At 39.4% G+C, this 64683-nt stretch overlaps 2 protein-coding genes across 2 annotated transcripts in view; one reads left to right on the top strand and one right to left on the bottom strand.

Annotated features, from left to right (window-relative positions):
- The window catches only part of LOC311605674 (actin-like protein 9), a 2034-nt gene extending 344 nt beyond the window's left edge, over positions 1–1690 (bottom strand). The window contains exon 1 of the mRNA XM_084796381.1: positions 1–1690. This exon is cut by the window's left edge and continues 344 nt beyond it. Within this exon, the coding sequence (XP_084652507.1) occupies positions 1–944 (944 nt within the window). The 5' untranslated portion in view covers positions 945–1690.
- A 23347-nt stretch (positions 1691–25037) lies between these two features.
- Positions 25038–46225, top strand: LOC311605030 (vomeronasal type-2 receptor 116-like; the record flags this gene model as incomplete). Its single annotated transcript, XM_084795331.1, has 8 exons — positions 25038–25243; positions 30197–30269; positions 32056–32144; positions 33325–33640; positions 34271–35077; positions 36501–36725; positions 41385–41508; positions 45321–46225. The coding sequence occupies 8 exons, from the start codon at positions 25038–25040 to the stop codon at positions 46223–46225; spliced, it is 2745 nt and encodes a 914-aa protein (XP_084651457.1).
- Positions 46226–64683: the final 18458 nt, after the last annotated feature.

Here is a 64683-nt window from a genome sequence, read left to right as displayed (position 1 = left end):
GGGAGGCCTATGGGCGACAGTCCCGGAATCTCTGGGGGATGGAATAGGAGCTCTGGGCACTGGAATAACTCCTTCCCCAGAGTGACAGTCCGTCCATCGGGCAGCTTCAGGGTCTGCTTGCACTCCTCATCCAGACGGGCCTGTTCCTTTTCGAAATCCGAGGCCAAATAGCAGTGACAATGTTTGATGTATTCCACCATGTCCAGGTCGTCCTGTCGCAATAAGAAGCCAGAGCCCAGCAGCATCTCTGCTAGGAAGGCAGTAAGATGGTTGCCGGCCAGGTCCAAGCGTTGGATGGCATGGGGTAGGTTGTAGCCCTGTACAACTGGCACCGTGTAGCTGACTCCATGGCCAGTGTCCACAACAAGTGCATTAACACGCCCGTGCGCATAGGTTGACAATACAGGTTGAGATGCCACATAGATGGCCGGGGAGTGCAGAGACTCAAAGGCTACTTCCACTAGCTTCTCTCGGTTGGTGGCAGGGCTGAAGGGGGGATCTGAAAACAGTAGAGGGTGGTCCTGGGTGGATACTCGGAGACCATGTTCTAGGATGTGCTGCCATATTAGTTCGGCAGCTTCCCAGTCCTCCACAATACCGTTGCGAATAGGCTTCACCAACCTTAGCTCTGGCCGGGAGCGGGCTGCCTCCCCAATAAAAGTTTCCAGCTCTGACCGGCCCTTGGTGGTCTGTTTCTTGGGCTGGCAACCCAGGATGGTGGCCACCGTGTAGGTGGGGTAGGACTGTCCTGCAAAGCCCACCTTACAGGTGCCTGTGCCCATGTCAATAACCACAGTACCTGATTTTGGCAGGAGCCCATCACCCACCATACTGAGGGAATCTTGCTCGAGACTCTCGTTCTCCAGGTATGTGCTAGAGTTCAGGGCAAGAGGCCCAGGAGTCTCTGGGGAAGGCTGAGGTTTTGGATGTCCATTGACATCCATGGCTTCAGGCGGGTTGGCGAGACTTCTGAACAAGGTGGACCTCTTTTCTCTGGGGGTGCTAGTACAAAAGGTTGATTCGGGCCCAGGGTGGCCAGAATCAGAGAGGGTGCAACAGTGGTCTGTGACATCACTATGCCCGCCTTTGCTTCACAATGCAGGCATGTAGTGGGTTGAGGTGGGCTGAGGTAAGGCAGAGAGGAAGCTTCTTGAATGAACTTTATCTGGGAGAAATTTCTATTTACGGTAGATAGATAAGAAGAGAGTCTACTCAAGTCTATCTTGGTCAAATAGTGAGTTTAACTGGAGTTACTTAGAGGAGTGGGTGAGTGGTTATTTGTAGGCACAAAGCAATGCTATACATAAAGGGTAAAAATATCTCCAATTGGCAAATGCTGATGCAGAAGCTTCCCATGCTTAAGGATACCTACGTAGGAAGATGGTTTCTATCTGAAACCCAGACTGCAGTGCTCAAGAATACCCATCATAATAAAAGATCCTTATCTGAAATTGCAGAGTAAGAAACAAGACCAGTACACTTTCCAACAGACCCCAGCCTCATAGGCACTTCCCACTTCAAACCCTAAGAAAGTCTCAAGCCCTCGTGTCACAGAGCACAGCTTCTGTTCCCATGGAGAGGCTGTTGCCCTTCAGCGTTGTAGTTAAAGGGCTGTCTGCTCCTGCTGAGGTGGGAGGTTTTGCCATTTCATCTCAGTCTGATCTATCAATACCAGTGTGTGTGTGTGTGTGTGTGTGTGTGTGTGTGTGTGTGTGTGTGTGTCCCAGCAGCTGTTAACTGTCTACACAGCCTTAGAAAGGGGTGTATCCTCCTGAGCTCCTACCGTTAGTAACAGCTAACTGCCGCCAGGTTGGGGGATGAGGGAGCCTGCCTGAGAACTCTCCCTTAGTAACCGTTAACTGTCTATACATCCCTGCTGATGAGTAAGGTGGCCCTGTGAGCCTGCAATGTTCTGTCACGCCAAAGGGCAGTGTTCCACTGCATGGCCCCAGAGGCCTCATTTCTTTATGGCTATCCTCAAAGAGCCTAAATTATAGAGGAAGGCAGGGTCTCTGACTTAGTGTCTTTATTAAAGAACCCTTCTTTCACCCAACACACACAGTCTGATACGACCAACCCACGGTCCTTTTATGGGTCCCTTGTCCAGCCTCCCAAGAACGTAAATCAGAAGATTAACAGCACAAACTGACTGGCTGACTTCCTTCCTTTTGTCTTTTCTTCCCTTCTTTAAGGTTTTTACTTTACGTTTGTTTATTGGTCTATGTCTTTTTGTGTGTGTGTGTGTGTGTGTGTGTGTGTGTGTGTGTGTGTGTGTGTGTATACATGCATACCTGTTCTTCTAGTGGCTACACAATATGTGAAAATGACACCTTCCCCTCCAGCGTCAGTTCATTACTAACAATTCATTGCTTCCTCAGGAGGAGCTGTCACCTCACAGGCACTTCCTCTACCCGTTGCCTTCTTTAATGTTCCTCCAGGCCACTATCCTGGGCATTGATCCCTTTTTTAACTTTCCTACTTTCTGCAGTTACTCCAGGCTATGTATTCACACTTGAAGATTTGGGTCTATGAACCTCAGATGAGAGAACATGGGTCTTGTTTATCTTTCTGGGTCTGGGTTACTTCACCCAATATGATCTTTTCTAGTTCCATCTGTTTACCTGAAAAGTTTATGATTTCATTTTTCTCCATAGCTGGAGTATTCCATAGTGTATATGCACCACATATGGATGTGGGACTGGAGAAGAGCATTTTCTTTTTCTTTCTTTCTTTTTTTTTTTGCGGAAGTCGAGAAGAGCATTTTCAAAAGAAGAAAAATGGCTAAAATCTTCTAAAATCATAATGGCATCCCCAGTAATTAGGGGAATGCAAATTAAAACAACTTTGAATTTTTTTATTTAATTGATTTATTCAGATTACATCTCAATTGTTATCCCGTCAATTATTATCCTCCCATTTCTCCATCCCTCCCTCTTTCTCACCTATTCCCCTGTGACAGAAAAGAACATCCTCCCACACCACACGGTCACAGCCTATCAAATCTCATCCCAGTAGCCAGCTTATCCTTTCTCCAAGTGCCACCAGGCCTCCCAGCCAAGGGGAAGTGGTCAAATATGAGGCACCGGAGTTCATGTCAGAGTCAGTCCCTGCTCTCCACACAACTCTGGAGAATGTCCTGTCCATTGACTATATCTGAATATGGGTTCAATGCTTAGTGCATGTATTGTCTTTTGTTGGTATAGTAGTTTGAGCACACCCCCTGGGTCCAGATGCACCCATCATGATGTTCCTCTTGTAGGTTTCTAGGACCCCCTGGATCCTTTTATTTCCATGTTCTCCCTCTCTCACCTAGAGTCCCAATAGGAAGTCCTTGCATCTATCCCAATCTCCTGGTAAGTGAAGACTTTCATGGGACATGCCTTTGGGCTAGTGTCAAATTATAAATGAGTACATACCATGTGAGTCTTTCTGGGTCTAGGTTGACTCACTCTGTATGCTAATTTCTAGTTCCATCCATTTCCCACAAATTTCAGGATTTCTTTGTTTTTAATAGCTGAGTAGTATTCCATAGTGTAAATGTACCACAGTTTCTGTATCCATTCTCCAACCAATGGACATTAGGTTGTTTCCAGATTCTGGCTCTTACGAATAAGGCTGCTATGAACATGGTTGAGCATATGTCCTTGTTTGTGGTGGAGCATCTTCTGGGTATATTCCAAGGAGTGGAATAGCTGGGTCTTGAGGTAGCCCCAGTTTTCTGGGAAAGTGCCAGATAGATTTCCAAAGTGGCTGTACTAGTTTGCATTCTCACCAACAATGAACAAATGTTCCTCTTTCTCCATATCCTCCCCAGCATGTGCTGTCACTTGAGTTTTTGATCTTAGCCATTCTGATGGGTATAAGATGGAATATCAGAGTCATTTTGATTTGCATTTCTCAGATGATTAAGGATGTCGAACATTTTCCTAAGTGTTTCTCAGCCATTTGATGGTCCTCTGTTGAGAATTCTCTCTTTAATTATGAGCCCCATTTCTCAATTTGGTTTTTGGGTTTGGTGGTGTTTAATTTCTTGAGTTCTTTATATATTTTGGATATTAGACCTTTGTCAGATGTAGGGTTGGTGAAGATCTTTTCCCAGTCTGTAGGCTGTCGCTTTGTTCTGTTGACAGTGTCTCCTGCCTTACAGAAGCTTCTCAGCCTCATGAGGTCCCATTTATTAATTGTTGAGCTTAAGGTGTTCTGTTTAGGAAGTTGTCTCCTCTGCCAATGTGTTCCAGGCCCTTTCCCACTTTTTCTTCTAACAGATTTAGTGTGTCTGGTTTTATGTTGAGGTCTTTAATCTGCTTGGACTTGAGTTTTGTGTATATTAATAAATATGGGTCTACTTGCATTTTTCTACATGTAGACATTCAGTTAGACCAGCACCATTTGTTGAAGATTCTATCTTTTCCCATTGTATCTATTTGGCCTCTTTGTCAAAGACCAAGTGTATATGGGTGTGTGGGTTTATTTCTGGGCCTAATATTTGATTCCACTGATCAACCAGTAGAATGCTGTTTTTATTACTGTTGCTCTATAGCATAGCTTGAGATCCAGCATGGGGATTTCTCCAGAGGATCTTTATTGTATTGGATTGTTTTACTTATTCAGGTTTTTCTTGTCTGTTTGTTTGTTTTTCTATATTAAATTGAGAATTAATCGTTCAATGTCTTTAAAAACTGTGTAGGTATTTTGATAGAGATTGCACTGAATCTGTAAATTGCTCTTGGTAAGATGACCATTTTTACCATGTTAATTCTCCCCATCCACAAACAAGGGAGATCTTTCCATTTTCTGATGTCATCTTCAATCTCCTTCTTCAGATATTTGAGTTTTTTTTCAAACAAGTCCTATACTTGTTTCGTTAGAATTACTCCTAGATATCTTATATTGATTGTGGTTATCATGTAGGGTGTAGTTTCCCTAATATCTTCCTCTGCATGGTTGTCATTGTATATAAGAAGGCTACTGACTTTATTGAGTTAATTTTGTATCCAGCCACTTTGATGAAGGTGTTTATCAGCTGTGGGAGTTCTCTGGTGGAATTTTGGGGGTCACTTATGTATACTATCATATCATCTGTAAATAGGGATAATTTAACTTCCTCCTTTCCCATTTGGATCCTATTGATCTCTTTTTGCTGTCTTACTGCTCTGGCTAGAACTTCAAGAACTATATTGAAGAGATGTGGAGAAAGTGCCAGCCTTGCCCGGTCTCCGAGTTTAGAGGAATTTCCTTGAGTATCTCTCCATTTAATTTGATTTTGGCTATTGGCTTGCTGTATATAGCCTTTATTATGTTGAGGTATGTGCCTTGAATCCCTGATCTCTCCAAAGCTTTGAACATGAATGGGTGTTGGATTTTGTCAAGTGCTTTTTCTGCATCTAAGGAGATGATCATGTGATTTTTTCTTTCTGTTTGTTTATATGGTGGATTACATTGATGGGTTTCCATATATTAAACCATCTTTGCATGCCTGGAATGAAGCCTACCTGGTCACGGTGAATAATATCTTTGATATGTGCTTGTATTCAGTTTGCAAGTATTGTATTGAATATTTTTGTGTCAATGTTCATAAGAGAAATTGGTCTGAAATTCTCTTTCTTTGTTAGGTCTTTTTTAGGTTTAGATATCAAACTGACTGTGGCCTCATAGACTGAATTTGGTAATGTCCCATCCATTTCTATCTTTTTGAGTCACTTGAAGAGTATCAGTATTAGCTCCTCTTTGAAGGTCTGGTAGAATTCTGTGCTGAAACCATCTGGCCTTGGGCTTTTTTTGGTTGGGAGACTATTAATTATTGCTTCTATTTCTCTAGGGGAAATAAGACTATTTAGTTTGTTTATCTGATCTTGATTCAATTTTTGCAAGTCGAATTGATCAAGAAAATTGTCAATTTCCCTTAAATTTTCAAAATTTGTGGCATATATGCCTTTGAAGTAGGATCTTATGATTCTTTGTATTTCTTCAGTGTCTGTTGTTATGTCTCCCTTTTATTTCTGATTTTGTTAATTTGGATAGTGTCTCTCTGCCTTTTAGTTAGTTTGGCTAATGGTCTGTCTATCTTGTTGATTTTCTCAAAGAACCAGCTCCTGGTTTTGTTGATTCTTTGAATTGTTTCCTTAGCTTCTAATTTATTGATTTCAGCCCTGAGTTTGATTATTTCCAGATGTCTACTCCTCTTGGGTGTTTCTGCTTATTTTTTCTAGGGATTACAGATGTGTTTTAAATTTGCTTATATGGGATGTTTTCAATTTCTTTATGAAGGCACTAAGTGCTATGAATTTTCCTCTTAGCACTGCTTTCAATGTGTCACACAGATTTGGGTATGTTGTTCCTTCATTTTCATTGAATCGCAGGAAGCCTTCTATATCTTTCTTTATTTCTTCCATGACCCAGATGTCATTATGAGAAGAGGTATTTAGTTTCCATGTGTGTGTAGTCTTTTTGTTATTTCTGTTGTTGTTGAAGTCCAGCTTTAGACCATGGTGATCTGATAGGATACAATGTACTATTTCAATCTTCTTGCATCGGTTGAGGCTTGCTTTGTGACCTACTGTGTGATCAATTTTGCAGAAGTTTCCATGGGGTGCTGAGAAGAAGGTATAATCCTTTGTATTTGAGTGAAAACTTCTGTGGATATCTGTTAGATCCATTTGACTCATGGCATTGGCTGGTGTCATTATTTCTCGGTTTAGTTTCAGTTTCAGTGACCTTTCCTTTGGTGAAAGTGGGATATTGAAGTCTCCCACTATTAATATGTGGGAATTGGTGTGTGGTTTAAGCTTTGTTAATAGTTCTTTTACAAATGTGGGTGTCCTTTCTATTGGGAGAATCGATGTTTATAATTGTGATGTCATCTTGGTTGACTTTACCTTTGATGAGTATGAAGTGACCTTCATCTCTTTTGATTTAATTTGGTTGGAGTCTATTTTATTAGATATTAAAATGGCGATGCCAGTTTACTTCTTGTGTCCATTTTCGTGGAATACCTTTTTCCAGCCTTTTACCCTGAGGTAATGCTTACTCTTATTGCCGAGATGTGTTTCTTGAATGCAGAAGAATTTTGGGTCTTGTTTATGCAACCATTCAGTTAGGCTATGCCTTTTTATTGGAGAATTGAGACCATTAATCTTGAGGCATTTTAATGACCAGTTAGATGTTCTTATAATTTCCCAGATTTTTTGGTCTTTTGTGTCAGGAAGTTTTTAGCTTTAACATTTTTTTGATGGATGTATCAATTTCTTCTATTGTATCTTCTACACCTGAGATTTTATTTTCTATCTTTTGATTTCTTTGTAGATACTTCTGTCTGTTATTCCCATTTCCTTCCCTAGGTTTTCCACCTCCAGAATTTCTTCAGATTGTTCTTTCTTTATTGTTTCTACTTCCATTTTCAGGTCTTGGATTGTTTTAGTCATTTATTTCACTACTTAATTATGTTTTCCTGTATTTCTTTAAGGAATTTATTCACTTCTCTAAAGGCCTCTATCATCTTCATGAGACAGAATTTTAAAGTCATTTTCTTGTTCCTCAGCTGTGGAAAGATATCCTGGCCTCGCTGTAGAATGATACTTGAGTTCTTGTACTGACATATTGCCAATGCTCTTGTCATTTGTGTTCTTGCACTGGCCTTTCACCATCTGGCTGTCTCTGGTGTTGGCTGATGGTCCCTCAGGGACACAGGGTTCCAGGAATGCAGGTAGGTGTGAGGTCTCATAGATAGAGGGTGCAGGGAACCAATCATGGCTCACTGATGCTGTGTTTGCCCAGTGGCCTAGTGCAAGCAGGGGGCTCATTCACAGAGATTTCATTTGACTTCCTTATGTAGCCACCAAAGGCCTCCAGGCCTGGAATGTGGTGCAAAGGGGACAGGGTGGGTCTCTTGGCTGCTATCTTTGCTGGGAGGATGGGAAGGGCTAGGAATTGTGGTTTGTGGGGTCTCATCTGGTGGTCCCTGGTGGATGCAGGCTTCTGGGAGTTCAGGTAGAGGTGATGTCCAGTAGATAGTGGGTGCAGGGAGCAATGCATATCTCACCTTTTCTGTGTTGTCCTCTTGGCCTGATGCCACCAGGGGTCTGGCATGCAGAGATTTCATCTGTATTACCCTTTGCTGTGTATAGAAGTCTAGGTTGTTCTCTGTGGTCTCTAGGAGGCTGCAAGATACCTTTTAGAGTTTCTGTTGAGAAGTCTGGTATAATTCTGATAGTTCTGCCCTGTATGTTACTTATACTTTTTCCTTTGCAGCTTTTAATGTTGTTTCTTTTTCTGTAGAGATTTAGTGTTTTGATTATTATGTGGCAGGAGGATTTTCTTTTCTGGTCCAATCTAGTTGGTGTTCTGAATGCTTCTTTTATATTGTTTATTTATAGGCACCTCTTGACATGAAAATGAAAAGAGGGAGAGAAAAAAACCCAATCCACAACAAACTAATAGGAATAAAAAAAACTATTGCTTGTTACTCATCTAGTTGGTGGCAAGAACCTATGAGATTGGATCCTAAAAATGAAGAGGATTAACCTCTCATGCAATAGTCAAGTTTACTCAGAGTACCAGACAATTTATATTCTGAGAGTTAAGCTAGGTCATATGAGTGAAGTTCATACGACTTTAAGCTGTATACTGTCACAAAGGGTAAGGTATGTTCACGTGAGTTTATGTTGTACATTCAAAAGGACACCCTGTCCGAATAACAGTAAAATAATGGGTGATCTGAAGTAAACACACTCCCGTTTACTAAACAATGAGGGGTGCAGAAAATCACATTCCAATAACAAATCCATTGTTTGGAGGAACAGAGGTGACAAGAGTATTGTCCCGTTTATGTGGAGTTTTCTCAAAAGGCCTCAGAGTTGCTAAGTGGCTTTATTTGTGCAGCATGGTCTGACAATATTCCCAGTTTTGAATTTTGAGCACAGTATGTACAGAGTGGTTTTGATTTGAGATCTTGCTGACAAGCCTAATTGTCGTTTGATATTCAAGTATCCTATAGGTAAGCAAATTATAAACACAATGTGTGATATTAGACCAGTGAAAGCATTATGCATTACACTCTGACACCAGGAATGAGGGCCTATTCCTTTTGATGCTTTAGTTCTCCCATAAGGTGTATCCTAATAAGAAATACCTGATAAGAGAAGTGAAAAACACATAAAAAAATTTCTTGTTGTAACTGTTTAACACCCAAAGTGAAATTCTCTCAGTCATTTCCTTCCATGGCACCTTGGCTGGGCTGGATCTACTCTGAATGTAAGGTCCACTCCGCCCAGCACAGCAGGCAGCTCTTACCTGGAGAGGTCATTCTCAGTCACCATCTTCTGCAGCCCAGCTGAGATGCTGCTGCTGCTGCTGGAGCCTAGCATAGAGGCCAGGTCATTGGTGCCAGGGAGCTGCCCACTGCCTGGAGTGCTCAGTGCTGTATGGACATCCCTCAGGATGCGAGGCATGGGTCCCAATTTGGACACAATGCTCTGTAAAAATGGAGTAAGGCAGCTGTCACCTACGTAACAGAAGTGCTGAGCCTTGCCCCCCGCCACCCCCCCACCAGCCAGACATAGGAAGTCCAGGAAGGTATTACAGGTCTTCCCCCAGCACTGGTGTGGAACCTCTCACCCTACTTTTCCCTACCCAAGAGGCATATGGGAGCCCCTCAAACTATCTGCTTTATCAAGGGGGTGGCTCTGACCCCTCAGACTGTAGAGATAGGCCAGATCCAGAACAGACACAGGGTGATGGTCCAAGAAAGGACAGTGCCTAGGCCAATCTGAACCTCCTTATTACAGAATAGATGTGTAGAGGGTTCCCACTGAGCTGAGGATGCCACCATTGCAGTGGAAAGCCATACAAATTAGAGCCCACAATCCCTAGGGCAGAGCTGCAGAGGCAACAGTCCCACTTCAAATTCTTGTCACACCCTATCACTTGTATGGCTACAACTGATCATTTTCTGTCCTTCCTGCCTGGTTCTGAGACCCATCTGACAGTGACCGGCTCATGGGATCAGGAATGGAGGAGGCAGGAAGCTGTGAGCAAAACTATCACCTGGCAATTTTAATAGTGAGGAGGTGGGACCATGAGATGAACCGTGCTCCCACTACAGGATATTATTTGGCTGCACTGAAAGGCCAGAGGTGGTCCTGGCCAATGTGATGTAGGAAGACACCCATAAAGTGGACGATGGGTCCGACAGCCATGTACAGTTAAGTTCTCACTTGGAAACTAACTGAAAAACATGGTTGTGCTCACACATGTATTTATAGCTGCTCACTGCCTGAGGTCTAGGTAGAGTTTCACTTCCTCTGTTCCCAAAGCTTGGCAGTTCATATATAGTCCCTTCAATAAATGATGGAAGGTTTGGGTCACTCTAGTTTTTTTGTTTTGTTTTTTTTCCATATCTAACACCAGGGCAGTAGGTGCCCACTGCATATGTATCACCCATGTTCTGAGTTTCAACATTCTCTCTCTCTCTTTTTTTTTGCTAAAATGTATCCTGCCTTTTCTGTGCCCATTTGTAGGCTGTGATCGCTTCAGCAAAAGTGTAATGTGATTTTGTACAGGTTGGACATCCTGTCATCTGAGGGTGAGGCTAGCACCCATTCAAGTGTCTACTTGAGTAAATTCCATGAAGTTTAAGAATGCTGTCTGTTACAAACAAAGAAACAAAAACAAAATAAAACAATAACAAAAACACAAAACCAGAAGATATGAAATTTCTTCTTTTTGTAATAATTTATCTTCCTTGACTTGCCCTGGTCAGCTCCATTGTCCTGTGTTCTTTGAAATGGTTGATCACATGTGCAGGTAGTTGTACATGCCTGTATTCCTAGCAGTTGGGATGCTGCCTGAGGGATTAAGGGCAGCTTGGGCTTCACAAGGAGTACCAGGGTACCTAGGTTACGTCAAAAGACGCCGTTTCAACAAACACGTCAGTCAGTTATCTGTGTGCAGTGTGAAGCTGAGATTATATTACACTGAGTTCCATTTTGGGTACCCTTTCCATTGGCAGGACTTTTAACCTAGGCATGATGACACTGAAGAGAAGTGTATGTTACTCTTTACCAGTTTTTTCCCTCCTACTTTAACTTTTCATGCTACAGATATCCAGGAAATGTTGAGAACCACTGCTCTAGATGCATGGTAACTTCTGACACTTGCTGGCCTGAAGAAGTGTGGCTGGATCTTAAAGTCCATCTCCCTTTCGCTTTGAGTTTGGTCATGTGTGCAAGTGAAGCTTAGCATCTCCAAGGTGAAAATCCCTCACACATATTTTAATGGATATGTCAGGGAGTAATCAGAGAAATCATTTCCTCAAATCTCCTTTTCCACCTCTTCTTTTCTCCAAACACAGTGTGGTCAGAGACACGTTATTACGTATCAGGGGACTCTAAGCTGAACATCACTCTCACTTTTGTACTGAACAAGTCTTGACGTGTGTAAGTCCTCCCTGGCCATACTGCTGGAGCAGAAACAAGGGCCTTGGTGTGGTGCCTGCACCACCATGGTACCGAGTCAAGGGGAGGGACTGCGGATTTAACACACACACACACACACACACACACACACACACACACACACACACACACACACACACACACACTAAAACAGCAGGTCCTTTGTGCTAAGAGAGCAGCAGCAGCAGCAGCAGCAACAGCCAGTCTTTATTCAGTGTTCAAAGAGCCTTCTTACAGGCAGCAAAACAGGAATGCCACTCGCAGGTGAAATCCCTCAAGAGGTGATTGCACACAGGAGGAAAAGTCCCGAGGAGGGGAGGGGCGCGTTCTCGGAGCAGTAAATATGACTAGCTAACCAAGATAAACACAGACACAGAAGCTGCTAGAAACAGGACATGAAAACAGCAAGACAGGCAGGCAGCCCAGTCGGGCCTGGTTCCTACATCTTGGGATGTGAACAGACAAGCAGCAGGAACCATGTACTTGGGCAGGTAGGAGTGAGGCAGAAGACACAGGAAGAAGAAGCCTTCTTGTCAGATGTGTATTGGGAAGCTCTGGTTCAATGGAGATGATTTTTCAGGAGCTGGAGTTACAGGCAGTTGTGAGCTGCCTTGTGGGTGCTGGGAACTGATCCCGGGTTCTCTGGATTGGTGAGCCACCTCTCTTGGCCCTAGGTGCAGTACCCTTTACATGTACAAATAGTGAAATAAAACAATAGCAATATAAAACCAACCATCTTTTCTTACTTCTGTGGACCAGTACCATCCAGATAACATACATGAACTGTGTAGAGCTCCATTAGAGTCCTTCAAATAGGTTTTGCTTTGTTTTCTGTGTGGTTTAGTTTTATCTTTTCTATTAGAAATGGTTCCTCATATTTCTGCTTAGGACTGCCTGGACTTAGGCTAGAGAGAAGTCTCTGTGGTTAAGAGTGAGTCCGGCACTTACACATGATCCAAATTTGGTTTTCAACACTCAGGTTAGGGAGGAGAGGATGACAACTTCCCATAACCCAGGGGCTCCATTTCCCCCTCTGGAGTCTCTGCACTCAACATGCACATAGCTGTGCACAAACACATGCATATAGCAAAAGAAAAATCTCAAATATTCTACCTTCTGTGGCTGACTGTCTGAAGTAATGCCACCTCCTTGATACTGTAATGACTATTTAGATTTCATCTTCCTGTTCTGACCCTACCATCCAAAATATGCCTTTTAATCCCCCCACTGTGGAGCAGGCTGTACTGAAGTTACCTATCTGACAGCCTTCAGACACTTCACAAGTGTATGTATCTACTGTTCTCTTTTTCTCTCCCAAGAAAGCAGAATAGTGTTGGAAGGTCTTGTTTGTTTTGGGGTGATTGGAGAGTGCTGTTTTCAGAAAAGAAGAGCTGTGGATGATGATAGAAGTTACAGACTTTCCACCCAGATGCCCTAGTTTTGTGGTCATGTGGGGTGCATTGATGGATTAGCCGCCTTGAGGATTTGTCACCAAGGCAGTTGGTTGTTATCTTTTGGTAAGTTTCATATTCCTGTGGGGAAATGGAAGGCTCTTCTGTTTGCTACTCTGCTGTCCAGAGGACATGTCCACTTGGCATTGACATCAGATTTGGAAATAACTCACCTTAGTGTAGCAGCTGAAGTGATGGGTTACTTGGATTCCCTGTGGGTATGTCTTCTCACACCCTAGGCTTTTTTCTTAAGAGCAAGAGAGAAAATATTTATTCCAAAATATGATAGGGAGAAGATTGGAAATTGTGACCATGACAATTTCCATGTAAGAAAAGTAACGCATATAACAAAGCCTTCATCTATCAACTGGCCCTTACTAGACCCCAACTGTTCACACTGGAGCAAAGCCCTACAAATGTCAAAAATCTGGGAAGAGATTCAGTAATAGTTCAACTATTAATTGACACCCACAGTCCATATAGGAGAGAAGTTCTACAAATGTCACTGAGCATAAAGACCAGAAAGCATTTTATAGTCCTGGCAGCTGTTGCTTGTGTTCTTATGCTGACCTCTTCCCATTGTGCTGTCTCCAGTGTTAGCTGGTTTGGTGTTCGCTCATGGTCAGAGAGTTTTGGGTGTAGATATAGACAATGGGGCTTAGGTCTTGTACTCTACTCACTTCTGCTGACATCACTGTCTCTCTTGGCTCCCTGTTTATGACCCTGGGAGGCCAGCCACCTCTGTTGAATTCACTGCCTCTGTTGGCTCCTAGCTTGTGAACCAGATTAACTGAGGAGCACCTGGAAGATATCTGATAAGAGAGCTGCTCCAGTGGGCCTGCTGGCCTCCAGTGGTTGGAGGGCAATTTGTGACCCTGGTGCTTTATCTGCCCACAGCTCTCTCTGGGCTCCAGGCTCAGAAATTGTGCTCCTGCCAGGCATGCTGAGGCCAGATGCTGGAGTGCATCCATGCATGCAGGGCCCAGGGAACTCTTTGTGAATTGGTCTGGTGACCTGACATCAGATACTCTTGTTTTATATGCTGTGGATTCTTCTGTAGTCCAGCAGCCCCAGACACTGGGGTTTCATCAGACTTAAGCTCTCTTTGGGTCCCAGAGATCAGAAACACAGCTTCATCAGTTGGCAGACCCCAGAGCTCACTTGTGGCTGCAGGGCCAGGGATGCTTTCTGTGGGTTAGCCAGGTGGCCTGAGGCCAGACCCACCTGTACTACGCACAGTTTGCACATTTCACATCTGGGGATCAACAGCATTGGTGCTTTGTGGTTCTCAGTTCAGTTCTTAGGTTGCTGTATAGTCAGTGCTGTCCTGCTGGTCAATTAAGGTGTGTGTTAGGCTCCGCCATCTTGAACCCCCCATCTGTTGAATAATTTTATATTTCAGCATCTTTATAAAAGATAAGTGATATGTTTTCAAGTTTTATGACAAAGGGTAGTATAAAAAAATCTAAACCATGTTCATTACCATCAGTTACAATATTATATTAATCAGAAAATTCCAGAGAACAGGTTGAAACCAGTCAATATGATGAATAGTTCTGGTGTCTGCTAAAATATATCTTGTATTTGCCTTCTAATAGGAATACAAATGTTATTGCATTTCATGCAAATAAAAATTGATTCATGGAGGAGGCTCTCTCTCTGAACACTAGGGGAGGGGAATGGGAGAAGAGGGAGAATGGGACTGGGAGGAGGTTAGGGAGGGGGCTATAATTGAGATGTAAGTAATAACAAAAGAATAAATAAAAAGAAAGAAAGACACTTGTGAAAATAAGAAACAAACAAAAAGAATTGTTTCAAATTCCAAGGAAATATTAAATGCTTTACAAGGGTGAGTGAATCTATTGTGGTCACAAGGTCCAGGCATAAGAAGGGTCATTAGTAAATAAAACAGGAATTGTTTCCATCTAAGCTAAAACCAAAAGTAAAGGAGGAAAAAGAATATAAGAAAATACTCATGTTCAGAGGTATTCACTACAGACACACAGGTCAAAGCATGCTAGCACTGTCAGAAAAAGGGTTATCAGGTGAAAAAGATCTTTATGTCTTTCATAGAATTTGGGGGGGTCACTTATGTATACTGTCATATCATCTGTGAACAGTGATACTTTGAGTTCTTCCTGACAGATGTGGATCTACTTGATTTTTGTTTTCTTATTGCTCTAGCTAAAACTTGAAGTATTATATTGAAGAGATACGGCGAGAGAGGGTAGCCTTGTCTTGTCTTTTATTTCAGTGGAATTGTGTTGAATTTCTGTCCATTTAATTTGATATTGGTTATTGGCTTACTGTATATAATCTTTATCATGTTTATGTATGTGCTTTGTATCCCCGATCTCTCCAAGACTTTAAACATGAACAGATGTTGGGTTTTGTCAAAAGTTTTTGCAGCATCTAAAGAGATGTTCATGCATTTTCTTTTCAATTTGCTTACATTGTGAATTACATTGATGTATTTCCATATATGGAACCATGCATGCATTCCTAGGATGTAGCCTACTGGGTCCTGATGAATGATATCTTTGAAGTGTTCTTGGAATCAGTTTGTGAGTATTTTACTGATGTTTATAAGAGAAATTTGTTTGAAATTCTCTTTCTTTTGTGGGTCTTTGTGTGGCATAGGTATCAACGTGATTATCCCCTCATAGAATGCATTTGGTAATGTTCCTTCCATTTGTATTTTGTGGAATAGTTTTAAGAACATTGGTATTATGTCTTCTGTGAAAGTCTGGTAGAATTCTACACAGAAACCATCTAGATCTGCGATTTCTTTTGGTTGAGAGACTTTTCATGACTGTTTCCATTTCCACAGGAGATATAGGACCATTTAATTTGTTTTCATGATCTTGATTCAACTTTGGTAAGTGAAATCTATCAAGAAAATTGTCCATTTCATTTAGATTTTCAAATTTTGTAGTGTATAGGCTTTTGAAGTAACACCTAATGGTTCTTTGGATTTCTCAGTTGTCTGTTGTTGTATTTCCCTTTCCACTTCTGATTTCATTGATTTGAATACTGTCTCTCTGGCTTTTAATTAGTTTGGCCAAGCATTTGTTTATCTTGGTTGATTTCCACAAGGAACCAGCTCTTGGTTTTGATGATCCTTTGAATTTTCTCTTTGTTTCTCATTTATTGCTTTTATCCTTGAATTTGATTACTTCCATCCATCTACTCCTCTTGTGTATGTCTTCTTTTTCCCCTTGGGCTTACTGGTGTGCCATTAAGTTGCTTGTAGGAGATGTTTCCAATGTCTTTATGAGGGCACATAGTGATATGAACTTTTCTCTTAGTAATGTTTCCATTCCGTCCTATATGTTAGGGCATGTTATATCTTCATTTTCCTTGAATTTAAGAGTCCCTGATTTCTATCTTTATTTTTTTTCTCCTGACCCAGTTTGCACTGAGTAGTTTCCATGTGTTTGTAGACTTTTAAAATGTTTTTGTTTTTGTTGTGGTCCAGCTTTAGTCCATGGTGGTCTGATAGGATATAAGGTACTATTTCACTTTTCTTATATCTGTTGAGGCTTGCTTTGTGACCCACTAGATGGTCAGGTTTGGAGAAGGTTCCATGAAGTGCTGAGAAAAGGCACTGGTATAATCTTTTGTGTTTGGGTGAAATGTTCTGTAGATATCTGTTAGGACCCTGTGATTCATGACATCTGTTAGTGTCATTATTTCTTGCTTTAACTTCTGTTTCATTGCCCTATTCTTTGTTGAGAGTGGGTTGATGAAGTCTTCCACTAATAATGGGTGGTGATGGATGTGTGTTTCAGGTTTTATTAATTAATTTTATTTTACAAATGTGGTTGTTCTTATATTTGGGGCATCGATGTTCAGAATTAAGATGCCATTTTGGTTGAGTTTACCTTTGATGAACATGAAGGATCTTTACTTATCTGTTTTGATTAATTTTGGTTGAAAGTCTATTTTACTAAATATTTGAATGGTTAACCTTACTTCTTGTGTTTGTTTGCTCGGAAGACTTTCTTTTAGCCCTTTACTCTCAGGTAGTATTTGTCTTTGTGGATGTGGTGTATTTCTTTTATGCAACAGAATGTTGCATCCATTCTTCTAGTCTGGGTATTTTCTTTGGAGAGTTGAGACCACTAATGTTGAGAGAGTTTCATGACCATTAATGACCAGTTACTGTTAGGTCCTTTTATTTTGATTTTGATTGTGACAGTGAGTGTGTGATTGTCTAATTTTTTTTTTGCTAAAGTGAAGTTATCTATTTCCTATGTTTTCCTGGGTGTAGTTAGACTCCTTGAGTTGGAGTTTGTTTTCTAGTATCTTGTTTGGGGCTGGGTTTATGGATAAGTACTCTTTAAACTTTTTTTTGGAGTGCTTTGTTTTCTCCCTCTATGTTTATTGAAAGTTTTGCTGGGAATAGTCGTCTTGACTGGCATGTGGAGTATCTTAGGGTTTACAAAATATCTGGTCAGGTCCTTCTGGATTTTATTATGGTCTCTGCTGAATAGTCAGGTATGATTCTGATAAGTTTGCCATTAAATGTTACTTGGCTTTTTTTCCCTTTGCTCCTTTTAATATTTTTCTTTATTCTCTACATTTTGTGTTTTGATTATTATATGGTAGGAAGATTCTCTTTTCTGGTTTACTCTATTTCTTCCCCCCTTTAATTGAAAAATAAAATCATTCATATTACATCTCAAATACTATCCCATCCTGTACATCCTCTCATTCCTCCCTCCCTCCTGCTTTCACCCCATTCCCCTTTCCTATGACTCTATTTCTTCTTCTGCAGGCCTCTTGTATGTTTATAAGCATCCTGTTCTATAATCGGGAATTTTTTCTTCAATGTTTTTGTTGAAAATATTTTCTGTGCCTTGGGCCTGGGAATCTTCCCTTTCTTCGATTCCTATTACTCTTATGTTTCATCTTTTCCTGGTGTCCTTGATTTCTTGGATGTTTGTGTCAGCAATATTTTTTGATTTATCATTTTCTGATGGTTGCATCAAATGTTCCATTGTCCCTCCTATGATTCTTTCCTTCATCTCTTGTATTTTGTTGGTGATGCTTACTTCTATATTTTTTTTGTTTTCTTCTCTAAGTGTTCTCTTTTTGGGATTTCCTCAGTTTGTGCTTTTTTTTTGTTTCCATTTTCATCTTCATATATGGAACTGTTTATTGGTTAGATTCATATGATTGTTTGCGGTTTCTTGAATTTTCTCCCACGGATGTATTGTGGCCCATAGTTCAGTCTGAGACACTGATCACTGTGTATTGTGCACTGGTGTGTTTGTTGCTGGAGATCCTAGGCACACCCTCAGGGATCTGAGGACTTCCCTGTGCATTAGCCAGGAGACCTCATCTAGGACCCAACTGTGTTCCACTCTGTGAGGTCTCCTCTTACCCGGGAAATACTAGCTCTGGTGATTTGGAGCCCAAAATTTGGTCTTTTCGTCACTGTGGACCCACTGCTCTTCTGCTGATCAGACACAGTATGTGATTGGTGCCACCATTGTGGATCTGTCCTGTCAAAGGGGTTGAGGCTTGCTTTGTGACTGACTATATGGCCAATTTTGGCAAAGGTTATGTGAACTTTGAACTTTTTCATTTGTGGTTTAATGCATATACCTCCCCTTTCAATGTTCCTACCCCAGATAGGAGCAAAAAGAGGTTAATGGGAACAGGAGTAATAGACCTTTTGAGACTCAGTTCCCTGCAGCAATTTCACTGGCATAGTCGGCAACATTCCAGCATACCTGCTAAACAACAAACCGGCATTTCAGCAAAGGTTGCTGCAATGGAAGTCTATGGGACCTGGAGCTGCAGCCGGAACCTACAGGCACTTGCAGGAATGGTTCTCTCTAGGAGTATCTGGAAGGTGAACAATGAACAGCCAAACAATAGGAAATGATGCCAAGGCCAAAAAGCCCAGACTTGTTTTGGTCTCATATATAAATCTATATCCTCTCAGAGTCTGTACTAGGATGTTTATCAGTTGGAAAAGACAATGCCCATGCAAGTGACAGTTCCTCTTCTACTGGAAGAACATCAGCTGTTCTCTCACAAGTCTGTTTCTGGTGGAAAATACCGCACACCCTTATACAAGTCTGTTTCACATACCACACTTGGGATCAAAACAAAAACATACTTACTTCCACTACAATGTTCCAAGATGTGCTGAGAAGTTATATTCTTTTGTGTTTGGATGAAAGTTCTGTAGATGTCTCTTTAGTCTATTTGATTCATGACTTTGGTTAGGGTCATTATTTATCTGTTCAGTTTCTGTTTTGTTGACCTATTATTTGGCAAGAGTGGTGTGTTGAAGTTTCCCACTATTGATGTGTGGGGATTGATGTGTGTTTTAAGCTTTATTAATGTTTCTTTTTACAAATGTGGGCACCTTTAAATTTGGGGCATAGATGTTCAGAGTTTTAATGTCATCTTTCTAGATTTTTACTTTGATTAGTATGAAGAGCCTTCTTCATCTCTTTTGATTAATTTTCATTGGAAGTTTATTTATTAGAAAGTAGAATAGACGATCCAACTTGCTTCTTGTGTTCTTTTGCTTTGAAAAACTTTTTGGGCCCTTTGCTCTCACTCAGTGTATATCTCTTTGGCTAAGTTGTGGTTTTTGTATGCAGTAGAATTTTGGATCCTGTTTATTCATACATTCTGTTAGTCTGTGTCTTTTTATTAGTGTTGAGTGCATTGATGTTGAGAGATTTTAATCACCGGTGACTGTTAGAACCTTTTATTTTGCTGTTGATTGTGGAATCGTGTTTGTGTTTGTTTGCTTTTAGTTTTGCTGTAGTGAAGTTATTTATATTGTGTGATTTTTTTTGGGAGGGCATAGTTAACCTTTTTTGGTGGGAGTTTTCCTTCTAGTACTTTTGTAGTGCTGGGTTTGTGCATAGATATTGTTTAAATTTGCTTCTGTTGTGGTATATCTTGGTTTCTCCATCCATGATGATTGAAAGTTTTTCTGGGCATAATAATCTGTATTGGCATCTCTTATCTCTTAGGGTATTTTTTAGATGTCTGTCCAGTATTTTCTGGTTTTATGGTCTCTACTAAGAAGTCAGGTGTGATTCTTTTTTTTTCAAGACAAGTTTTCTCTGTGTAGACTTGGCTGTCCTGGATTTATTTTGTAAACAAGGCTGGCCTAGAACTCACAGTGATCCACCTGTATCTGCTTCCTGAGTGCTGGGATTAAAGGCGTGTGCCCCCACACCCAGCTCAAGTGTGATTCTTATAGGTTTGCCATTATATGTTACTTCGCTATTTTTCCCTTGCAACTTTTAATATTTTTCTTTATTCTGTACATTTGGTGTTTTGATTATTATGTGGTGGGAGGATTTTCATTCCTGGTCCAATCTATTTTGGATTCTGCAGGCCTCTTGTATGTTTATAGTCATTTTTTTCTTTAAATTGGGTAAATTTCCTTCAATGTTTTTGTTGAGTTATTTTGTGTGCCTTGGATCTGGGAATCTTCCATTTCCGCAATTACTGTCCTTAAGTTTTATCTTTTCATGGTGTTCTTGATTTCTTGGATGTTTTGTGTCAGGGATTTCTTTTTTCAGATTTACCATTTTATTTGATAGTTGCACCAAATCTTCCATTGTAGCGTCTCTTTCTTAGATTCTTTCCTCCATCTTTTGTATTCTGCTGTCAAGCTTATTTCTGTATTTCCTGTTTTCTTTTCTTTTCTTTTTTTTCCTCCTTTATTAATTTATTCTTGTTACATCTCAATGGTTATCCCATCCCTTGTATCCTCCCATTCTTCCCTCCCTCCCAATTTCCCCTTATTCCCCTCCCCTATGACTGTTCCTGAGGGGGATTACCTCCCCCTCTATATGCTCATAGGGTATCAAGTCTCTTCTTGGTAACTTGCTGTCCTTCCTCTGATTGCCACCAGGTCTCCCCGTCCAGGGGACATGGTCAAAGGTGAGGCACCAGAGTATGTGAGAAAGTCATATCCCACTCTCCACTCTACTGTGGGGAGTGTTCTGTCCATTGGCTAGATCTGGGTAGGGGCTTAAGGTTTACCGCCTGTATTGTCCTTGGCTGGTGCCTTAGTTTGAGCGGGACCCCTGGGCCCAAATCTGCCTATCATGATGTTCTACTTGTAGGCTTCTAGGACCCTCTGGGTCCTTCTACTTTGCCTTTCTCCCATGATTCTCTCATCTAGAGTCCCACTAGAATGTCCTCTCCTCTGTCTCAGTTTCCTGGTAAGTGAAGGCTTTCGTGGGACATGCCCCTTGGGCTAATATGCAGATATAAGTGAGTATATACCATTTGAGTCTTTCTGCTTCTGGGTTAACTCACTCATTATGATCATTTCTAGCTCAATCCATTTATCCACAAATTTCGGGAATTCCTTGTTTTTAATAGCTGAATAGTATTCCATAGTGTATATGTACCACAGTTTCTTTATCCATTCTTCTATTGAGGGACACTTAGGCTGTTTCCATGTTCTGGCTATTATGAATAAGGCTGCTATGAACATGGTTGAGCAAATTTTCTTGCTGTGTGCTGGAGCATCTTCTGGGTATATTCCAAGGAGTGGAATAGCTGGGTCTTGAGGAAGCCCTATTCCCATTTTTCTGAGATAGCACCAGATAGATTTCCAAAGTGGTTGTACTAGTTTGCATTCCCACCAGCAATGAAGGAGTGTTCCTCTCTCCCCACATCTTCGCCAGCATGTGGTGTCGCTTGAATTTTTGATCTTAGCCATTCTGATGGGTGTAAGATGGAATCTCAGCGTTGTTTTGATTTGCATTTCCCTGATGATTAAGGTTATCTAAGTTTTCTCTTTCCACGATTTCCTCAGTTTCTGCTTTTTAATTATTCTCATTTTCATCTTCATATCTTGAACTGTTTCATTGATTTCCTTCTTCTTATTGTTTGCATTTTACTGTTTTTTTCCAGTGATGTATTAATTTCTACTCTATAGGCCTCTGTCATGACCTTTCCAAGGGTCTCAATCCATTTGACTGTATCTTCTTATATTTCTTTTTGGATTTTATTCATTTCCTTTATAAGGATAGAGTTGACATAATTTCTTGTGTTTCAGTTTTTTTAGTGTGCAAGGCTGATTTGTTTGGAATAACTGGTTACTGGAGATGTCGTATTATCTTAGTTTTTCTTGTTTTTGTTTTCACACTGGCCTCTAGCCATCTGGCTGTCTGTAGTGTTGTGTGGTAGTTTCTAGTTTCTCTCTCTGGCTGTTGAGAACAGATTGTGTTTTTTGAGTGTTACTCATTTTCTCTTTTAATACCTTAATCTGTTTTGCTGTATCTTGTTGAATTTCTTTAAGGGCTTGCCTTTTACAGGCAGTCACCATTTTCATTAGCCTAGCTTTAATGTCATTTTTCTGTGTTTCAGTTGTGTTATGGTATCCAGCGATGCTTGCTAGTAGATAATTGGGTTCTTTAGATCCCACATTGCTCTGGATTTTGTTGATTGTGTTTTCACATTGGCCATTAGCGATCTGGTTGTCTCTGGCATTGGCTGGTAGTTCCTGTTGCCTTCTGGAGTTCTCATGGGTGAGAACTTAACAGATACAGAGGCCCACATCTAAACACTAGGTGGAGCTATGAGAATCCAGCATATAGGGGAAGGAAGAATTGTAGTAGCCAGAGAGTCAAGGACACCACAAGAAAACTCACAGAATCAACTAATCCCAGTTGTAGGGTTGCACATAGGCTGAAATACAGAGAGTACATGGAATGAACCTAGGCCCTCCTTTTTTTGAATAAGAACTAGAGTATGCAAGATGTCTTGAGATCACATGTCCTATCTTCTTTATCTCTGATCACCTGAACCTACCTTGGCAGGACCTTTCACTGAAGAATGAACTTCTTGTCCAGGAATAGTGCCAGCAATATTTAGATGAGTCATATTTCTTGATCAAATCCTTGACAGCTATGTTTTCCTTTCCCCCTTCAAACGAAGCATGTCCGTTCTGCATTCTTGAGACTCTCATTCACCATATGACTCAAATAGTGAAGCATCAAGGCCAATGACAACTAAAGTACAAGTTAAAGTCCTGTGTTCCAAAACAGCATGCTATCTCTCAATCTATGGAAAAATTAAAATTGAATATGTGACCTGCAGGTTTGAAATAGCTTGAGTATATTATATGAATTTCATTCCAATGAACATGTGCAGACAGTGGCATCTGGGATGTCTGTCAACAGCTCAGAAAAGCATTTCAGAGTTTCTAGATGGGGTGATGTAGTCAGAAAGTGCACATCAAAGAAACAGTGGAGAGACAGTCTCCATAGTGGGAAAAATGTCTGCTCCCCTTTCATTTCACAAGGGATTAACATCCAAAATACATAAAGAAAAGTTTCAGAAGCCCAAATGCTCAATTCTCCCAATCAGTAAGCTTCTAAAGTATTGAGCAGAAGATACGATACATAACAAACATAATTCAAATAGTTTATGAAGATTTCAAACATAATGACAGACAAAGCACAACCTAAATCCACATGAGATTCCATGCTAATGAACTAAGAAAGGCAAACATGCACAAAATAAATCCAACAGTGTAGGTTAAGACTTAGGGAGAAAGAATTCCTTCTGTTCAAATGGGAATGGAATCTATCTACAGTGGCTACTATGGAAATAGGATTCAAAAGGTTGAATCAAAAATAATAATTCAAAATAAGCTGTCCCTTTCTACCACTCCCGAGAATGTAACAAACATGTATAACTCAGCATCCTATAGACACATCCATACTTATTGCCATAAAACCTAGAATAATCAAGATATGGAAATGACATAAGTGTTATCATTAGATGAATGAAAATGGAAAACCTATGAATAACAGCAGAGTTCAGGCTTTTAATATAATATACGAATGTTTTCTCTGTCATCAATAATGATGCATGAAAATAAGTAATTTACACACATTAAGAGACTATTAGGCAATCTGCTTTCTACATTCTAACCAAAAAAATACTATTTAAAAATTTTTAAAAATTTTAATTCATTATAATTTATTCAGATTACATTCAAACTCTTATCCCCTTACTTGTATCTTCCTGTTTCCACTCTCCCACTCTATTCCCCTCCTCAAGACCTCTGACAGAAGAACACTTCCCCCACCATAATACCACATCCTATCAAGTCTCATCTGGATAACCTGCTTCCCCTTCCTGTGTGTGCTGCCAGGCTTTCACACCAAGGGAAGTGATGAAACAGATGAAACCAGAGTCTGTAAACAAAGACAAAGGTTCTTTCTATAGCAAAAGCCTTAAAAGAAAGGACTGCATAAGGAAATTATATATGATACCTATCTTTTACTCAGCAATAGGAGCAAGTATGGAGGAAACTACTGTGCTAGATAAAGTAATGTTTCACTACCAGACACTAAACATGGGGAATGAATAAGAGAGGTCATGTTTTAGAACTCAGTTTGGTGGTGAAGATCTATATTTGTATGGATATTGGACTCAGCTGGTGTCAAGTCACTAGATTTCATAAATTTTCTGCTACTGACATGATAATAAGTCTTCCAGTGGAAAGTGAACAGAGATAGTTTTGTGATTTTTGCACATGTGACTAGAATACATTAGCACATAAGCATCACACTAGGGAGATATGATTCAGGCTGGATGCTATATTTAAGGGTACCATTCCCTATCATGGAAAACAGGACATGTTGTCACATAATTCAATAATACCTCTCAATAGCATGGGCCCTTTATGACCTCACCTCTCATGAACTTTTATGAAAGTTCATATGAAATCTACTGAAATGATTGTCAGTTTCTTCATGCATGTGGCTATTGACAAAGCCTGGGAACCAAAGCTGCCCAAGAGACTATTGTCCCAAGAGCATTTATGGCATGAATGTGAATGAAATCATGGCACCTGAGGCTGGGGAACACGTCCTTCATAACATGTTTTCTGACCTATGTTGATGAAAATATTTCAGATCTCAGATCCGGATCCCGAGGCCAAGATTTTCCAGATGTATCCAGGGAGCATGGCACAGAGTGGGCAGAAGGAAACTAGGGGATATAAACATGCCCCCTGCAGTCTGTGACAGTAATAACAGAGATACATAGAGCTATGTTTGTGTGATGTTTGTCTGCATGAGAAGCTGTGTTCACCTCTGCTAAGTCTTAGATTTTAGAAGACATGAGGAGGCTGCATGCTTTTATTATTTTCTTCTTGCTTCTGAAATTCTCTCTCATCTTGTGCAGTTTGACAGAACCCACCTGCTTTTGGAGAATAAAACACAGTGAAGATGATGATGGAGATTTACAGACAGACTGTAATTTTTCTCTTTTCACGTATCCGCAGTCTATAGAGGAAGATTTTTATAACACTATCATTAATTTTAAGTAAGTCATTAAAGTCATTAACTTCTTCATTCCCTCATGAATGCCATGAATTATAAATCTTTCCTGTGTACAGAAACTATGAGGGTTTCTGTTCTGCACTTCCCTATGTAATATTGGGAGAACTACAGAAACATTTCTTCCTTGTTCATTATTTTTAATATTTTCAAGTGCATTTTATTGTAGTGTGGATATCTTATATTCTAATTCACTAAGCAATAAGGTGAGAGATTCAGGTTTCACTTTTCTGCCTTATGGATCTCCTTCTGTTGAAAGTTGTTATTGCACAGGGTCTCAAAATCTGAGAGGAAAACACAATCTACACCACAGGTATGAGTTCAGTGTGAAGGGACTGCACCACTGTGTCTCTTCGAGTGTCAAGTGTCAAGAATTCTTCCATTGGCATGTATTCCTAAAGGTCTACACAAAGAGGTACTATTGGCCTTTAACAATAGGGTTCATTTTCACACATAGAAAAGTATGTGACTAATATTCATGATTATATGTGCAGTATTACATACATACATATGAATATACATAAACATTGATTTAAAAATCTATACCAATTCCTAATGTCATTCTGGGACTGACAATAAGTATGGAAAAAAAGATTCAATATCTCCACAATTTTACTTTGTTTCACTTGTGCATATACTTCATTACAGATTTATAGCATGATTAATATGATTAATATGATTAATATTCATATTAATTAGTGAGAACATGTAACATTAAAGAAATTTTAGGAGAATTAATGTACTTCTCATTGAAAAGGAGGTATTCTCAGTTTGTTCATGAAGTTCTTATATGCCAAGTGTAAGAACTTAACAGTAGTGACTGCATAGCATAGAGAGAAGAGAAAAAGTATTGACATTCATCAACTTTGCACATAGAATGTGCCTGGGCTTTATTTATCTACATACTGACCTTTTCTGTGCTTTCTTTAGTCTCTGATTCTCATGCCACATTTCATTTCAATTGCATCTCATGTGGATTTATAGAATGTGTTTTACAGCTGTTAGCCACAATGCTTTGTGTGCCCTGTAACTCTGATGGTTGCTTCATATTATTATTTTTCAGCTTAGGCCATCAGGGTTTGCATTTTCTGTTTGCTCAGCTAGCTCTCTTGTACTAACCAACAACCACCTGCCAAGAGGTGACACTGCATAGTTTGAGCTGGGCTCTGACATCAATCATCAATCAAGAAAAATTTCTCTAGATTTGCCTACAATCTATTTCATGAAGACACTTTCTTGATTAAGACTCCTTCTTCCATACCTTGTGTCACATTAACACAAAATTAGCCAGCACAACCATGTTTCCCAGGATGGCCACAGTCTACTGGGCCCAAGACATCTTGCTTCAGCCTTTCTAAGAAGTTGGACTGCAAGCGTGTACTCATTTTTCAGGTTCCTCTTGCCTTTTATGCTCTATGTTATCAGCTTCCCGAAACTATCAGAAATCCCAAAGGTACTATGAATATTTTTGTGTGAAAATTTATCAGACTTCCTCACAAGTGCAGCCTCAAGTTGAATTTGTTGGAACATTCCAGTAGTAATCATGGAGATAGATAGAATTATGCTTTACCACTTTCATGGTCAAATTAAGTTTCCAGTGTCTAAAGGATAAAAGTCAGATATAAAGATTTCTCAAAGTAGCTAATTTATTGCTCTTTAACATCTAAAAAATCTATACAAACAAAGATGAACATTATTGTAACCATTAGCCTAATTAAAGTAGTTTCAATCAAAGTTACTATACAAGATATGTGGTGGTTTAGTTACAGCCGACTTAAGGGAATATAAAGACAAGACAGACTTGGAACTACTCAGCACACAGATATATTATCATGGGCCGTGTACCATGTTGTTCAATGCAGAACAGAGCTGTGATAATCTCTGTAGAATAGCCTGAATGTGCAGTAAGAAAGAACATTTAGGTTTCTTTGAGCATAATCTACATGGATGATGATGGAATTGCCTAAAGATGCATGTCTCAGAACCTATTTTCTCCATGAAGTACTTGAGGGTTTACTAGAAATAGAATTACTCATTAGAAAGTGGTGTAAATACCGTGGGGACTGATCATAGTGCTTCTACTGCTATTGTGAATTAGGGCATAAGTAGAAACCAGAAGAACAAGTGTAAACTGTCGAGTCTCATCCTACAGAAATGGTAATTAGTAGAATTTTAGTAGGGTTTCTCCACATTTTTTGTTTTGTTTTATTTTTGTTTTCTGCTTGTTTCTTTATTTTCCACAGAACTTTCTGCAGCTTTGTGTTTATTGATTTTTTTAAACATTATTCTGCCATACAATAAATTCTGATTACAGCCTCCACTCCCTCCTCAATTCCTACCCGTTTTCCTCCACCTACCATTTCCCCATAGATCCACTGCTCCTCTGTTTCCTTTAGAAAAGAACAGACCTCCCAGTGATATCAACTGAACATGGCAGAACAAGATGCAACAAAACTAGGTGCAAACCTTGACACCAAGGGTGGATGAAGCATCCAAGTATAAGAAAAAGGTTGTCAAGAGTAAGCAGAGATAACCCTACTCCTACTTGCAGGAATCCTATAAACATTCCAAGTTAACCACAGAATGTTGCAGAGGACCTAACCCAGACCAATGTTTCTTTATTCCTAGGGCTTCCAGATATGCCATTACGTTGCTTGTATGAGATGTTTACAATCTCTTCTTGAAGGCTCTTAGTGCTATGTTTTCTGACCCAGTCATCACTGGGTAGAGATTTTTTTTCAGTTTCCAAGTGTGTCATTCCATGGTGGTATGATACGATTCAAGGTATTATTTTAATCTTCGTGCATCTGTTGAGGCTTGCTTTGTGACCCATCAGAAGGTCAATTTAGGATAAGGTTCCATAAAGTGTTGAAAAGAAGGTAAAATCTTTTGTGTTTGGTTGAAAAGTTGAATAGATATCTGTTAGGTCCATTTTATTTATGACTTCAGTTAGTGTCATTATTTCTCACTTCAACTTCTGGTTCCTTGACATATCCTTTGTTGAGTGCAGGTTCTTGAAGTCTCCCATTATTAATGTGTGGGAATCAATGTGTGGTCTAAGCTTTATTAAAGTTTCTTATACAAACAAGAGTGCCCTTGGTCGGGGCATAGATGTTCAGAAGTGTGATGTCATCATGATTGAGTTTTCCTTTGATGAGTATGAAGTGTCCTTCCTTATCTCTTTTATTTAATTATGGTTGAAAGTCTATTTCATTAGATATTAGATATTACAGCTTGTTTCTTGTGTTTGTTTGCTTGGAAGACTTTCTTCTAGCCCTTAACTCTTAGGTAATGTCTATTTTGTGGCTGAGGTGTGCTTCTTGTATGCAGCAGCATATTGGGTGCTGTTTGTTCATCTGTTCTCTTAGTCTGTATCTCTTTATTGAAGATTTGAGACTATTGATGTTGAAGTGTTGGTCTTAGAACCTGGTGTTTTGGTGTTTTGTTCAGGAAGTTATCTCCTGTGTCAATGAGTTCAAGGTTGGTTCTAACTTTCTTACTAGTAGATTTAGTGTTCCTGGTTTTATGTTGAGGTTGTTGATCCCATTGCACTTGGGTTTTGTTTAGGGTGACAAATGAAGATCTATTTGCATTTTTATACATGTAAGCTCCAAATAAGGCCAGTACCATTTGTTGAAAATGCTTTCCTTTTTTCACTGTATGGTTTGGCTTCTTTGTAATAAAAATCAAGTGTCCATAGGTGTGTGGGCTTATTTCTGGGTCTTTGATTCAATTCAGTTGATCAAGCAGTCTGTTTCTGTGTCAATACCATGCAGTTTCTATTACTATAGCTCTTTAGTTTAGCTTGAAGTCACGGATGGAGATACCTCCAGACTATCTTTTAGGTAGGATCGCTTAAGCTAATTTGGGCTTTCTCCCCACATATGATGTTGAGAATATTCTGCATTAATATTCATGAGTGAAATTGGTTTCAGGCTTTCTTTCTTTGTTAAGTCTTTGTGTGGTTTATACCTCAGGCCCAGGTGATGGTGGCTTTACAGAATTAGTGGGAAAAGTTTCTTCTGTTCCTATTTTGTTGAATTGCTTGAGGAGTATTGGTTTTAGATATTCTTTGAATGTCTGGTAGAATTCTGTTCTAAAATCATTTGGCCCTGGGGATTTTGTGGTTTAGAGGCTTTTGATGCCGGCTTCTCTATCCTTTGGGGATTATTGGACTTTTTAAACTTTTCCTGACCTTGTTTTAACTTTGGTAAGTGAAATTTATGAAGAAAATTGTGCATTTCCTTTAGTTTTTCTATTCTGTGGGATATAAGCTTTTGATGTAAGACCTACAGATTCATTGGATTTCCTCAGTGTCTCTTGTTATGTCCCCTTTTCATTTCTGATTCTGTTAATTTAGATATGGTCTCTCTGTGTTTTACTTAGATGGGTCAAGGGTTTGTCTATCTGTTGATTTTCTCAAAGAACCAGCTCTTTGCCCCAGCCTGCAGGGTTCGACTAAAACTCAGGAGGAAGTTCAGCTGTTGAAAATGCAAGACACAAAGAAGGTGAGCAAGTCTGATTGATCAAGCTCTCAAACTTTATTAGTCAGGCAGCAGCTTTTATAAGTCAGAAGGCAAAGAAGTATATTGCTATAGCAACCCAACTGCAGGCTTTTCTCAAAACACAGGGAATTCCAGGCAGGCTCATAATGTCCTGCCACACAGGGTTATCTTGCTCTGTCTTCATCTAGCTTTAGTCTAGCTGCTAAACCACAACAGGGTTGCTCCATCTCTCTCTGTCTTTAGTCTAACTGCTGACCCACAAGAGGGTCAGCTAGTTTCTGGTGAAAGGCAATCTTTGGAAAAAAACAGAGACTTAAAGATGAAGACTTGGACAAGATGGCTGAACATTGGCCATATGGCCCATTGTCCCCAACAGCTCTTGATTTCATTGATGCTTTGTAGTGTCCTCTTTGTTTCTAATCTATTGATTCCAGGCCTGAGTTTGATGATTTCCAGTTTTCTACTCCTATTGGCTGTGTTCGCCTCACTTTGTTCTACAGCTTTCAGGTGTGCTTTTAAATTGGACAGTATGGGAACTCTCTAATTTCTTTTTTAATGCTTTTTTATTTAATTAATTTATACAGACTACAACTCAATTGTTATCCCCTCACTTCTATCCTCCCATTCTTCCCTCCTGCCCTCTTTCTTCCTATTCCCCTCCCCCAGGTCTGTGACAGAAGGGAACATTTCCCCCACTGTATGGTCACATCCTGTCAAATCTTATCTTGGTAGGCTGGCTTATCCTTTCTCTGAGCACCACAAGGCCTCATCACCAAGGGGAAGTGTTCAAATATGGGATACCTGATTTCATGTCAGAGTCAGTCCCTGCTCCCCACACAACTGTGAAGAATGTCCTGTCCATTGGCTAGATCTGAGTAGTGGTTCTATGTTTACTGCATGTATTGTCCTTGGTTTGTGCAGTAGTTTGAGCAGACACTCCTGAGTGCAGATCTGCCCATCAGGATGTTGTTATAGGCTTCTAGGACCCTCTGGGTCCTTCTATTTCCCTATTTTTCAATACTTCTCTCACCTAGAGTCTCAATAGGAAGTCCACACAACTATACCAATCTCCTGGTAAGTGAAGACTTTCATGGGATATCCCTTTTGGGCAAGTATCCAATTATAAGTGAGTATAGACCATGTGGGTCTTTCTGGGTCTCCGTTAACTTACTCAGGATGATCATTTCTGGTTCCATCCTTCATACACAAATATCAGGATTTCCTTGTTTTTTAATAGCTGAGTAGTATTCCATAGTATAAATGTACCACAGTTTATTTATCCATTCTTGACTGAGCAACATCTAGGTTGTTTCCAGGATCTGCCTATTACAAATAAGCTGCTATGAACATGTTTGAGAATATGCCATGGTTTTGTGGTAGCGCATATTCTGGGTATATTTTAAGGAGTGGACTAGCTGGGCCTTGAGGTATCTCTATTCTGAGTTTTCTGATAAAGCGCCAGATGGATTTCCAAAGTGATTGTACAGTTTTCATTCCCACCAGCAAAGAAGGAGTGCTCCCCTTTCTCCATATCCTCACCAACATATGCTGTCAATTGAGTTTTTGAAATTAGACATTCTGATGGGTGTAATATGGAATCTCAGAGTCGTTTTATTTGCATTTCTCTGATTACTATGGATGTTGAGCATTCCTTTAAGTTTTTCTCAGCCAATCAATATTCCTCTGTTGAGAATACTCTGTTTAATTCTAATCCACATTTCCTTTAATTGGTTTAATTGGTTAGGTGGGGTTTCTTTTATTTTTCTGCTGTTCTCTAGCCATCTGGTTGTTTCTGTTGTGAGTGTGACTGGAGGGTACTCCAATGGGGTCACTCTATATGTGTGTCCTACATTGCCCAGGCAGGTTAGGAGTGTGTAGAGAGAATCCTAAGCTGAAGGCTATTTTTTAGAGCTCCCCTGATGTCTTCTCAGATGGTGGACAATGAATGTTGGAGCCTGCATGCAGCTCAGTTCTACTGGATTCCCTGTCTTTGTCTCAGTTGGCTCAGGCAGAAGAGGAGCAGGTTGAGAGAGCTTCAAGCTGACATCCACTCTGGTGCCCCTCAGGCTACTATGGCATAGTGGATACTGTGTGTTGTGTCTGAAGCCCAACTCACCTTTGTTGGTTTACTTTCTGTGATCCAGATGGGCCAGGCTGGTAATTATTGGGTGGACAGAGAGAAGTCCAAGACCAAAGATGCTTGGGTAACTCAGAGGCCATCTTAAGCTGACTGCTAATGTGGGTTGTGGCCAGTGCCCACCTCACCTTTTCTTGTTAGTTTTCTGTGTCCCAGGTTGGCCACACCAATAAGCAGTGTGTTGGTGGAAACAGACCCAAGCTGAGAGCTTCTCACCTGTCCCACAGGTCTTATTCAGATAGCAGGTAATGTGATTTGTGGCTTGTGTTGGACTCAGCTCTTCAAACTTGGTTTTGCTGCACAGATCCTCTGTTCCCCAGAGGGCCTGCTGTCTGCTCAAGTATTTGGAGCAATGCAGGGTTCCCAAAACTTTTGTCTTCCAAACCAGGGGCACATCAGCTGTGATGGACAGTGGGGTAGGGCTGGTTCCAATCTTACCCACCTCCTTCCCTATAAATAGCTTGGCATTCTGTGATCCTCTGCTCCCCACACATGGTCCACAATCCACAAGTCTATCTTGAGTAATGCTTTTATATATATATATATATATTTTTCATTTTCTTTCTTTTTTTCTCCTTTATTAATTTATTCTTGTTACATCTCCATGGTTATCCCATCCCTTGTATCCTCCCATTCTTCCCTCCCTCCCATTTTCCCCTTATTCCCCTCCCCTATGACTGTTTTTTATATATTTTTAATCATTACAGGATAAGGTGCCATGACTTAGACATATTGTTGAAGTCATGATTTTTTTTTATTTTTCTCTAGATTGAGAATTACAAGACAAACATATAGGAGATTAAATGTCTAGGGATTTGTTCTAGTTCATGGGTGGGATTCAGATATAAAAAAAGCTCAACTCTTTATGTATTTTGCCCAGATAGTCTCATATGAGAATGATCTATTTTGATGAGTCTTGAAATGCTTTAGTCTTTAAAGATTTCTTCTTCCTTGTCGAAAATCAAGTGACCATATGTATGTGGATTCATATCTGCGTCTTCGATTCGATTCCACTGGTCAGAACATTCACCACAGTAGAGTGGGGAGTGGGATATGACTTTCTCACCTACTCTGGTGCCTCACCTTTGACCATGTCCCCTGGAGGGTGAGACCTGGTGGCACTCAGAGGAAGGACAGCAGGTTACCAAGAAGAGACTTGATACCCTATGAGCATATACAGGGGGAGGAAATCCCCCTCAGGAACAGTCATAGCAGAGGGGAATAAGGGGAAAATGGGAGGGAGGGAAGAATGGGAGGATACAAGGAATGGGATAACCATTGAGATGTAACAAGAATAAATTAATAAAAAAAGGAAAAAGAAGATTTCTTCTTCCATTCCCTTACATTAGGTAAGATATACTTTATACAGAAAATTAGAGTGAGTATATTAAAAGATTCACTTCAATTGATTTGAAATTTTCATTTTTATAACATTCTCCATAATGATCTTGTGTCTCCTCTTAGAATACCAACATGGAAATATGAGTTCTTTCTTGTACTGCTTTTTGCTACTGATGAGATCAACAAGAACTCTTACTTTTTACCCAACATGTCTTTGATATTTACCTTTCTTGATGGCATGTGTTTAAAAACATTGGAAATAATTGATGAAATTTTACTACAAAACAATACTGAAATAATTCCTAATTATATCTGTGGAATAACTGTATGTTATGTAGAACTTACAGGACCAACATGGACTACATCTTTAAAACTGGCGAGTTTTTCTAGAAGTCCAAAGGTGAGGCTGTGTGATTAAAAAGGAGAGGTAACAATTTATCTATGCTAACCCTAAGTTATGACAGAGAATGAATGGGCAGCATGGGTTTGTGTGTGCTGATCTGTGTATTCTAAAGAATTAAAGCACCTGCCTCACATTTGACCATGTCCCTTGGAGGGGGAGACCTGGTGGCACTCAGAGGAAGGAAAACAGGTTACCGAGAAGAGACTTGATACCCTATGAGCGTATCCAGGGGGAGGAAATCCCCCTCAAGAACAGTCATAGGGGAGGGAAATAAGGGGAAAATGGGAGGAAGGGAAGAATGGGAGGATACAAGGGATGGGATAACCATTGAGATATAACAAGAATAAATTAATAAAAAAAAAGAATTAAAACATCTGGTATTTATATGTCACTAATATTTCCTTGTACTACAAAGAATGAGTGAATGGAGAAACACACAAAAACTTTGGCTGAACATACAGGATGTGAGAAACATTAAGAATTCTATTGGAATAATATAGCGCCTTTAGAAAGTGATGTTATTGTCGTTTATAGGAGTTATGGATGGTGAGTAACACAACATATCTAAGAAAGAACTTCCAACCAGTCGTATTCCTCACATAGCTTCTTCTGTTCTTCATCCTTCAGATTTTCATTGGACCATATCATTCTATTCTGAACGACAATGTCCAGTTTCCCCATGTCTACCAGATAGCACACAAGGATACATGTTTGACTCAGGCCATGATGTCTTTGATGCTTTATTTCTCATGGTCCTGGATAGGTTTGATCATCTCAGATGATGACCAGGGCATCCAGTTTCTCTCAGATTTGAAAGAAGAGATGCAAATTAATGGAGTCTGTTTAGCTTTTGAGAATGTGATCCCAGATAATATGCAGTTATATGTGACAAGGGGTGTAATATATGAGAAACAAATCATGACATCCGCAGCAAAGGTTGTTATCATTTATGGTAAAATGAACTCTACCCTAGAAGCCAGCTTCAGAAGATGGGTATATTTAGGTGTACGGAGAATCTGGGTCACCACTTCACAATGGGATGTCATCACACCTAAAGAAGACTTCCGCCTTGACCCCTCCCACAGGACTGTCACTTTTGCACACCACCATGGTTATATTTCTAAATTTATAAATTATATGGAATCAATGAACACTTCCAAATACCCAGTAGACATTTCACAGATGAGACAAAAGTGGAATAATTTTAACTGTTCAATTTCCTGTACCAACTATAGCACAATGAATCCTTGTTCATTCAACACTTCTTTGGAATGGTTATCGCGGCATAAATTTATGATGGCTTTGAGTGAAGAAGGTTACAATTTATATAATGCTGTTTATGCTGTGGCCCACACCTACCATGAAGTCATTCTTCAACAAGTAGAGTCTCAGCAAATAGCAGAACTCATAGGAATATTCTATGGCTGTCATCAGGTAAATTATCTTACATTGATTATGCTTGTTATGATATTTTAAAGTAGCCCCACAAATGATCATATGTATTATTCTCTGAATAGAAGGATTTCTGGACTTCAAAATACTCTAATATAAAAATTTTAAGCGAATAAATATACTACACAAGATAACTGTTATTAAATTATCTGTCATATTAGTATGCCTGGCTAGCAATCAATTATGACACGGATACTTGTTATATTTTAAAATAGCCTTAGTTATCCTGGGGCAGGGCAGACATCAATTCTCTAAACTATTTCCCATAGTGTAAATAGGGAGTGGGGAAGATATCATATACTTTACCCACTACCATGCCATCTGCTTCTAAATATTTCTATCATGCTATCTCCTATCCATTATCCCAAATACTGGTTAATGTTCTGCATCTGGGACAAATCTCCATCCACACCGGCCATGTGTTTCTCTTCCATCTAACCCATGGTAGCCTTTTTCTCCCTTTCCTGGGACCTCTTCAGGTCTCTCTCTCTTCTTCTTCTCAGGATTGATTCCTGTCTTTCTCCTAAGCCCAGGAATCTTAGCCACACCTTCATCTCCTCTGCCTTGCCCAGGTGGGATGGCTTTTTATTAATCAAAATGTGGGTCACAGAGACAGCAAGTAGTAATTAGCAACAAAATACATTAGACCATCCCCCCAACACAAGATTAACATTAAATGGATGACAACATTTTTGTATGAAGATAGTCAGTTTTGTGAGAATGCATCTGAACATTTCATCAAATGAGTTCAATATGAGAAATAATAACTGAAATATCTATCATAAAGTACACAAGTGACAATTAGAACATAATTTACTTCTCAAGAACAAACATGTATCAACCAATGTCATGGATAATTATTTTTATAAAACATCAATTACTTATGTAGACATATAATGACTACAAATTTTAAAAAAATTTATTTGTATCTTATATATGTATACAATATTTACATGATTTACTCACTACCTGTCTTCCATTCAACAGATTCCAGGCCTCTTATTCTCTCAATTTTTTGGCTTCTACTTTAAAATGTTTTGCTCCACACACACACAAACACACAGAAACACAACACACACACACAAACACACACACACACACTCTTAACATCCAGACTTACTTAGATGGTGTATTGACAGTTTTCACACAAGTAATGAATGTAAAATCTCTTGTACTATGTTACTCAATATTTGGTAAGCATTTTTCTGACATTTTGCATCATAAAACATAGAAATGAAGTATAATATAATGTAATTACCTATGAGATATCTTGCTTTTCACTGGATAGGTAACCATCAATATAAATGTCTTTTCTGGGCTATATTGGAAATTGTTGAATATTCACAACGTCACTTGGCCTTCCTGGGTAGGTATATGTAACTACTTAATGATGCATCTCCTTTAGGTAGCTTCTTTTCTGAAGAACATTGTATTTACTAACCCTGTTGGAGAGCTAGTGAACATGAATTGGAGAAAAACACTGTGCGCAGATTATGACATTTTCAACATTTGGAATTTTCCACAAGGGTTTGGATTAAAAGTGAAAATAGGAGACTATTCCCCTTATTTCCCACAAAGCCAACAGCTGCATATATCTGAAGACTTGGAGTGGTCCATGGGAGGAACACTGGTATGTACACACACCTTTACTTATCCATACTTTTACTTTATAAAGTATTGTGTCATTGGAATGATGGCCGAGTTAAGAACAATTGCTCTTCTTGCAAAGGACTCAAGCACAGTTCTCAACATCCATGTTTGATGACTCACAATTTTCTATAAATGCAGGTCATGGATATATTTGCCTCTGGTTTCCCTGGACACCTAATATGACTTCCACTTCACATATACTGTAGAAACATATACACAAAATTAGAAGAATAATAAATGTTTAAACTGTTAAAATCATGTGATGAGGTTTAAACCATAAAGTTTTGAGATTATACATGTAAACTGTTATAGCGTAATCAACAATGTCATATAACTGTTTACAGAAACATTTCTATGTATTGTAGCCTTTCATTATAAGTTTAAAAACTTTCAAGTCTATGAGGGTGCTCTAAAAATGTGATTTGTTCATGTTCATCCTATAACTTTTTACTGTTCCATCATGTGTGTTCCTCTACCCAACTCATTGTTCTATAATCCCTTCAAAAGCTATTTAATCCACTTAAGTATTCCTGGAGGATCAATGTAGGAAGAAAAAAAGTATTTTAAAAATTATTTTATTATGTTTCTTTTTTTTACCATATTTATATTATTACGTATGAATAAAGTAAACTACATACAGCAGGAAGAACCATGAGATAATCTTGAGTTATATAAATGTTACATTCACAGTGATTTGGCTGTTTGTATTTGTCAAGCTTGGAGTAAACATCTTTCTTATCTTGTGTAGTATAAATTTGTGAATGAAAAATCAATATCTATCATACCTCATCTCTTTTAATTTAAATCATCTGTCTTGATCTAAAAATATCTTCTCAACTAACCAACTAAACTTGATTGTAAGACTAAACTATCTGATCTACAACCCCTATCAGAGTCTTGAGAAGGAATAAAATTTAAATGCCTGAGTGAACCAGAAGTACATGTTAGCAACATCTACAATGAAAAAGTGAATGAGACAATTTACTACCTGAATAATCACTCAACACTCTTTATAATGTTGGAGCATCATCTTTGGCCTTCTAGCCCAATATTTCTGCCAGACATATTTGCGAGGCAGAAACTATTGAGGACTTGCTTACCTGTTATGGCACAGTTCAGTCATCTAATCTGCCTGCATGTAAACTTGCCCATTTTTTTTGGCAGAATTCTGTCCATGACAAAAAGCAAGGGCATTTTGCCAGAGGCTTGTTTGCTGCCTTTGAAGCCAACTCCATAAACAGGCTCTTTGATGTTGATCATCTTTTTTGAGTTCAAGTCAGTGCTGCCATGAGTTAACTTGTCTTGTCAAAGAATGTTTAGAAGAATAAAAACACCTTTAAATGTCATATTCTGGCCAGGCATAGTGGCACATGCCTTTAATTTCAGTACTTGGGAGGCAGATGCAGGTGGATTGCTGTGACTTTGAGGCCAGCGTGGTCCACAAAGTGAGTCCAGGACAGCCAAGGCTACACGGAGATACCCAGTCTGGAAAACAAAAAAGAAAATAAGACCCCCCCCCAAACCAAACCAAACCAAAAGTGAAAGAATAAAACAAAACAAAACAAAAGAAAACAGAAAACAAAACAACAACAAAAAACTAATGTCATATTCTGTAGGTCTTTGAGACTTTTGAAGACTTTATTTAACTATTTTAAATTATATATCTATAGAATCATATCTATCTGTTAGTCCTAGGATATATATTTTTGAGATAGAATTAGACTAGTATTTGACATGGCCATGATTTGCATCAATATACAAAATTCTATATTTGTGAATTAAAAATAACCTTCTTTGTGAGTAACAAGGCCCTGAAGTAAAGAGTAGGTTCAATTATCTACCTTTTGTTCTATCCTCCCTCTCTAGTTCTATATCCCCCTTTCTTTCTCTTCAGCTCCTATCTCTTTACCTATGAAAGAAAAAGGAAAGGAGAGATCCCCCTAAGTCCAAAATAGTTTTCTTTCTGTATAAGACCAATAATAACTTATAACCAACCCCCAATGAAAATAAGCATCTGTAGACCAAAAGGACAAACAGAAACCTACCCAACCCCCCTTAGAGGAAATGGGATGTCATTCTCTTAAGGTTTCTTCAGGCTGATTTGGGGCAAATAATACCTTAGAAGGGGCATGCAAGAATCAGTGAAAATAGTTAAGCAAGCCAGGGATTGCATTTGTGGTCCAGTTTCTAAATGTTGAGAGATTCCAGGCTTAGTAGGAGTCCTGTAAGGGACAGACTGAAATGCTGGATGAATTGGCATCAGAAGTGTTCTAACGCACTGTGCAGTTCTGATGGGTAAGAGCAACTGAGGTGCTGGGGCTGGAACAAGGGGCATGCAGGATGTCAGCATGCAGCCTGCTATGAGACATGAATTCTGTCAGGTTTGATCCAGTATCAGTGTCCGGTTCTTTTTTTCTGAAAACATAATTTCTCACAAGCATTACACAGTTCTAACACTGTAATAGTATGAGATGTGTAGGATGCACAGATCTATTAAGGCTGATTCTCTGCTCATTGTATGAGCAGAAGTAAGACATCTGACAATCTTCCTTCATGGTCTACAAAGAGTGGCCTCTAGTAAAATGTCTCAGAGGATCTGTGACCAGTATGAAGCCTTGTCTATGCATTTGCATTAGTATCTCAGCCAGCCTCAGAGCTATTCCCATGTAGTGGGATTAAAAGTTTGAATTCCTTTGAATCCTTTACATCCAGATTGCAGCCCCCTCCCTTAACACTTCCCAATCCTGTCCCCCTTACCATCCCTCCCCTAGTCCTTAGAAAGAGGAGCTCCCTTCTCCTAAAGTCTGAACTCAGTTTATCCAGTGTTCCCTGTGCTACACGTAACATTTTCCTCTGTGGCTTGCCAAGGCCATGCTGCCAGGGCAGAAGTGACCAGCATTACAAGGTCCCAGTCCATATCGGAGGTGTTTCATAATACCCATATTGTGGGACCCAGAAGGAGACTGTGCTGTCTATGTACTATAACTGAGCAGAGTGTGTAGATCCTCACCATTCATGGTTCTTGATTTGTTTCTCTGTCTCTGCAGTAACCATCTTCTCTGTTCAGATTTTAAGTGTATATTTTATTTATTATAATTTATTCATTATACCTCCCACTTGTTATCCTCTCCTTCTTGTCTTCCCATTGGCACTCTACCTCCATCTTCTGCTCATTCTCCTGTTCTAGACCTTTGGGAACAGCCTATCACGAGGGTAGTCTGCATCCCCTTCCACTGTGTGCCCACTATGAAATCTTGCTAAGGGGCAGAGGCAAAGTAGTGGGCCCCTGAGTGTATAGCAGAGGTTTAGCAGCAGTTTCCCCATCTTCCCATGTGAAGGATCTTATTGGCTATGTTCGAAAAAGGGTTCTTGGTTCTTTGCAAGTGTTGTCGCTGACTGGATCATCAGTTTGTGGAGAACCCCCTGTGCCTCCATGCACAGGCTTTGTTGGTCTCCCTTTGGAGCTGCTGCTCCCTCCAAGGCTTTGCATCCCCCCATGCTTAGCTACACTCTCAGCACTCTGCCCAGTGTCCAACTTCAATTCTCAGTAATTGTCCCTATCTTCCACCTTGTGGAGTCTCTCAGAGGACATATATAGTGTCTTTTCGGGTCTCAGTTATCTCATTTAGGATGATCATTTCTAGTTCCATCATTTTGCTTGCAAACTTCAAGATGTCCATGTTTTTAAGATGAGTAGTATTCCATTGTGTAGATGAACCACAGTTTCTTTATCCATTCTTCGGTTGAGTGACATCTAGGTCATTTCTAGATCCTGGCTATTACAAATAAAGCTCCTATGAACGTAGTTGAGCAAATGTCCTTGTTGTATGGTGGAGCATCATTTGGTGTATATGCCCAGCAGTGGTACAGCTGGATCTTTGAGTAGAACTATTCGCAATTTTCCAAGAAAGCACACTATTCATTTTCAGAGTCGCTGCACAAGTTTGCACTCACATCATCAGTGGAGGAGTCTTCCACTTTATCCACATCCTCACCAGCATGTGTTGTCACTTGAGTTATTGATCTTCACCTTCAGACAGGTGTAAGATGGAATTTTCAAGTCGTTTTGATTTGCATTTCCCTGATGACTAGTAACATTAAGCATCTCTTTAAATGTTTCTCAGCCATTCGATATTCCTCTGTTGGGCCTTCTCTGTTTAGTTCTCTCCCCCATTTTTACTTGGATTATTTGGCTTGGAGGTGTTTGCTTTCTTGAGTTCTTTATATATTTTATATATTGGCCCTTTGTTGGTTGCAGGATTGGTAAAGATCTTTTCCTAATATGTGGTCTGTCACTTTGTTCTGCTCACAGTGTCTTTGCCTTACATAAACATTTCAGTTTCCTGATGTCCCATTTGTTAATTTTTGATCTTAGAGCCTGGTCTGTTGGCTTTCCATTCAGGATGTTGTCTCCTGTGCCAATGAGACCTAGGCTCTTTCCTGCATTTTGGAAGAAAGAAATCTTAATTTCTTACCCATACATTGACACATAGAATGCTACCTAATGGCCTATTTTATGGCCTTCAATTTCATTACAGGCTTAGATGACATGCTCAAATGCTTGAGTAAGATAATACAGGATAACAGGAGAATATATATAACCCACCTCTGTTACCAATTCTTATTCCATCTGCCTTAGGTTCCCACTTCTACATGCAGTGTGACATGCACTCCTGGATTCAGGAAATTACATCAGGAACAAACAGTGGAATGCTGCTTTGATTGTGTCCCGTGCCTAGAGAATGAAGTGTCTAATGAGACAGGTATGTAATTGTGTGCAGAAGAAATTGCTGAAATTGAATGTCTTCTTTTATCCAAACTAAGACTTTGACAGGGCATGAAAGGAAACTGAAGACATAAAATACGTGTTATCATTGTACTGATATCAAGCATGTTATGCATCATGGAATGAGCATGCACTGCCTTTTTTAAACCACACATTATGATGGCTACATGTCTTATATATTTTCCAGAAAGTGTTTAATAAAAGGTTTGTAACTAGTATTCTACCAGAAAAATTTGCACACAGTACTGCTTTGCATATGTCTAATAGTCTTTGATTTTTTTGTCTGAATTAAATTTACATGACCAGTCCATGTCGTCTTGTTGTCCTAGCACCCAGCTCATAATCTTGTTGTTGTGCAATAAAATGTATTTAAGCTCTTAGGGAACAGCTCATAGGATGGAGCAGTTGCTGTACAAGAATTAGGGCAGGAGGGCACATTCCCAGATGGACGCAAAGATGTGGTAGATTTCCTCAGTAATCAGTGCTGCTGAGATATGAAGGAAGGATCCAAAATATGCATAACATTGCATGATATTTAGCTTGGAACGTATAGTTGGGAATAAAAAGGACTTTACCACAGTGAATAGACAGTAAAGAAACATGGCTGATGAGTGTCTTCTGAACAGCAAATACATGCAAAGAGGCATGTTTTCTCTTTTTGACATGAAAAAATTACACATGCAACCATGGATACACATTTATGTGTATCTCATACACACATGGTTTTATCCTATTTAAATATCTTTTAATTGAAAGATTATTACTTCCCCTTCAATTTCAGCACCTCCCAAAACCATCACTTGAATCACTACTATATATCCCCTCTATCCGCAAGTTGATAGCAAATGTCCTAGAGAGGCAGAATAAAGCAAGATATACACATACATATATATATATATATATATATATATATATATATATATGCAGCAATGTTAAATAAAATGTTTAATAACAATTTATATTTTTATGCTGTGATATACAAAATAAATGAGTAGTTTGGATTTTTGCTCCTAATATATGAGTAGTGACGAGAACAAAAGTATATATTAACATAGAGAAGTCCATATATCAGACATCATAGGAATAGATATTAGTTTGAAAAGCAAATGTCGTTTTTCCAAATCTGTATGTTAATTGTTGAAGTGATGAACTTAAGCTGAAGTGGACTTTGTTACATGAGATGTAAGGCTTCTTTATTGGAAATATTGCTTTATGCAAACGGTATGTGCATTAGACATTATATATCCTTTTGCTATATGGAGATACAGGCCAAGGGTATGAGGCAATGTGCACAATGCATTGTATTGGCTGGCTTTTTAATCTAGACATGGTGTCTTTCTTAGTCAGTGATTTATTGTTGTGAAGAGACACAATGAACATGATAATTCCTTTAAAAGAAAGCATTGAATTGGGGCTTGCTTACACTTTCAGATGCTTAGTCTATTATTGTGATAGCAGGGAACATGACTGCACACAGGCAGATATGGTTCTGGAGAATGTTCTATAGCCAGATACTTAGGCAGCAGGAACAGAGAGCCAGGCACTGGGACTGCTTGAGATCTTAACATCAAAAAGCCCCACTCCCAGTGACACACTATCTGAAACAAGGCTGCATCTACTACCACAAGGCAACATCTAGTAATCATTTCCAATAGTGCTACTCACTATTGATCAAGCAGAGATATCTTAAGCCTACGAGAGCTATAATTTTTCAAATCACCATATACCACTTTTTTGGTCCCACAAGCCTGAAGCCACATCTTAACACAGAAACAGTTAGTCCAACTTCAAAACTACTCATGATCTCTCACACTTTCAACACTGCTTAAATTGCAAAAGTTTACAGTCTTTTTTGAGACTCATGGCAATCTCTTAACTGTAACCGCTTGTAAAGCAAAATAATAAAGCATATCATTACTTCCATACTGCCAAGATACTAGGACAATGAACACATTACTACCATTTCAAAAGGGATGAGCCAAAGCAAAGTGAAGACACATTGTGGAATCCAAAGACAGACCCAAATTCAGCCGAGAGAACTCCAAATTCTGCATCTCCATGTGGGATGTCAAGGCACTCTTCACATTCCCAACTTCTTCCATTTTTGTTGACTGCAACAAACTTCTGTCTTGGGGTAGTTTGAAGCCCTGTCTTCAGCTTTCCTTGGCAGGTCACTCATGACTCTGAAATTTCCAAAAATTCTGGGAACTCTAATAAAACCCAGTATTTACATCCATAGCTTTACCCGGTAGCCTGTACACACTGAGATATCTGACAAATACCTGGTTTAGTGGCTTTCCATAGTTATGGAGGGAGATTTCAGAATCTTTTACTTCTATCTCTTATTCTAAAGCCAGAACCATGTGGCTAAAGCTTCCAAGGCTTTCTGTTGATTGGAAATAAAACTTGGCCCATTGTTTAAAGACATTTTCAGCAACTTTCTATTTTGGATGACATCTTCCATGGGTTAAGTTTCTCATCCCATTCCTTTCACACACTGGAAGCTTAGCTCAGTGGGTCTTGCTCTGAGCTTGCCAGTCCATTGATTTCACTTAGCTCAGGATTTTCTTTAACTTTTTCATTGCCTTGTGCTCTGGAATTAGCTCCTCTATACACCGAGTGCTCTTTTTCTCCTTAAACTATAGATTTTGAATTTTTCCTTGCTGTCCTAGCTCCTTTTCTCTATTGTTCTATATGAGTGACCACTAATAACCTTATGAGATAGTCAAAACTAGACTATCTTAGCATTTTCTCTGGCAAAACATTTCATCAAAAACTATTCAATTTAAATGCAGGCAGATTTTTTATAGAAAGGGTAAAAGTCAAAATATTAAAAGTCTCTAGGCCATCCACAAATATTTTTCCCCTCTAAAACTTTTTGAGTTTGGCCTACATAGTTAAAATATTCCTAAGTATGATCTTCTATGCTTCCCTTAGTATTGCCTATTAATTCTCACTTAAAACAATCAACTGTTTTCCTAATCTAAAGTTCGAAAATTCACATTTTCCCAACAAGCAGCATGGTCAGGCTTGTCATAGCAATATATTGACTATGACAGCCATTATGATAGGAAGCATTTAATGGGGCTTGAATACATTTTCAGACACTGTCTCATATCATAGTGTGAGGGAGTACTGCAGTGTGAAGCCATGCATGGTTCCAGAGAAGTGATGGAGTATCCTACATACAGATCCTCAGACAAGAGGAAGAGAGAGACACTGGGGGTGGCTGGAGCTTTTAAAATCCCTAAGACTATCATCAGACATAATTTCTCTAGCTCAACATACCTACTCCAACTGGGTCAAACTAACTTCAACAAGAACATATAACCTGATCATTTCAAATAGTGCTACTCCCTAGTAACCGAGCAGTCAGATCTCTGATATACTTGGCCATTTTCACCCAAACTGCCACAAATGAAGTCCACAGATTTGTACATAGTATATTTAAGTTTTGAGTAATTAACTAATATTAGATATTTTATATTACTATGTATAAGGCACTGACAAAGTATTTTTCTTATTTTTATAAACTTTTAATAATGTGAAAGTTATACATAACAATAAGTAACTTTTCTTCTCCCTTTATCATGAAGGTGGTATGTTCCACCAGCAGGGATGCATGCTGTGGAGCATCCTGATGTCCCTGCTTCCTCTAATAGACAAGATAAAAACTGTTGCTTAACAACAAATTGTTTACTGTGGATTCCTCTGATTAATGCAGATACTAAATTATTATGTATATAATGATGAAATTTTATTATGGTTTGTTGTTAATGATCTCTGCAGATGTGGAGCAGTGTATGAGCTGTCCAGATGACCAGTATGCCAACACAGAGCACACACACTGCCTGCAAAGACGTGTGTCCTTTCTGGCTTTTGAGGACCCACTGGGGATGGCTCTGGCCTGCATGTCCGTGTGTTTCTCTATCCTCACATCCCTTGTACTTGGTACTTTTGTGGAACATCATGACACACCCATTGTGAAAGCCAATAACTGCATTCTAAGCTACATCCTATTGATCTCTCTCACATCCTGTTTCCTCTGCTCCTTGCTCTTCATTGGGCATCCCAACATAGGCACCTGTATCCTACAGCAAATCACATTTGGAGTCTTTTTCACAGTGGCCTTGTCCACTGTGTTGGCCAAGACAATTACTGTGATCCTGGCCTTCAAGCTGACTACTCCAGGAGGAAGAATGAAATGGATGCTGGTATCAGGGGCACCTAACTTTGTCATTCCCATCTGTACCTTTGTCCAACTTGTTCTCTGTGGAATCTGGATGGTGACGTCACCACCCTTCATTGACACAGATACACACTCTGAACATGGGCTGATCATCATTGTGTGCAACAAGGGCTCAGCCATTGCATTCCACCTTGTCCTGGGATACTTGGGCTTCTTGGCTCTGGGAAGCTTCACCGTGGCTTTCTTGGCCAGAAATTTGCCTGACAGGTTCAATGAAGCCAAATTCCTGACCTTCAGCATGCTGGTGTTCTGCAGTGTCTGGGTCACCTTTCTTCCTGTCTACCATAGCACTAAGGGGAAGGTCATGGTGGCTGTGGAGGTCTTCTCCATCTTGGCTTCCAGTGCAGGGCTGTTAGGGTGCATCTTCTTCCCAAAGTGTTATGTTATTTTGATAAGACCAGATTCATATTCTTGTCAAAAATATAGGGATAAATCACTTAATTGAAATTTGGTAGTTTTTTACATTTTAGATTATATTTACAATATTTTTGTTCCTTTCCCTGTGGAAGAGCCCTTTTCCATTTTCAGATTTAATCAGTTGCCTGTGGTTCTTCATATAAGCTTGAGGCCTTCACACCGTTTTCCTGTGTAGTTTACCAAGTTTGTTGGTAGCTTCTTTGATTAGGTCACATTTTGGGGGGGGTCATGTGGGTGAGAAATTATGGTATATCATCTACTATTCCTAGAAGAAATATTATCACAGCAAGCTCCCTCAGTTTTTGGCTCTCAAGATCATTCATTCTTCTTCTGTATTTTCTGAAAATTAGATATGTGAGGGTTTTATTAACAATCATTAATTTTGAAAAATATTGGTGTCACTAGAAGTGTTGGGGATCAAGAAATAAAAGTTATATAAATACGGTAACTGTATATAAAGCGTGAGAAAGATGGAACTTGTGAAAGAAATTGGTAAATTTCTAGATGCATTTGTTAGAATAAAGTAAACCAAGATGAAGTAAATATTCGAAAAGAACTATAAGCAGAAATTAGGTTGATGCAGTTGTCTAGTTTCACAGCAATAACAGCCCAGAACCAAATGGAGTCACTTGAAAATTTTATGGCAGAACATTGAAAAGTAATGAACAACTATAGTTCTTAAATTAACCTAGGAAATAAAACTGAAAGCGTTTCTTATATCCTTTCTAAAATTTCAGATAATGGTATAAACAAACAAATAAGGCTTTCCGGCATTTTTCTTTTCTTGGTTAGTTTGTTATCTGCGTATTTCAAAGGTTGATATGAATTTCATGATTGTTTCTTTGAAAAATGTGGAAAATCGATTGAGAGTTTATCAAATTTGTAAATAGTTTTTGGTTGGATGGTTGTTTTCACAATATTACATCTACCAATTCATGAGTATGGGATGCTTTTCAGTCATTTACCGTCTTCCTGTCCCTGTTTCTTCTGAGGTGTGAAATTTGCACTGTAGAGATCCTTCAATTCTTCCATTAAAAAATATTATCATACAAAGGACAATAATCATGATCTCAATCCCAGGGTGTTTGTGGTTAATGGATGTGCTAATTGGTTTTGTTGAAATTTGTGGAATCTCTAATGAATATATCATATATGAAGATATTTAAATTTTTATTCTATTTATTTTCATTTTCTTTTCTTTTTGCTGCACTAGTACTTTGAGTACTGTGGTGAAAAGTAACGAGGAGAATAGATAGCTCTCTATCTGATTTACTAGGATTGCTTCGAGATTTTTTCAATTTAGGACAGTATTGGCTTTCGATTTGCTATATGTAACCTTTATTATATTGAGATTTGCTCCCTATAGCTTAAGTCTCTCTAAGACTTGTATCATGAAATTACTAAATAGTTGCTTATGTATTTTACACTCTACATTAGAATTTCAGTCATCTCCGTCCTCACACATTTGCCCACTGCCCTTCAAAATAACACACATGCATGCACGCACGTGCGCACGCGCGCAAGCACACACACACCACCACCACCACAACCACCACCACCAAAGCGTAGAAATTATATATTGTGGCAGGTGTTTTCACAGAACTTGGCCCTCTGTCCACACATCAACACATGTAAATATTTATTGCAATGAGTCACTGGCCTGGTTCAATTTCTCTAGGTGCTGTGACGTTATGAATATTGACTCCTCATCAGGAGTTCTTCTGATTATCCTGTCATTTCCCTGTGTCATAGAGATCCTATAGCTTTAAGTTAGAGGGGCCAGCCCTTGTATGTACTTCAACAACCCACAGATGATATAAATTTGGGATTGAGGAACTCAAAGCCCTGGATTTGTGCCTGGGAGTTAGATGAGCTGGTCAGCATACTGGCTCTATTGTATTAGCACCATCAGGGCAAGCTCTCAAGGATTGCTCTACCCAGTCAAGGCTTAGGCCCCACTCTCAATGTGTACAGCTGCTGAGGGGCTTGAACATCTCTCCTGCTCTCACACTCTAGGGGCTGGATACTCCCGACAGGCTATTCCCCTCCTCCCTCATGTCTCCAGTTTTCTCTCCCTTCACAATGTTCAAAACGTTCTGCTTCTCGTTCTCGTCCATCTGTTCACCACACACTTGCACATTGCAATGGCTCCTGTTTCAGGAAGCCACACAGCTGGTGGACCTTTGGGAGACCTCCTGTCTCTGTCCTGTGTGATATGTGAGGAAGTAGACCTCTATGTGTCCACAGACTGCCTGCGTGGTATGGTGGGGTGGGCAGGTTCATCGATGTCTTCTTACAGTAGTGGTGCTTTTCTTGATGGCAGGCAGGGCTCTGTGTGTTCTGTCCACTGATGCAGTGCCATGGAGGGCAGGTCTCTGGGTGTCTGTCTCAGCCTGGGACACAGGTCTCTGAATGTCTCCTGACTTCACTTTTAACCTCCATAGCCATCAGAACAACCCTGGCTCCTGTGATGGCTTCCTTGTGATGGACCTCAGCATGGCTGTGAGAGCACCCAGCACAAGGCAATCCAGGTGGAAACATTTCTTTATTGTTTCAAAGGGTCTGAATTCATGCAGATGAGATCTGATTTCTGTCTTTAAGTACACTAACAAGTAATGATTTATTACAATTATTTTCTTATATATATTGATGTATCCTTGCATATCTGAGATCAGGCCAATTTGATCCTGGAGAATATTCTTTTTGAAAACTACCTGTATTTGGATTTGAAGTATTTTGTTGATGATTTTTTGCATCTATCCTCATGGTACATATTAAGCTATACTTCTGTTTCTAGTTTTAAATTTTTTGGTTGATGGTTTTCTTTGGTGTCTGGTAGGATGCTATGAATTCATCCCGACCTGTAGTTTTTTAAGTCAGAAGGCTTTTGATTTCTCATTCTGTCTCCTTATTTTTAACGGGTCTATTACAGTTGTTGATCTGTTTCAGGCAACATCATGACTTAGACAAACCCTAGTGAGCTCATCAGGAAGTTTTATATTTGGGACATATTTTGGCTCCATATTCAGCTCAACTACCACTTCTTAAGTGGGAGCATCAACTTAAGTTCCATTGAAGACAAAGACAACACTTTAACCCTTTTGAGGGGTAATTGGAGATTTACATGTCCAAGTTTCCAGTTGCTGGTTGGTGACAAAACTTCCTTATGGTGTAATCATAAACTTGGACTCTGAGTACGTTAACTGGAATTACAACTGAAATTCTTTAATCAGATGAATGACATTCCATGAAAGTGACAGATCTGAGCACAAGCAGTCTCATAAAGATGCCCCCCTGTTTTTCCTCTGGCAGGAAAACAAATGCTCACTCTTGGAATGGTTTTTTCAATGTCTATGGACAAAACTGGGTGTTATAAAAATTATGTTTAAACCTGTAAGTATCCTTTAGAGTTAGAATGTCCCTCTCACATGGGAGAGACATGGCAGCCATACATTGAGTGAAAGAGACTCAGAAACAGTGTTTGTGGTAACTCACATAAGATCTATTTCAGGATGAAGAAATATTTATGTTAACAGAAAATAAAATTGCAACATAGTAGAGTGACCTCTTTTGAAAATATTGTACAAGATAATGTGATAACATTTTTTCTTTCCACCTCCTTCACACCCTCTTCAGACACATTCTCAGTTCTATTCCTCTGGATCTGTTTTTATTTTTCCACATTCAGACGTGGATTTGAACAGCAACACATTTAGAAGATTCTTTTTTTTCAAATGTATATTTCTGGCATTTTTAAAAAATAAAAAATTATATATATATATATATATATATATATATATGTGTGTGTGTGTGTGTGTGTGTGTGTGTGTATGTTTATATAGGTGTGTGTGTATTTTGCATCAACTTTTATTCTATTGAAAAAATTTATTTGTTTATATGCCAATAATTTATTTTTATTTGTACAGATCTTTTGCTCAACTTGAATTCAGGAATGGTGAGACATCAAGCAGTTGCTTTATTGTTCAGGATTGTTTTACCTATCCTGAGTTTTATGTGTTTCCATATGAAGCTGATAATTGTCCTTTTAAGTACCATGATGGATTCTGGTGGAATTTTGATGAAGATTTCATGGACTGTGTAGATTGATTTTGGCCATTTTACTGTATCAGTTCTACCAATTAACAGGCATAGGAGAGCTTTTGATTTTCCAGACTCTTCTATTTCTTTCTCCAAGGACGTGAAATATTTTCTTGGGGGCAATGAACTTCATTAATCATATTGAGCACAGGAAGGCTCCCCAGGCCATTCTCCTTCTGGGGGTTTGGGATGAAAACTGTGAAGGGAGATCTGCATGTTTTTTTTTGGTGGGAGATAGGGGGAATTTGAACAGATGATTCTCAGAAGCTAAGCGCTTCTCTTGTTCTCTCATTATTGCTTGGGTGATGGCTCAGGGATCCTTATCTCTATGAGTATATGTAGGCCATGTTGTGTTTCATCAAGTTGCTGTACCAATACACATTTTCATACAAGAAAAGGAACTTTATGAAGTTGTTACTATAAGCAATGCTTCCCTTAGCATCATGGATGAAAGAGTAGGTTTTACTGTAAAGCCCCAGGATACAACCTGATACTGAGTGTATCCCAGAATGTCCTTTAGTGTGATCTCTGATATCTGATTCACCATCTTCTTAATGTCATTATACTTGGCAAATTTCACCATGTCACCCACCTTGCCTAAGAGCCTACCCTCTTTGACCAATTAAATGCCATCACACCTGGGCAGGACAAATGGGATAGGCATGGATAAAGTTCCATTGCTGGTGGAGAATTTTGGGAGAGAATCAGAGGGAGAGGAGAGGAGAAGAAGGGTTGGCTGTAATGGTTTAGGTGGAGGAGAAGCACATGGGTGGCACAGATGGAGATTTTGTCCTGATGAAGCACATTAGCAAGTATTTGGGATGGTGAATGGGATGTAGCTTGATAGAAATTATTGAAACAGATGACATGGGATTGGGGCAGGTATACCACACCTGCCCCACTATGGGAAGTAGTTTAGGGGATTATTATGTGCCCTGCCACAGGTTAACTAAGGCTATTTTAAAATATAACTGGTGTCTGTGTCTTGATTGATTGCTAGCAGGTTAGGAAATACTGCTGCAATAATAAGCTTAGACCTAGTAATAAACAGTATTATTTCATACCGGTAAATTAACTAAAACATCATGGTGACCAGGTGCACAAAAGGACAAATTCATTCACTATGACCTTCAGTCTGTGTTTCCTGGACAAAATTTGCACTATATAAGATGCAGCAATCTCTAGAAGAAGGAGGAACAGAGTGCCAGACATGAATTTTTTTTATCATAAAAAACTTTGTGTTGTTTAATTGAATTAACTGCATGATATTTTTTAGTATTTATGGGTATTTAAAATGTTCTTGCTTTCCTGATTTATTTCTCAGTCCATTTGTCATTTGTATATAGGACTGTTACATAATTTTGTATTCATTTTGTATGCAGCTACTTTTCTGAAAATGTTTATCAGTTGTAGGAGTTCCCCCAATAAAAGTCTTAGTCATTTTTTCAAATAAAGATACTTTGAATTTTTCTTTTCTAATTTTATCCACTAAATATGTTTCAATTATTTTACTACTTTATCTAGGTATTGAGAAAGTGGACAAACCTTTGTTTCTCATTTAGAGTTTAGCTTTTAATTTATCCTCATTTAAATTGTTGTTGAGTATGATAATGTTATAATTTTTCTTCATTATATATGTTAATGTTGGGTTTGGTCAAGTAATATGAAGCCTGATGCTGCTTACTTGTTACCAAGATCAAATTTCTGCCCTGACGAGCACATTCTCACATATGACAAATATTACTGTAACTGATCTCATTCTGGATTGCCTGTCCTTTAGCAAAAGGAAGTGGCAGGCAGATCAAGCTATTAGGCAAGTACATTTTACTCAGGATGAACTTGCTAAAAATCTCCTGCTTTGCTTCAACCTAATAGTCAAAGTTGAAGAAAGCAGTTTTATATTACTTGAGAGGCAAATTGTTAAACAATGTTTTACTTGTCTACAACTTCATCCTGTTCCTCAATATGGAATAAATCCTAAGGCTTTGATTCTTAATCAATTATGATGTTTCCAAATATACTTATTCTGTGTGTATGTACTTGCTTCTGTCCAGTCTGGAGAAGCTACAAAATATATCATTTCCCATTGTTTGTCTGCATTTTCTCACATCAGTGTGCCTAAGGCTAATTAGATGGATAATGTTTCAGGGTATATTAGACAACCTTTTCAAAAATTTAGTGATTCTTTTCCTATAAAGCATATTACAGGTATTCCTTATAATCCTCAAGGACAAGGAATGGTGGAGCGAGCTCACTCTACCATAAAAACGTACTCAGAAAAAGTAAAGAATGGGGAGCTATATCCCCAATCACCAAAAAATGCTTTGAGTCATGTTCTCTTTGTTCTGAACATTTTTAAAGACTTATTTATTTTATACAGCACTCTGTTCTCACCAGATCATATTATAGATGGTTGTCAGCTGGGAATTGAACTCAAGACCTTTGGAAGAGCAGGCAGTGCTCTTAACCTCTGCGCCACCTCTCCAGCTCCCTATTCTGAATGTTTTATTGCTTGATGCCAAGGGGATTCTGCTGCTGCTGAGTTCAGATATACTAATACTCAGCCATCCTTTGCTAGAGTGACATGGAAGGACCCTTTAACTGGAGATTGGAATGGACCTGACCCTCTATTAATATGGGGTAGAGGCTCTGTCTGTGTTTTCTCACAGTAGCATGATGCTGCACGCTGGCTATGCAACAGGCTTGTGCGTCAAGTGGATTTTGGCATGGATGAGTCTGCTTATGATCCTGAAGTTGGAAGCAAGGTTTATTGGACATATATGCCTGATCCTTCTTTTCTTTAACCTGTTTCCTGAGGGAGCGTAGAGGTCTTTGTATAAGACAACAACACTCGACCACCTGATTTCCCCATATACAAAGGGGAATGGAAAATTCAAGTGTTGCAGTACCTATGAGGCATCCTCCTTGTGGACTTCAAGAATGTACTAACCTGACTGTACCCTGGAAATGGTGCTCCATTTTTTCCCCACATTCTGCTTGGAGTATTCTTGGAAGACTTTGTTTCCTCCTCTACCAAGTACACACAAAATATTTTAGATAGTATAAGGACCAAACCTCACTCGTTATATAGATAGCTCAAGCAGGGCTGTCTGGTTTGTTAGTCTAGCCATGCACCAGCTAGCACAGTTTAAACTCACTTAACGTCCAAATGTTACCTCTTGTTTTTTGTCCTTCCTGTGTAGAAAAGTCTTTCATTTCCTGAGTCTCTGTTTTGAGGACATGTGCTCTCATTCAAATTGACTTCCTTTCATCATGGCTTTCCTTGTACTTTTTTCTTTTTAACAATTCTGTTTACATATAATGTCTCTAGAACTGAATAGAAACTACTCATTCACCAGATATACGTTCATAACAATTATCTTTTTGCATTCCTTTTATGGTGCCACAAAAAAACTTGCAAGAGGGTCAACTAGACTTAGAGTTTGTGGAAAGAAGAAACTTCTATCTACGTTCAGAACCTTTTCAAGATATGTGGATGAACACATTGAGGTACCCAGGTAACTCTTGGTGTAGTGTCAGTTTCATGATACCTTTAGGGAATAATTTTAGGATATCATGTGAATGTGTATTACTTTACTTCTATTCCACAAGAAATTTTCAGGGACTTATGAATAAAATTTCCTTTTTGCTTCAGATGTATCCAGTTTATATACGCTCAACCAATACAACATAGAGAATTTCTACCTGCATCAGCTGATAGCCTCCAGGGCTAACTATGAAGATATTGCCACACCCCTCAATTTTGACTATAAGATTTCTCAGACACACCCTGGTGGAACACATGTGAAATTTTCACATGTGTATGTTGTTTCATGTGTAAGAGTGTATGTGTGTGTGTAGTGTGTCTCCTTGTGTGCCTCTGCAAATGCTAGAGGTTGAAGTCTGATGTATTCCTTGATCATTCTGCACCTTATATCTGGAACTAGCTTTCTTACTCGAATTTACAGTTCTCTGATTCAATCAATCTATACAGCTAGCTCTTGAAGTCCTTGTCTCCACTTACCAGGAGTCAGGATGACAGGCAGGATGCTACACTTATCCAGTATTTACCTGCTGCTGGGATCAGAACTCAGGTCTTCATGCTTCACGCTTGGGTAGTAAGCCCTTTACCTACTGAGCCATCTCCTCAGCCCTCATCTGTTTTCTCCTCTCTCACATTGTAGTTCTCAGGCTGCCATATCACCATCACTCAGGAAACCCTCCACAGTTGCTTACTCAGAATTTGCTTTCTAATCTGTGGAGTGGTGAAGAAAAGAGCTTGTCTCATAAACGTGAGGACCTGAATTTGAATCCTCACAGCTCCTGTGAAGAGCTAATGTGTTGGTCCTTGCTGCGACAGGGAGATGGGAAATGGAGACAGGAGCTCACTGGCCAGACAACTTAACCTATGGGTCCCAGTTCCAGACCTGTCTCAAATAAAAGTGGGAGGTGCTGAAGGAATGACAATTTAGGCTATCTTTTCATTTTCACGTGTATATGCATATACATGTATGGACCAACTTGCTCTGTATCCAAACATGCCTTTGAACTTCATATCCTCCTTCCTCAATCTATGTGGTATTGAAAATACAGGCTTGTACCACCATATCTGGCCCCGAATTTGCTTTTGAATAAATCTCTCAGTGACCTGTATGCTCATTGCAGTGAGAGAAGCAGGGATCTGGGGTAGACATTAGTCAAAATTTGGTTTTGCAGTACAGACTGACTCAATTGCCAGTGTAGCAATGACAGCTATAGTCTGTAAACAGGTAGAGTATCATACACAAAGCTCTGGTTTTCATCCCAGCACCACAAAAACTGGGCATGTGGCACATGCCTGTCATCCTAGCACTGTGGATGTAGTGACTGTAGGATCATAAGTTTAAAATCATCCTTGGATACATAGTGAGGTTTAAGCCAGCCTATCCTACAACAAATAACAACCTTAAATAACAACCACCTCTCAAACACTTACAAAATAAACAGGCTGGAAAAAATCTATTCAAATGCAACTTTTTTTAAAATTAAAAATGCAAATAATCTTTAGAATAATAAAAAACATCTTTACATTGTGGGCACCAGAGAAAGAGAAAGCCATAAAATATTTGTGTTTTTTGCTCCAGTGTTTTTGACAGTCTTGTAAGGGTGTCAGATTTAAAAGAAAACAAACAAAATAAAGAAACAAACAAACCTACCAACCAATGAACCAACCAACCAGAGGACTCCAACCAATGAAAACCAGAGAGTGGCATCCTGCCTCTTTTGATGAGGTTCAGGTGTTTGAGGCCAATTGCAATAGCTTACTTCGTGACTTTTCAACTCTTGCATAATCTGCAAAGGCAAAAAGTCCCCCTGGATGTTTATTTTCACAGGAAAAGTAATTTACATCACCATTGTTGGAAACAGAGACTTACTACAGGAAAACAGTACACTGGGTCAAATGGTCTCTTGATGACAAGTTTGAATACTCTAATACCATCAGCTTAGAGAATAGGATGATTCCTTATCAAAGAAAACGCCAGGTAAATGGCTCACTTGGCAAAACACCTGCCATGGGAAAACACCTGCTGTGCAAGAATAGGTACCCTGGGAGTGCCAAGCTTCCATGTACAAAGCAGAGCATGTAGAGGTATGCAGGCATAGTCCTAGTGCTGGGGTGAGGTGGAAGGTGGAGATGAGAGGCCTGATTAAATAAGTCTAGCAATAGGCTTCAGTTTCTGTTGATTTAGAGCAAGCCTGGTCCTCCATTCTTCAGAGGTGAGTTTGGTAGCACTGGAATTGCTACAAAGAGTAAACAGCCAACCAGAGACAGCCATCACCTTCTCAGAAAAAGATAAACTAAGAAATTGTTTTTACTGCTGGTATAACTGGATAAGAAAGATAGACTGCTGGTCTGGAAATCTTTTGCCTCACGACGAACTCATGACCTGGCCAGAGTAGCCCCATGTATTTACTTAATTGGTCCAGGCTTTCCAGTTTAATTGATTAAGTAACCTCCTTTGGACTTTAACAGCCCATAAAAAGAGCCTGTGTGCTTTCCAAGCTCACCTTGGGTTCCCATCCTGTCTGAGAGTGATCCAAACATGCTAATGATTACCTAGCCCCCTCACTGATGAATTCCCTAAAAGCCTTTAAAAAGCCACTACAAGCTCAATGGGAGTCGCCATCATGTCTGAATGGTGACCCCCAACGTGTTGGATCCTACAGAATAAGTGCTCTTTTTTTTTTACATACTCCTTGCATCTGGAATTTTTTCTCCAGCGTGTTCCAGACACTAACAGAGACAGGACCATCATGTGCTCAGTTCAGTCAGTCCACCTAATCAGTAAGTTACAGGTTCAATGAGAGAATTGCTTAAAAAAATAAGGAGGTGACTGAAGAGATGGTTCAGTAGTTAAACACAAGTATCACAGGCCAGAGTTTGATTCTCTGAACCTATATTAGGTGGCTTCACAACCATCTGTATCCTCAGCTCTGAGCTTTCAGACACCCTCGACTCTGAAGACCATATCATACTCTTACAGATACATAAATATACACATTTAAAAGTAAAATAAAGGACCCTGACTTCAATTCCCAGAAACCACAGGGTGGCTCCTTTTCAGTGGTTTGTCCCTTCCCCTCCCTACCAGGCTTCCAGACCATCATCTTTTTGTAATGGATCTGAGGAGGAGAGAGGAAGGCAATGAACTCTGACCTTGGTTTAGGTTCCCCAGACAGTGGAGGACAGGCTCAGGTTTGCTCTGTTTCAATTGCTGGCCTTTCGTTTCTCTCTCTGTAGGACGGACACATCAGCGTTACTACTACCTCTCCCAGGGTTTTGGGGTGGAAGACACCGACTTAGGAACTCTCACACCTGGACATAGATATCATTGCTGCTGACAGCTTTGCTAAGAGAAAGCTCTTTTTTTCAGCAGTAACTATAGAGACTCATAAATTGTCAAAGTGCTGAGAATAAGTGAGTATTGAGTCCCTAAATATGACAATTTATTGTCTCATCTTCCTCAAGGTTCAGGAAACATCATGGGTGTGGGTAACAGTGAAAAAGCAGGAGGAAGGAGTGGACACTATCTTCCGGGCATGATGTGGTAGTGTACTCAACTCAGCATCTGTGATTACCTGCATGTAAGACCTACAAAAACTTATGTTTGACATGCTGTCATAGAGGTGGGAGGAACTCATAAGGAACCCAAGCTTTCATGAGGATTTATGAACAGTTTATCGCTATAAGAGGAGGAAGAGGAGAGAAAAGAGGAGGAAAAAGAGGAGGAAAAAGAGGAGGAGGAGGTTGGGAAGGAGGATAAACAGGAGAAGGGCGATAATTTTCTTCAAGTATAGGACAAATCCCTTGCTCTCTGTTCCTTTTCTTCCTTAATTTTCCCATTCTTCCTTTCCCTCTACTTTGTCCATCTCCTTTTTGTCCTCCTCTTGCCTGAATACTAAGGACTTTGTAGAGAAGCAGAGAGTTCTGCCTGCACCTGAGACTCTTTGTATTAAAGCACTCACCTGATTAGGTGAGGATGGTTCAGTTATGGGTGATTATCTATATTACTTAGCCAAATTGATCTGAAGTTTACTCATTCCTAAAATTATCTCTACAGAAACATCCAGTATTTGATCTAATGTCTAGGTAATGTGAGCCAGCCAACTAATGCATGAAGCTCATCAGCACACATCCACATCTTCTCAAGTTGACCTCTTGAGGGAATAGTTCTACCCCAAGACCCAGCTATACCACTCCTGGGCAGATACCCAAAAAAAACTCTCCACTCTACCACAAGGACACTTGCTCAACTATGTTCATGGCAGCCTTTTTTGTAACAATTAAAAACTGGAAACAAGATAGATGTCTGCCAACCAAAAAATCGATAAGAAAATGTGGTACATTACACAATGGAATACTACTTGGCAATGAAAAACAAGGACATTTTTAAAACTGCAGGAAAATTAGAGATATATCTTTTGAAGCCATGCTTCATCTCCAAACTGAAGACATTATGTATTCTCACATAAACTTAACAGGATGCAACCATCCTGCAGCAGGTAGTGCTAGTCCTCAACTTGACAGAACATAGGGTCAGGTGGGAGAAGAGCCTCTGTGCATGCTTAGAGGGGAGGATACTGATGACATTGTTGACATGGGCAAAGCCATTTCCTGCAGGCGATGTTGAACTGTGTATGATGGAGAAAGAGGGCTAAGCAGCAGGTTGCATGTATTTCCTAGTCTCCTGATTGTGGTGAGGTGGTGTGACCAGCTGCTTCAAGTACTTTGAGCTGTCCGACAAAACAAATCCTTTTTCCTTAAGTTGCTTTTGTGAGAGAATTTTTATCACAGCCTCAGGAAAAGAAACCAAGTTACTATGTCTACGAGAAACCCATGATCCCCTTTCCAGGCTGACCTCCTGGAATCTTATGGAAGAAGGGGAGGAAGGATTGAAAGAGCTAGCAAGGTCAGGGACACAGAAGAAAACCTATGAAATCAACCAACCTGGATCTCACAGAGGCTTCCTGCTTTCAGCACATTCATTAAAGAGAAAAGGTGGATGAAGTTAGGTAACTCAACTTCAACAGAAGTTAAGCTTCCCAATTTTCATACCATTTATTGTTGGCCAATGTCCTCATCGTTTGAGAAAAGGGAATTAATCACACAAACATATGAATTCTGAAATACAACAGGTTATATGTTTTAAATCTAAACATTTATTATCTATGTATCTATTACATAAGTTCATAGTGAGTTCAGAGTGTCAAAGGTAATATATGACTTTTCAATTAGGACTGCTCTAACTATATATTATCCAGCTGTTTCTTAGTTCATAATGAGTTCAGGACAATAATTTTATCTGTCTTTCATTCTAGGCAACAGAATAAATTTAGACATCTCTAGGTAGCCCCATTCTTTTTTTTTTCCGAGACAGGGTCTCTCTGTGTAGCTTTGGCTGTCCTGGACTCACTTTTGTAGACCAGGCTGGCCTTGAACTCACATCGATCTGCCTGCCTCTGCCTCCGGAGGGCTGGGATTAAAGGTGTGAGCCACCAACCCGGCTTTGGTAGCCCCATTCTATCTTGGGTTCACGGAAAGTTTAAATCAACTTGCCTATATTTCTGGTGAAATACCAGGATTCCTGGTGCCATCTGGAGTGGAGGCTTATATGAAGCCACAAATCTGCTAGGAGGCTCTCCCTAGTGAGGCATATGGAGGTCCACAGAGGTATTTATTGCAGCCATAAACTCTCTAAAATTGTTTTAGAAGATCTAAAACAATTTATCTTATTAAACTTTTTGAATCAAAGCAGGAATTACATAATCAGGGACTAATTCATGTGAACAGCAAACAAGATATCTTCAACAAGATTTTTAGGAAGTTAGCTGAATCAGAGCTGGTGAATACCCAGAAAGTAACAGTTCACATCAATGCCAGATGTTTTATTGTTTTTTTCCAGACAGGGTTTCTCTGTTTAAACATGGCTGTTCTGGACTTATTTGTAGACCAGGCTTGCCTTGTATGTAGCCTTTGTTGTCATGGAGTCACTTTGTAGACAAAATTGGCCTTAGACTCACAGTGATCCACCTGCTTCTTCCTACCGGCGTGCTGGGATTAAAGGCATGTGCCACCATGCCTTGTTGTAATTCCACATTTTAGAGAGATGCAGCAGTGTAGAACTGACAGGGTAGTCAGAGGTTGGAAGCAGTTCTGGGGTGCATTATGGTACAGACATTGGAAAATATCAGATCTTTCCAGAGATCTCTCATGCCTACTGAACTTCCCGATATCAATGGCTTCTGACAGCATGTCAGAGGCTGGAAGCACTTTTTGGGGTATAACATGGTACAAGACCTTGAAAATACTAGCTCACCTCCTAAATAGCCCACATGCCTAGTGAGCTCTTTAACAGGATGGCTCTTGACATAAGTGAGTATAGACCATGCATGTCTTTTTGGGTCTGTGTTATCTCACTTTGGATGATTATTTCTAGTACCATTCATTTTCCTGAAGAATTAAAGATTTCCTCAGGAACCAGTGGGATCCTTCTCTCATCAGAGGAATTCCAGGAGACAATTGTCCTGCCGCTGGCTCTCTTTCTCTGTGAGATTGATGAGTTTTCAATGCTCACACTCTGTGCTAAGACGCTGTGCTCCATGAGCACAACCATCTTGCAGAACCTGTGAGCTCAGGGGTCTGGTTGTTATCTTCTGGGAGGTGTGCTGCTTTTTGCAGAAGCATCTGGGGCTGTCTATGTGGATCCTGGGTAACAGTTGGTTTGGGTTTAGAGTTTCAAACCCTGGTATTCAGGTAGATGTATCAATTTCTTCAATTGCATCTTCTGTGCCTGAATTTCTCTCCTTCATATATTGAATTTGGTTGGTGATGCTTACCTATGTGGTCCCTGTCTCCTCTCTAAGTTTTTCATTTCTAGGGTTTCCTCACGTTTGTGTTTTCTTTATTGATTCACTTTCAATGTTCATGTCTTGAAGCAGTTTATTCATTTCCTTCACCTGTTTGATTCTATTTTCCTGTATGTCTTTGAAGGCCTCTGTTTGATTGTATATTACTGCATTTCTTTGAGGGATTTATTGTTTCCTGTTTAAATTCCTCTAACGTCATCCTAAGTGTAGATTTAAGGTCACTTTCCATCATTTCAGCTGGATTAGAATATCCAGTGTTTACTGGGGGGTTCTTGTGGAGCCAAGTAGCCCCCTTTTGTTGACTGTGTTCTTATTCTGGCCTTTGTCCATTTGATTGTCCTTGGCTCGTTGGTAAGTAGTTCCCAGAACCTGCTGAGTTTCTTTGGGGTGTGTGCTGAGCTCTAAATCATGGGTTAGGTGCTGAATCTCTTTCTGTAGCCTATAGCTCTGCTCTGTGAGTTGTGTCCCACCTGGACCTAAAGGTAGAGAATTTTGCTGTGGGTTTCTAACCCCTGTGAGCCGGAAGTAAATCCAGACACCCATGACCATTTCATTCTTGACAAAGAAGCCCAAATTGTACAATGAAATAAAAGAAAGCATCTTCAACAAATTTTGACAGTCTACTTGGATGGTTACATGTTGAAGAGTAAAACAAGACTTAGATCTATTACCCTGCACAAAATCCAAGTTAAAGTAGATCAAAGACTTCAAGATAAAGCCAGATCCACTAAATTTGAGAGCGGAGAAAGTGTGAAATAACGTTTATGCAGTGGTGCCAGAGACAACTTTCTGAACAGAAAACCAATAGCTTCATCACTAACTAATTACTTAATGCATAGGACCTCATGAGATTGAAAAGCTTCCATAAGGCAAAGACACTGTCAAAAAGACAGAATTGCATCCCCCAGAATAGAAAAAGATCTCCATGAGCCTCACATCAGACAGAGAGCTGATATCCAAAATTTATAAACAACTCAAAAAACTAGGTGTGAACAAAACAAATAACCCAGTTAAAAATGAGGTACACATCTAAACAAATAATTCTCAACTAAGGGATCTTTAAAGGACAAGAAGTACTTATAGGTTCAACATCCTCAGCCATCAGGGAAATTCAGATAAAATTGATTCTGAGATTTAATCTTACACCAATTAGAAAGGCTAATATCAGAAACTGAAGCTACAGCTCATCCTTGCAAGGATCAGGAACAAGTGGAACACTAATCTACTACTGGTAGGAGCAAAAATGTGTACAGCCACTTTGGAAGTCAATTTGTGTGTCTCTCAGAAAATTGGGAATAGATTTACTCATTCCCAAATTATTCTTGACCATACTATAAGGACCTTTGCTTAACTATATTCATTGCAAATTTATTTCTTAGAGCTAGAAACCGGAAACAACCTAGATGTTCCTCAATCAAAGTATGGATAAAGAGAATGTGGTACCTTTACAGAATGGAGTATTACTCATCTGTTAAAATGACATGGTGAAATTTGCAGGCATATGGATGGAACTAGAAAAATTCACCCCGAGTGAGGTACCCAAGGCACAGAAATACAATCATAGTGTGTCCTTACTTATAAGTAGATATTTGATAACCATCCTAAAATCCACAGACTCAAAGATGCTAATTAACAAGCAGGCCTCAAAACAAAGACACATAAATATTACTGACACAGAAAATAGAATAGATTAGCTAGAGGGCCAGGAGCCAGAAGCTGGATAGGCCAGGGACAAATATGGACCCAAACATGACTGGCGAAAGAAAGTCAATTAAGTGATTTCTAATGATATTCTGCTATAGTCATTGATTAGATTCTAGCCCAATTGTCATCATAAAGGCTACATTCAGATAACTGGTGGAAACAAATGCAGAGATGCACAGATAAACACACGGTGGAGCTATGAGAATCCAGCATATAGGGGAAGGAAAATTTGTAGTTGCAAGAATTGTCAAGGACACCACAAGAAAACCCACAGAATCAACTAAGCCCAATTGTAGGATTGCACATAGACTGAACTGCTAAATACAGAGAGGTCATGAAATGAACCTAGGCCCCCTGCACATATGTTATAGTTTTGTAGTTTGGTCTTCCTGTGGGACTTTTAAAAGCTGGAGCAGGGGTTGTCACTGATTCTGTTCTCCATCCTTAGGACACTTTCCCTTAGTGAGCTGCCTCCTCTAGCCTCAATAGAAGAAGTTCAATCTATAACTTGATATTCTGAGGCTGTTTCATATTCACAGGAGGCCTCCCCTTCTCTGAGGAGAAAGAGAGGGACTAGGGATGAGAGGGGGAATTGAGATGGAGGGACTGGGAGAAGACAAAGGAGTGGAAACTGTAGTTGTGATATAAAGTAAATAAATAAATAAATATATATATAAGATGATGTACTTCATAGTAAGCTTTCTTGGGATAAGAGCCAGAGCATGCAACACCTCTTGAGATCACATGTCCTATTTTCTTTACCTCTGATCACCTGAACTTGCCTTCTCAGGACCCTTCACCATGAACTTCCTGTCCAGGAATTGTGCCAGCAATATTTAGATGACTCGTATTTCCTGGTCTAATCCTTGATAGCTATGTCTTCTTTCCTCCCTTCAAACCTAGCATGTCAGTTCTGCATTCTTGAGACTCTCATTCACCATATGACTCAAATAGTGAAGCATCAAGGCAAAAGAAAAAGTACAAGTTAAAATCCTGTGTTCCAAAACAGCATGTGACCTTATCTCTCATTCTATGGAAAAAATTCAAATTAAAAATGTGACCTGCAGATTTGAAATAGGTTGAGTATATTGTACAAATTTCACTCCAATGAACATGTGCAGACAGTGGCATCTGGAATGTCTGTCAACAGCTCAGAAAAGCATTTCAGATTTGCTAGGTGCGATGTTGTAGTCAGAAAGTGCACAGCAAGCAAACAGTGGAGAGACAGCCTATATAGTTGGAAAAATGCACCCCATTCACTTCACAAGGGATTAATGTCCAAAATACAAAAAGAAAGAAGAGTTTCAAATGCCCAAATGCTCAATTCATCCACTCAGTAAGCCTTCTAAAGTATTGAGCAGAAGATATGATATATAACAAACACATAATTCAAATAGTTTGTGAAAATTTCAAAATTTCAGACAAAGCACAACGTATACCCACATGAGATTCCATGCCAATGAACTGAGGGAGCCAAACAAGCACAAAATAATTCCAACAGTGTAGGTTAGAACTCAGAGGGAAAGAATTCACTCTGTTCAAGTGAGGATGGAATCTATCTGCAGTGTCTACTATGGAAATTAATATAAGGTTGAATCAGAAACAATAATTCAAAATAAGCTGTCCCTTTCCACCACTCCTGATAATGTAACAAACGTGTATAACTCAGCATCCTATACACACATCCACACTTATTGCCATATAATTTAGGATAGTGAAGATATAGAAATCACATAAATGTTATCATTAGATGAATGAAAATGGAAAACCTATGAATAACAGTAGAGCTCACTCTTTTAATATAATATATGAATGTTTTCTCTGTCATCAATAATGATGCATGAAAGTAACTAATTTATATGTATTAAGAGAATTTCTAAATTCTAACCAAATATTTTCTTTTTAAATTTTAAAATTTTAATTCATTATAACTTATTCAGATTACATCCAAACTATTATCCCCTTACTTGTATCTTCCTGTTTCCACTCCCACCCTATTCCCCTCCTCAAGACCTCTGACAGAAGGAGAACTCTTCCCCCACCATATGACCCCACCCCATCAAGTCTCATCTGGATAACCTGCTTCCCATTCCTCTGTGCACTGCCAGGCTTCCCCACCAAGGGGAAGTGATCAAACTGAGGACACCAGAGTCTGTAAACAAAGACAAAGGTTCTTTCTATAGGCAAAGCCTTAAAAGAGAAGATTGCATAAGGAAATTAGATATGATACCTATCTTACTCAGGAAAAGGAGCAAGTATGGAGGAAACGACTGTGCT

This window comes from Acomys minous (assembly GCF_964271855.1).
Source record: "Acomys minous genome assembly, chromosome: 9".
Classification (NCBI taxonomy): Eukaryota; Metazoa; Chordata; class Mammalia; order Rodentia; family Muridae; genus Acomys; species Acomys minous.
Note: the sequence above shows the minus strand (reverse complement) of the source record. Positions and strands in the feature narration are given on the sequence as shown.